Source organism: Hemitrygon akajei, chromosome 14 (genome assembly GCF_048418815.1).
Source record: "Hemitrygon akajei chromosome 14, sHemAka1.3, whole genome shotgun sequence".
Classification (NCBI taxonomy): domain Eukaryota; kingdom Metazoa; phylum Chordata; class Chondrichthyes; order Myliobatiformes; family Dasyatidae; genus Hemitrygon; species Hemitrygon akajei.
This window is the reverse complement of record NC_133137.1, coordinates 4,760,041-4,832,129: the sequence shown is the minus strand read 5'-3', so window position 1 is coordinate 4,832,129 and position 72,089 is coordinate 4,760,041. Positions and strand designations below refer to the sequence as shown.

Here is a 72,089-nt window from a genome sequence, read left to right as displayed (position 1 = left end):
CATCAAGTTGGATAAGTCACTGGGACCAGACGAAATGTGCCCCAGGCTACTATGGGAGGTGAGGGAGGAGATTGCTGAGCCTTTGGTGATAATCTTTGCATCATCAATGTGGACGGGAGAGGTTCTGGAGGACTGGAGGGTTGCGGATGTTGTTCCATTATTCAAGAAAGGGAGCAGAGATAACCCAAGCAATTATAGAACAGTGAGTCTTACTTCAGTGGTTGGTAAGTTGATGGAGAAGATCCCGAGTGACAGGATTTATGAACATTTGGAGAGGCATAATATGATCAGGAATAGTCATCATGGCTTTGTGAAAGGCAGGTTGTGCCTTACAAGCCTGATTGAATTTTTTGAGGATGTGACTAAACACATTGATGAAGGAAGAGCAGTAGATGTAGTGTATATGGATTTCAGCAATGCATTTGATAAGGTACCCCATGCAAGGCTTATTGAGAAAGGAGGCATGGGATCCAAGGGGACATTGCTTTGTGGATCCAGAACTGGCTTGCTCATAGAAGGCAAAGACCGGTTGTAGACGGGTCAAATTCTGTATGGAGGTCGGTCACCAGTGGTGGATTAGTAAGTTTGCTGATGACACAAAGGTTGGGGGTGTTGTGGATAGTGTGAAGGGCTGTCAGAGGTTACAGTGGGACATTGATAGGATGCAAAACTGGGCTGAGAAGTAGCAGATGGAGTTCAACCCAGATAAGTGTGAAGTGGTTCATTTTGGTAGGTTAAATATGAGGGCAGAATATATATTAATGTTAAGACTCTTGGCAGTGTGGAGGATCAGAGGGATCTTGGGGTCCGAGTCCATAGGACACTCAAAGTGCTACGCAGGTTGACTCTGTGGTTAAGAAAGAATATGGTGCATTGGCCTTTATCAATCGTAGGATTGAGTTTAGGAGCTGAGAGGTAATGCTACAGCTACATAGGACCCTGGTCAGATCCCACTTGGTGTATTGTGCTCAGTTCTGGTCGCCTCACTACAGGAAAGGTTTGGAAGCCATAAAAAGGGTGCGGAGGAGATTTACAAGGATGTTGCCTGGATTGGGGTGCATACCTTATGAGATAGTTTGAGTGAACTCAGCCTTTTCTTCTTGGAGTGACGGAGAATGAGAGGTGACCTGATAGAGGTGTATAAGATGATGAGAGGCATGATCATGTGGATAGTCAGAGGCTTTTTCCCAGGGCTGAAATGGCTAGCACGAGAAGGCACAGTTTTAAGGTGTTTGGAAGTAGCTACAGAGGAGATATCAGGGGAATGTTTTTAGTGGTGGAGGTGGATACGATAGGGTCTTTCAAGGGACTCCTGGACAGGAGTATGGAGCTCAGAAAAATAGAGGGCTATGGGTAACCCTTGGTAATTTCTCAGGTAAGGACATGCTCGACACAGCTTTGTGAGCCGAAGGGCCTGTATTGTGCTGTAGATTTTCTATCTTTCTATGTATTTGCTGACATGCCAAATCTCTTCAAACTCCTGAAGACTCACTGTTTTGTCCTCTTTATAACTGCATCGATATGTTGGGACCAGATTAGATCCTCAGAGATGTTGATTTGAGTTGTTGAAGAACATGACAATGTATTCCTTTCCTGCGTGGTGTCCCTTTCAGGACAGCAATCTGTTCCACTAGGTCTGTGATGTGGTCTTTGTTGGGGAATTTGTTGCATCATGTTCTGAACAAGGTACATTGCTGGAGCCTCTCCAGTGGTGGTTTCTGAGATGTGGGCTGTGATCAGGACATGCCTTCTGTCCTGCAGTGATCACGATAGACGGATCACAGACTGGTGCAACTGGGGCTGAAGGTGTCCCTGCTGAGGGTGGGGGGTGGTGTGGGGGTGGGGTAATGATATTTGCCAGTACTGGGACGCAGTTGACTTCAGTGTAACCCAGTGACGGTACAGAGGGTAATGTTCGGCCTGCAGCGACTGCCTGTCTGTACAGGAAAAGTAAACACTAGTCACTTCTCCAGTGTGTTGTGCCCACATGATTTCAAGGAAATCTTCTTGACGCTCCTGTCTGAGCCCCACACTTCCTGGTTCCCAGCAGCCACATCCCATAGTTAGGCTCCTAACCAGCTCCCCAGGTTCAATGTTAATACAAACCTGCTCAGGTTGGCTCAGTTCAGATCACCTCCTGACTCTTTACACTGCATGGAAAGTGTGTGACACTGGCTTTCTACGTTTCTGAACGAATGAATGCGTTTAGACGGAGGCAGGCAGAGAGGAAACACAGTTTTGTTGTTCTCTGCAGATGTAAGTTATTGAAGAAAGTCCTTTTCCACATTAATATTTCCCCCATATGCCCATTGTGAACTTGTAATTTGATCAAACTCTCATCACACCCAAACATTTTCAAAGTCACCCTCTGTAAGTACTGAAGTAGCATTTAATGTTCTGGGTTGTAATTGTGATGTGGTAAGATTCACATTCCCCTTTACACTTGTGTACTGGAAATGACAATCGATCTTGAATCTTGAATGATTGTTTCAAGCACGGTTAGCAGAGACGGAAGGGGAAGTGGGTGGTGCAGTTTGCTGAGGACGGTTGGGGAATGTGAGTGTTAGAACAGAGGGAGAGCTGCAGGTTTGATGATTTATGACAGTGAAATTGTACTTACGGTTTTATTCTGTGAGCTACAGTTTTACTGCAGACAGGAGGGGAGAGCCAGTCAGTGACTGGAGCTCATGGTTCACATAAATTGTCAATGGATTGACCCCCATGATGGTGATGAGTGTGTAGGAGGAGGAGAGCGAAGGGGAGAGGACTCTAGCAGTCCGCTTTTACTGTGATATATTAACACTACATGAGTGTAGAACACCGCAAGATAAGCAATTCTTTCGTTAAATTTTATTGCCTAAAATTTTCTGGTTATGACTTTCAAACAGCCAGTGGTGATTCAGTGAACTATAAATGTAGAGGGCAGGATGAGCACAGATCCACAGGTTTACTGAGGCAGCCTGGAGAGAGACTGGCCAACAGCGACTGGAGGGGTGAGGTGTAATTGGATGAGCCAGTGTTGAACAAAAATGCCAATATTGTCCCTTGTTATCATTTTGCTCCTAATATATCTACAGAAACCCTTCGGATTCTCTTCCATATGTAAGAATTTGGATAAACAGAGTTTGATTAGCTATAGTCTGCATTGACTTAGTGTTGATATTTTAAGGAGAAGATGTAGGTGATTGATGACGGATGTTGTCTGCATGTACTTTAGAACAGTATTTAACAATGTTCCTCATGGTCATATCAACCTTGTCCATGTACTTTAGAACAGTATTTAACAATGTTCCTCATGGTCATGTCAACCTGGTCCATGGACTTTAGAACAATATTTAACAATGTTCCTTATGGTCATGTCAACCTGGTCCATGGACTTTAGAACAGTATTTAACAATGTTCCTTATGGTCATGTCAACCTGGTCCATGGACTTTAGAACAATATTTAACAATGTTCCTTATGGTCATGCCAACCTGTTCTGGAAGATTAAGACATGTGGGATCCATGGTGACTTAATAGTTTGAATTCAGAATTGCTTTGCACATGGACGTCAGAGGGTAGTGGTGAGATATTACAGTGTTGTTCTGCAGAGACTCGTGCTGAGACCTCTGTTGCTCGTGATGTACGTGAATGGAAACAACATCTTCTCTTCATTGTCTGATCCTAAGGTCAAAACTCAAGGTGGTCAATTTCATTAAATTGTTCAAATGCTGCCATATCAGTGTTAGTAGATTATAGGAGACAGACATCCAACACCTTAGTGTTACCAGTGCCTACAATCATTTTTGGCTTTAGACGATTGGCACTAATTCAAAACAGCTTGTGGAGAACTGCCTTGGTACATGTGGTGGATCATCCAATGGCAGGATTCACCTGAAACTGAACAGGTATTTCTCAGCTTCCACAGATGAGGTTTTAAAGGAAGCCTGGGTGAGCGAATGAACAACGTCCCAGTGGGATAAGTATCTAGCTGTTCCATAAGATTCCCAAGTGCTGGAGAGGATCTGCAGAAAATGGATATGGATAATTCCAGAATTTATTTTCTAAAATGATGGGAAGAAATTCACAAGAAGAATGTACATTCACTGGGAGGAAGGTTGAAATGATAAAGGTCTTTAGCTTCCCGAATGGCACAGATAGCATTAGACTGTGAGAACAAGATGAAGGGTGATGATTGTAAATGAGATTTTTGATTACATTCACATATAAATATGGAGATCAAAGATGTTTAGATTTCCTGGAAATAAAATGGATGATACAATTTGGAAGGAAGGTATTTGTCATTCAATGTCAAGGAAAGTTGTAAACACATGGACCGAGCAACTCATATTTACAGCGGGACTGATCTATGAAGTAATGCTCAAGGTTGTATTTTGTGTTCGAGAAGCAGATGGCTGCCTTACGATCACACACACAGATAAAATTCTTTCAATGGTTATCTGTGTCTGGAAAGAAACATATTTGAAATCATGCATTATTTTAAACATATTGTCCTTGGACTATGAAGGAATGAAAGAAAGTTTTATACTTTAGTATTTCAGCTTCTATCTATATAGTATGTGTAATATTCTAATCTTTATGTCAATGCTCTGTATATTGTTTAAAAAACTAGTTGCAATTTGGGCTTTTGTATTTTATTGTGATGACCTCATCATTTCTGAGTCAATGGATCCTTTTAAACTGGTGTCAGACACACATTGACATTAAAATAACAAATCCAATGAAGATCTACACCACAATGATAGCTGAAGCATTGCGGACAAGGTTCTTGAAGAGTCCCTGGTGATCCCCAGCCCTTCACCACTGACGTGGCCCCAAGCAGCAGCCTTGGATCTTGCCTCTGACTCTGAGGTTTCAGATCCACTGCAGTGACGTTAACACAAATTGCAAGAGTGATGTTCCACCGCAGTCCTGAGGGAAGGCTGACCTCACCCTAGGAGTTCACTCTCTCCTGAGGTGTCAGACTGAGCTCTCAGGTGGAGGGAACTGTTACAAAAGAGCTGAGAAGATCCCTATGATACTGTGATACCTCCAGCTACGATAATTGATCTGGTCATGATTCCAATGGGATCATGCTGTGTACAGACTGCTCACTACCATGTAGAGACTTTGTTACGTCCTGAGGTGAAGAGAAGAAGTCTATTTCTTTGTTTGTCAGTTTGAATCCATTTTCTGTAGACTGAAATTCAAAGCCACAGCAGGAATCACAGGACAGATATGGAGGGATGGTTTCTGCACTGATGGGGACTGGAACCAGGTTAAAATGATAGCCATGTAGGTCTGAATCTATGGAAGTTCCCATCCCAGGGGATGCGGATGCTCTCTCTGAATTCATTCTAACCTGAAACCCAGTGCATTTGGAAAATGGGAGGAATCTGGGGATTTGGGAAAGGGACAGGAAAATGTGTTGAGGTCAAAGAAGAAGCCAGATCTTGAGAAACAGTGAGGCAGGCTCTTGGAGACAAATTGTTACTCCTTCCCTATTTCATGTAATGGAATGACAGTTAAATGTTAGAACCTCAAAGACTCCCCAACTCCCCCTCCCACGCATAAACAGCAGCAAGGCAACGAACCCCTCACCAGCAAAAAAGCATCGGTGCCCCCACCAAGCAGCAAAGCATCAATAAAGAAAGTCTTGCAGTACCCCAAAGACTACTCATTCACTTGGTATTCGACATACCACAGGCTCTCTCTCTCTCTCTCTCCTCTCTCTCTCTCTCTCTCTCTCTCTCTCTCTCTCTCCCCCCCCCCCCCAATAAGGGAAAAAGAGGTGTCCCTGTTTCACATGCGTGACATGCAAATGTTGGATGGACCTCCAATCAAGTTGTAGCTGTCTTTACCAGTCATGCCCCCACAATGCTGGTCATTCTATTTTTACCACATACAAGCTCAATGTGGCCTGTTGGTTGTTGTATTTCATTGTTCTAGATGTCTTTCCCACAGGAGTATAAGTTCTCAGATGAATATCAGCAGTTTCAGTTCAAACTCATTTTGTAGATTGACAAGAGCAGCTTTTTTATTTCTATTCTTTTGCACAGCTTATTTAATTTAAATATTTAATATGTATATTGATACTGTAAATCACAGTTCTTTCTCTCTCCATTGTTATGTATTGCATTGTACTGCTGTCGTAAAGTTAACACATTTCACATCATATGTTGGTGATTGTAAATCAGATTCTGATTCCATCAGCTAAGCCAATGTCCAATTCCATTTTTTATTAATTTGCTGTTCACTTCGAGCTTAAGTCATATTGCTTGTCTATTTAAAAGGCAAATACGAGGAAATCTGCAGATGCTGGAAATTCAAGCAACACACACAAAATGCTAGTGGAACGCAGTGCCAGGCAGCATCTATAGGGATATGCGCTGTCGATGTTTTGGGCCAAGTCCCTTTGTCAGGATGAAGGGTCTCAGCCCGAAACGTCGACAGCGCTTCTCCCTATAAATGCTGCCTGGCCTGCTGCATTCCACCAGCATTTTGTGTGTTGCTTGTCCATTGTTAATTTTCACATGGTAAATCTCAAGGCTACACATTCCTGTGTCACTTGCCTCATTATCAGATTTTTCATAAATATATTCAGCTTAGCGCTGTTTTCAAAACTGCAACTTTTAGCTTTTTCGCTTCCCTGTGCAGTCCATTTATTTTTGTCTGCCTGACATGCTCTTTGTGTGTGTCCTACTTTGTTGCATTTTCTGCAAGTTTTACCTTTAAATCTGCATGGGGCTGGTGTATGTGAGCCCCATCACAATGGTGATACAATTTGTTCGGCCAAGTTGGCCTCCATCCAGACACTGCAATTTTGTTCACGCTCACTTTCAATTGACTGCAACTCAATTGTGTCTCTTTGTGGTTTTGATTGAAACAGCCATTTCAACTGCTCTCTAAAATGTAAGCTGTGCTTCAGTTAGGAGATGTCTTTGAATGCTTTCCTGTAATTTCAACAAACTAAATGACTTCTCAGTGTATAATTGAGCCCATTATTGAACTAACAATGCTCAGACAATTTCTTCAATTCTGCCACGTAAGCAGAAATGGACTCCTCTTCCATTTGATTCCACTAATGAAAACACTTTTCAATCAACAATGACTTTGGTTGTAAATGAACCTGCATAACTTTGACAATATCAGCAAAGTTCATTTATGCTGGTTTGGTTGGAGCAGTCAAACCTTAAAGCAAACTGTATGCCCTTAACCCCAATACACTCAGCAAAATTGGTACTTGTTTCTCATTGGCTATTTTATTTATTTCAAAATATTGTTCATATTTTTCTTTAACAGCTCTGGGAAAAGATGTTACACTGTGCAGGCGCGTGATGTAGCGCACCAAGGTTTAAAAGACAGCGACCATATGTATAGATACATACATATATATATGTATATATTTTATATATAGTGACCATCATCGTAGTGGCCACCATTGGAGTGGACTGAGTCGGAGTGGGATGACTTTGGCTCAATCAGGCTTCGGCGAGAAACAGGCAGAGGCGAGGGTAGGTTCCAGTAAGTTTCTGTTTTATTTTTTTTTGTTCAGACTAGAGAATATGCCAGGCAGGATGTTGGAATCATCCTCTTGCAGGATGTGGGAAGTCAGGGAGACCTCCAGTCTCCCTGACAATGATATCTGCAAAAAGTGCATCCAGCTGCAGCTCCTAATAAACCGCGTTAGGGAACAGGAGCAGGAGCTGGAGCTGGATGACCTCCGGATCATTCGGGAGACTGAGCAGTTTATAGATAGTAGCTTCCGGGAGGTAGTTACATCTAAGGAACAGGGCACAGGTAATTGGGTTACCGTCAGGCGAGGGAAGGGGAAAGGGCAGGTAGTTCAGGGTTCCCCTGTGACCATTCCCCTCCAAAACAGGTATACCGATTTGGATACTGTTGGGGGAGATGGCTTACCTGGGACAAACTGCGGTAGCCAGATCTCTGGCACTGAGTCTGGTTCTGCAGTGCAGAAGGGAGGGAAGAAGAAGAGGAGAGCGGTAGTGATAGGGAACTCCATAGTCAGGGGTACAGACAGGAGATTCTGTGGTCGTGACAAAGACTCCCGGATGGTTTGTTGTCTCACGGGTGCCAGGATCAGGGATGTCTCTGATCGCGTGCACAGCATTCTGAGGTGGGAGGGTGATCAGTCAGATGTCATGGTACACATCGGTACCAATGACATAGGTAGAAAGAGTCAGGAGGTCCTGAAGAGTGAGTGCAGAGAGTTTGGTAGGAAGTTGAAAAACAGGACCACGAGGGTAGTAACCTCCGGATTGCTGCCTGTGCCACGTGCCAGTGAGGGTAAGAGTAGGATGCTCTGGCAGATGAACACGTGGCTGAGAGACGGGTTACACCTGAACTACAAGGGGACCAATATACTTGCAGGGAGGTTTGCTAGTGTTATTGAGGAGGGTTTAAACTAGATTTGCAGGGGGATGGAAATCAGAGAGCCAGAGTAGATAGTGGAATGGGGGTAAAAATAAATTATGTTAGTAGTTCATGCAAAGTCACAAATAGTAAGGTTGTGTGTGGTGGTAATAATCTTCTGAAGTGTGTATATTTCAATGCGAGGAAAGGCAGATGAGCTGAGGGCCTGGATTGACACATGGAATTATGACATCATAGCCATTACTGAAACTTGGCTACCGGAGGGGCAGGACTGGCAGCTCAATGTTCCAGAGTTCCGATGTTTCAGGTGTGATAGAGGCAGAGGGATGAAGGGTGGGGGTGTGTAGCATTCCTGGTCAGGAAAAATATTACAGCAGTGCTTCAGCAGGATGGATTAGAGGGCTTGTCTACTGAGGCCATATGGGTGGAGCTGAGAAACAGGAAAGGTATGACCACATTAATAGGGTTGTATTATAGACCACCCAATAATCAGCGAGAATTGGAGGAGCAAATCTGCAGAGAGATAACAGACAACTGCAGGAGACAGAAAGTTGTGATTGTAGGGGATTTTAATTTTCCACATATTGATTGGGACTCCCATACTGTTAAAGGTCTAGATGGGTTAGAGTTTGTAAAATGTGTTTAGGAAAGTTTTCTAAATCAATATATAGATGTACCAACTAGAGAGGATGCAATATTAGATCTCCTATTAGGAAATGAGTTAGGACAGGTGATGGAAGTGTGTGTAGGGGAATACTTTGGTTCCAGTGATCATAACGTCATTAGTTTCAACTTGATCATGGATAAAGATAGATCTGGTTGAAGTTCTAAACTGGAAAAAGGCCAAATTTGAAGAAATGAGAAAGGATCTAAAAAGCGTAGATTGGGACAGGTTGTTCTCTGGCAAGGATGTGATTGGTAAGTGGGAGGCCTTCAAAGGAGAAATTTTGAGAGTGCAGAGTTTGTATGTTCCTGTCAGGATTAAAGGCAAAATGAATAAGAATAAGGAACCTTGGTTCTCGTGGGATATTGGAACTCTGATAAAGAAGACAGAGATGTATAACATGTATAGGCAACAGGGAGGAAATAAGATGCTTGAGGAGTATAAAGAGAGTAAGAAAATACTTAAGAAAGAAATCAGGAGGGCTAAAAGAAGACATGAGCTTGCTTGGGTAGTCAGGGTGAAGGATAATCCTAAGAGCTTCTGCAGGTATGTTAAGAGCAAAAGGATAGTAAGGGATAAAATTGGTCCTCTTGAAGATCAGAGTGGTTGGCTATGTATGGAACCAAAAGAAATGGGAGAGATATTAAATGGGTTTTTTGCATCTATATTTACTAAGGAAACTGGAATGGAGTCTATGGAAACAAGGCAAACAAATAGGGAGGTCATAGAACTTATACAGATTAAAGAGGAGGAGGTGCTTGCTGTTTTGAGGCAAATCAGAGTAGATAAATCCCCAGGACCTGACAGGGTATTCCCTCGGACCTTGAAGGAGACTAGTGTTGAAATTGCAGGGACCCTGGCAGAAATATTTAAAATGTTGATATCCACGGGTCAGGTGCCGGAGGATTGGAGGATAGCTCATGTAGTTCCGTTGTTTAAAAGAGGCTCAAAAAGTAAGCCAGGAAATTATAGGCCGGTAAGTTTGACATCGGTAGTAGGTAAATTATTGGAAGGAATACTAAGAGATAGGATCTACAAGTATTTGGATAGACAGGGACTTATTAGAAAAATCAGCATGGCTTTGTGCGTGGTAGGTCAGGTTTAACCAATCTATTAGAGTTTTTTGAGGAAATTACCAGGAAAGTGGATGAAGGGAAGGCAGTGGATGTTGTATACATGGACTTCAGTAAGGCCTTTGACAAGGTCCCGCATAGAAGGTTAGTTAGGAAGATTCAGTTGCTAGGTATACATGGAGAGGTAGTAAATTGGACTAGACATTGGCTCAATGGAAGAAGCCAGAGAGTAGTAGTGGAGGATTGCTACTCTGAGTGAAGGCCTGTGACTAGTGGTGTGCCACAGGGATCAGTGCTGGGTCCATTGTTATTTGTCATCTATATCAATGATCTGGATGATAATGTGGCAAATTGGATCAGCAAATTTGCTGATGATACAAAGATTGGAGGTGTAGTGGACAGTGAGGAAGGTTTTCAAAACTTGCAGAAGGATTTGGACCAGTTGGAGGAATGGGCTGAAAAATGGCAAATGGAGTTTAATGTGGACAAGTGTGAGGAATTGCACTTCGGAAGGTCAAACCAAGGTAGAACATACAAGGTAAATGGTAGGACACTGAGGAGTGCAATAGAATAGAGGGATCTGGGAGTACAGATACATAATTCCCTAAAAGTGGCATCACAAGTAGATAGGGTTGTAAAGAGAGCTTTTGGTACATTGGCCTTTATAAATCAAAATATTGAGTATAAGGGTTGGAATGTAATGGTGAGGTTGTATAAGAAATTGGTGAGACCGAATTTGAAGTATTGTGTGCAGTTTTGGTCACCTAATTACAGGAAGGATATTAATAAGGTTGAAAGAGTGCAGAGAAGGTTTACAAGGATGTTGCCGGGACTTGAGAAACTGAGTTACAGAGAAAGCTTGAATAGGTTAGGACCTTATTCCCTGGAGCGTAGAAGAATGAGGGGAGATTTGATAGAGGTGTATAAAATTATGATGGGTATAGATAGAGTGAATATGAGCAGGCTTTTTCCACTGAGGCTAGGGGAGAAAAAAACCAGAGGTCATGGGTTAAGGGTGAAGGGGGAAAAGTTTAAAGGGAACATTGGAGGGGGCTTCTTCACCCAGAGAGTGGTGGGAGTGTGGAATGAGCTGACAGATGAAGTGGTGAATGTGGGCTCACTTTTGACATTTAAGAAAAACTTGGATAGGTATGTGGATGAGAGGGGTTTGGAGGGATATGGCCCGGGTGCAGGTCAGTGGGACTAGGCAGAAAAATGGTTTGGCACAGCCAAGAAGGGCCAAAAGGCCTGTTTCTGTGCTGTAAATGTTCTATGGTTCTATTTAGCTCAGTATACATACTCTAGTTATCTTTTGTGTCATCAAATGTATCAATCTTTCTTTTTTTTAAAACTTTTTTTTATTAAGTTTTCAGATGGTTACAGAAAGAAAAAAAAGAATACCCTTCCCCCCTCCCCTTAGCCCCTCCCCCCTAACATCCCTGTAGAAAAAAAGAAAGAAAGAAAGAAAGAAAGAAAGAAAGAAAGAAAGAAAGAAAGAAAGAAAGAAGGAATGAAGGAGTGCCTTGATATCGGAAGATCACCACATGCTCCACGGAGTTCGTAATAATTTTAGTATATATATTTCTTTCTTTCCCCAAATCATTTCTGTTTTTTCACTCACTGGTTATTAACCTACGAATTCTTCTTTTTTTGACTTCTTTTAAAAACTCGATCATGTCTTCCCTTCTGACGAACACATGTGGGTCTTCATTTTTCACTTGACATTCTTCGCAGTGCTTTTAAAAACATTCAAAAGTGCCTCGCTGCACTTCAGCAGGTCGGTACCCATCTTGGACTCATCTTAAAAATGCCTCATCATTAATTTTACTTAGAGTTGTTTGGGTGGGCTCACACTAAACTGGCAGGGGCATGGGAATCGGAGTGATGGTGTTGAAGATGAGGTAGCTGGTTTACAAACAGAGGCAAGGTATAGTGGGATTCCTAGCAAGGAGAGGCTGATGATAGGGAAAAATTACTGTCAACAGGATGTTTTGCAATATAAGGTGTGGACAAAATTGATAAAGGTGAATACAGGACTAAAAGTGTTTTATATGAATGTGCGCAGTATGTGTAACAAGGTTGATGAACTTGTAGTATGATGTTGAAGGTATCACTGATTCATGTCTAAAAGAAGATTATATCTGGGTGTTTATTCTCCAAGGACACACATTATATTGAAAGGACAGGCAGGAAGGCAGAGGGAGTGCCATGGCTCTGTTGGGGGAAAAAATGGCATTAAATCATTAGAAAGAGGTGACATAGGGTCAGAAGGTGTTGAATGATTGTGGATAGAGCCAAGGAATTGCAAAGGTAAAAAGACCCCCAAACTATACGAAGGGTGTAGTCTGCAGGTTAGAATGGGAGATAGAAAATACTCGTCATAAGGGCAAAGTTACAGTAGTCATGGGGACTTCAATATACAGGCAGATTGGGAAAATCAGGGATTCCAAGAGGTAGAATTTCTAGAGTGCCTATGAGATGGCTTTTTTTAAATTAATTTTTTGATGCATTTCTACAGTACAGCTACAAAAAAAATCAACAAAATGGAGATTAATACAGTGCAAAACAAACATATCTAATATATAATTAATAACAATAAGGAAAAAGCACCCAAAATAAAATAATATAAAGTTAGTATCCTCCCCACTACAAAACTCCAGGCCAACCATTAGAACATGTAAAAGAAAAATTAATTGGAGCATTCGACCCCACGGCACTGTAAATATATATATATATAAATATAATGCCTACTATCAAAACCATAATGTAATTCCCATTAAAAAAAAACCGTAAAACTTACAGAAAAAAAGCTGAAAGTAAGGGATTATGGTACAGAAAAAAAGAATAAACTTAATCTAAAGAGGAGTTATGAAAGTATTCAAGAAAAGGTCCCCACACCTTATGAAACTTTATGTCTGAATTGAGAAGTGAATAATGAATCTTTTCAAGGTCTAAACAGGACATAATATCACTAAGCCATTGAGCATGAGTGGGTGGGGCAACATCTCTCCACCTGAGAAGAACCAAGCGTCTAGCCAAAAGAGAGGCAAAAGGTAGTGTCAGAGCCCTGTTGGCAGCCGATGGGGTAACATCTTTTTGAACTTACTCCTACCTTATCTATCTTTTTGTTTCCTAGCAGTTTTTTGAAACCTTTTTATAAATCTTAATATTGCTCTATTATGTCTTTGAGAAAGACTAAAGCCTCTGCAAAAGAAAAAGAAGATGATTCTCCAACCATTTTGGAATCAATTGGAGATTTCCTTAAAAAGCAAAGAACAGAAGTCTCTGAGGAATTTCAGCATCTTAATGTTAAGTTGGACACTATTCAACAAACTCTAATCTAATATGAAAAGCGAATTAGGGAGAATAAAGAAAGTTTGTTGATACTGGAAGTGGACTTTGAAGACATGAGTAAGCTCTGCAAAAATTATCATTATCTTATGAAAAATTAACAAAGAAGATTACCAACCTAGAAGCAGAAGCAGAAGGGACAATATATGTATTCTGGGTCTTGAAGAATCTGTTGAAGGTGCCCATTCCAAGCAGTTCTTTGCAAGTTTTCTGAAGCAGCTATTCCCTGATTTATTGCCGTCCGTGCCTAAGTTGGACCACGCCCACCAGTCACTGCCCCCCCAAACCAAAGTCGGGAGAGTGTCCTAGATCTGTCATTTTATGTTTTTACGAATTTCGTACTAAGGAGCTTTTAATCCATCATACTTGGCAAGTAGGAATGATCGATTACAATGAGAAGATGATCAGATTTGTGGAAGATTATACACCGGAGGTTATGGCTGAACGTGCTAAGTACAAAGAGGTAATGTTTCTGCTTTATAATTAAGGGTTTAAGCCCTCCCTTTGCTTCCCCACACGTCTTCGAATCATTCTGAAAAATGGTGTGCAAGAATGGCTGGGATCGGTTGAACATGCACAGAAGTTTTTGAAAGCAGGAGATTAATTGCATTATCTCTTTTACAAGAACAATTATCTTTTTAATGTTGGATCGAATAAGGTTTTAATAAATCTATGCTTTGACCATTTATATATTTTGTTTTCTTGATATTTTATTTGATTTATTTTACTACATTATTCTTTTGTTTAAAGTTTTTCTATACATATATTTTTGAAATTGTTAAAATGAATCCCCTTATGTTTTGGATTTTTGATCTAAGTTTTTTTTCTGTTTTGTCTTGGTAGGAACATAATAATCTTGGATGATTGGAGTTTTGCCGGCAGGATTTCTTTAGGTGGGTTGTCTGTAGGGTTTAGCATGCTGACTGTTCTTTGGCCGGCTTCTTGGCTGTGGGAGGGGGGTGTGGGGTCTCTTTTTTTCTTTTTTCTCTGGAAGCTGGGTTGGGCTACCATCCAAATTTTCTGTTTGAATACCTTATTTTATGGTTCATTCTCTGGTTCTAATAATTTATTGTCTGATCTTTTAACTCTTCTGTTAATTAGAATTTATAATGGATCGAAATATTAATTTACTTAGTTTTAATGTGAAAGGGTTAAACCATCCTGTGAAACGGAATAAGATTTTTGCTTATATTAGGAAATTAAGGAGCCCATTATTTTTCTACAAGAAATGCATGTACGTAGTTGTGACCACACACGTCTCTTTAATCAGTGGAGGGTCTACAATTTCATTCCTCATTCAGAGGAAAATCTTGAAGGGTCTCAATTTTTATAGATAATACAATTTCTTTTGTTCAATATAAAATTGTCTCTGACCCTAATGGGTGATTTGTCATAGTGTCAGGGAAACTAGATAATAAATTAATTGTATTTGCAAATGTGTACGCTCCCAATGTGAATGACCCAGGATTTTTTGAGCATTTCTTTTCATTCCTGCCAGATTTGTTATTTTTTATTCTTTAGTGATGGGAGGAGATTTTAATTGTTGTCTAGACCCAGTATTAGATTGTTCTTCTCTTAAATCAGCCACACTTAATAACCCGCTTTATTTATTCAATCCTTTCTAACAAAGTGTGATATTGTTGATATCTGGCGTTTTTTTCACCCAGCAGAAAGGGAGTATTCATTCTTCTCTCATGTCCATCATTCCTATACCAGGATTGATTATTTTTTTTATTGATAGTCAAATGTTTCCATTGGTTTGATCCACTGTATATAAAGAAATAGCTCTATCCGACCATTCTCCGGTATTTCTATCTTTAAAGCTTCCTGGTTTCACTCATATAAACAGATCCTGGAGTTTTAATTTAACTTTGTTATATGATAAGGACTTTCTAAAATTTCTGGAGAATCAAATTACTCTTTTTTTGAAGAAAATGTGTTGGAAGAGAATTCTAGTCTTATTATTTGGAATGCTTTTAAGGCATATATTAGAGGACAAATTATCTCCTATACTGCACATATTAAGAAAAAAGCTAATAAAGAGAGAACTGATTTAGTTAATCAATTAAATCAATTAGACCAGAAATATGCTTTGGCACCAGACCCTGAACTATACAAAAGATGTATTGAAATTAAAACTAAATATGATCTTCTTATAACATATCCAATTGAAAGCCAACTTTTAAAAGATAGAATCCAATTCTATATACATGGAGAAAAAACTGGTAAGCTATTGGCTAATCAATTGAAGACCTCTATAGCTAAATGGCAAATTAAAGAAATTTGCCAAAACCAATGGTAATATGACAACTGACCATTTTGAAATAAATGATGCTTTTAGAGAATTTTATTCTAAATTGTATAGTTCTGATTCTGTTAAAGATAATACTGCAATGAACAATTTTTTAGACTAATTAAATATTCCTGGACTTTTGGTTGATAATCAAAAGCAGTTGGATTAACCTATTTCGCAGGAGTAAATCACTGAGGCTATACGTTCATTGCATTCTGGGAAATCTCCAGGACCTGACGAATTCTCTGAAGAATTTTATAAGGTTTTTTCTTCATTGCTTATACCTCATTTATGATCTACCCTTACTGAGGCCTTCAAGCTGGGTAGGTTGCCACAGTCTTTTTATGAAGCTTCCATTTCATTTATTGTTAAAAAGAATAAAAATCCCACTGTATGCTCTTCATATAGTTTGGTCATATAGACCAAACTCTTTACTCAATGTTGATGCTAAGATTCTATCTAAAGTTCTGGCCCATAGACTCAAAAACGTTATACCTTCTATAATATCTGATGATCAGACAGGATTTATTAAAAATAAATCTTCCCATTTTAATATATGGCGACTGTTAAATGTTGTGCACTCTCTATCTAAGGAAATATCGGAATGTATGATTTCTTTGGATGCAGAGAAGGCCTTTGATCGAGTTGAAAGGAATTACCTATTTAAAACCTTAGAAAAATTTAATTTTGGGCCCAATTTTATTCATTGGATTAAATTACTTTACTTATCTCCCTCAGCTCAGGTCCTTACTAATTTTCAGATTTCCAAACCAATGAAACTCCAACATAGAACCAGACAAGGATGTCCGTTGAGTCCTTTGCTTTTTGATTTGGTATTAGAACCTTTAGCAATTGCCTTTCGAGAGTCTAAAGATATCACCAGTATCTTAAGGAAAGGTACTATTCATAAAGTCTTGTTTTATGCTGATGACCTATTGCTTTTTATATCTATAGAATTGATTTGACCAAACAATGATAAAGAGAGAGGTGACCAATTAGGAAGTGTCTTTTTCACATAATTCATTAAGGTTAGAAAATTTTCTTTGAATAGGTCTTTATAATTTTTATAATCTTTATAATCTTTATAAATTTTACAACTTCTTTACCTTCTATGTTTTTTTTACTGACTAATTTTAGTCAGTTTTCAGGATATAAATTGAATTTACATAAGAGTGAATTGTTTCCTTTAAATAATTTTATACCAACTGATATTAACCTTCCTTTTAAAATTGTAAGAAAACGATTTACATATTTTGGTGTAACAATCACTAAAAATTATAAAGACCTATTCAAAGAAAATTTTCTAACCTTAATGAATTATGTGAAAAAGACACTTCCTAATTGGTCACCTCTCTCTTTATCATTGATTGGTCAAATCAATTCTATTAAAATAACATTTTACCTAAATTTATATACCTTTTTCAAGTTGTACCTGTTTGTATTCCTAAATCTTCTTTTGACTCTTTAGATTCGATTCTTTCTTCCTATATATGGACGAACAGAAAACCCCAATTAAATAAAGCCCACCATCAAAAAATTAAAAAGAATGTTGGCTGTAAAACCTACCCAATTTTAGGTTATATTATTGGGCAATTAAGATACAAAATCTTATGTTCTGATTATATTATATTGATCGTGAGGATTGTCTAATATGGGTCTTTTTGGAAGCCAACTCTGTTAGAAAATTTTCTATTAATTCTCTTCTTGGACCCTCTCTTCCTTTATCCTTAAATAAATTAACAGTTTGGTGGTTAAACACACTTTGAGGATCTGGCTACAGTTTAGTTTATTTCAATTTATTGAGATTTTCTCTTTCTAGTCCTATTTTTTCTAATTATTTTTCAAACCATCTATGACCGATCTGTTTTTAAGAGAATGGGCTAGATTAGGCATTAAACGATTTCAGGATCTGTTTGTTGGAGGGAATCTTTGTTCTTTTGAGCAGCTCTCAGTGAAATATAACCTATCAAATACCCACTTTTTTGATATCTACAGATTAGAGATTTTTTAAGATCTAAACTACATATATTTCATACCAGCCCAGATAAGAACATAATAGATGTAATTTTTAATTTGAAACCTTTTGATAATGGCTCAATATCTTATATTTATGGTCTGTTGTTGGGATTGAGAATGGGTCCTTTAGACAAAATTAAAAAAGACTGGGAAAAGGATTTACAGATTTCATTATCTGATGAGACCTGGAGGGCTATTTTCAAAATGGTTAATTCTTCATCATGTGCTCGTCATTCCCTCCTACAATTTAAAGTGGTATATAGGGCTCATATGTCTAAAGACAAGCTCTCTCGTTTTTTTGCAGATATATCTCCGTATTGTGACAGATGTAATAATGGAGAGGCTTCATTAATTCATATGTTTTGGTCATGTTCAAGCCTTGAAAAATATTGGAAAGATGTATTCCAAACTTCTTCTGTATTTTTTAAAGTTAATTTTAAGCCCAATCCTTCGACTGCCTTATTTGGTACTGTTGAGGAAAGAGCTATAATTTCGGAGCCTTCTCATTTGCAGGTATTGGCTTTTATTTCTCTTATGGCTAGGAGGGCAATCTTGCTTAAATGGAAGGAGGTTGCCCCCCCCCCACATGCTCAATGGTTATGTGATGTTATATCATGTTTAAATTTAGAGAAGATTCGTTGTTCAATTTCTGATTCTAACCAAGATTTTCAAATGCTATGGGGACCCTTTCTGAACTATTTTAAAAATCTTTGAATAGCTATTGTTACTAAAATATAAATCTGGGCTATTATTATAAAACAATATATGGTAAAGTACTCTTTATTTTTTCTCTTTTTTTTAACCAACCAGCTTTGTCTTGGTAGTGGGTGTAGACTTTTTTTATAATATAATTAACCATATTATTATTGTATTTCATAGTTCTATTTATTTTATTTGATTGATCATGAATATGGGATACCATGATTGTATCAGTATGATTTATATATAGTGCATTTTGTGCTCTTATTTTGATTTATAATAAATAGCCTTATGAATTCTGTATTTTTATATATGAAATTTAATAAAAATATTGGAAAAAGAAAAAAAAGATAGTGTTTGATGTTTAGTTGGACTCAAATGTATGTCTGCCTCACCCAAGGTACCAAAAAGAGCAATCAGAGTGGCAATTAAGAACATGGGACAAAGATAAAAAAACTGCTCTCCAGAATTTCTCTAGACTAGGAAAAGCCCAGTACATATGAATAAGAGAAGCCTCATCCCCTTTACAGTTGTCACAAACAGGACTAATGTCAGGATAAAACCGGGACAATTTAGTTTTAGACATATGAGCCCTATGTACAACCTTAAACTGCAAAAGGCAGTGGTGATCACATAAAGAGGTTGAGTTAACTGACTTAAGAATTGAATCCCAATCCGCATCAGATGCAGAAATATTTAAATCATGCTCCCAAGCAGTTCTAATTTTATCAAAGGGGCATGCCTCAAGGTCACTAACTTATCACAAATAGAAGATATTAAGCCTTTACCCAATGGATTAATACAAAGAAACAAGTCCACAACGTTTTTCTCAGGCATCTCAGGAAATTTGATATTAAGGAGTTATGAAATGTCTAATTTGAAGGTATCTAAAGAAATGAGTATTAGATAGGTTAAACTTTACAGACAGTTGTTGAAACGTTGCAAAATGATTATCTATGAAAAAGATCTTCAAAGCGCCCTTTCTATACCAATCATGAAATGTTGAATCTTGCATAGAAGGTAGGAAAAGATGATTGTGTAAGATAGGACTAGAGAGAGAGAAACCATGAAGACCATTATATTTTCTAAACTGGGCCCATATGCTCAGGGTATGTCTAATAAGAGGATTAACAATTAGTCTAGGCAAGTGACAAGGAAGTGCAGATCTAAGAAGTGTAGAAATGGAGAGATCCTGACTAGAGTTCAACTCCATTGCCACCCATTTTGGGCAGTCAGACTGATTATGAAAGAAGGGCCAAAAAGTAAGACAGCAAATATTGGCTGCCCAATAATATAAACGGAAATTAGGCAAGGCCATGCCACCTTCCTGTTCAGATTTTTGAAGGTGAGTTTTATTAAATCTAGAATGTTTGCCCTTCCATAGATAGGACAAAATGATAGAATCTAACAAATCAAAAAAGCTTTAGAAATAAAAATTGGTAAAGACTGAAATAAGTATAAAAATTTAGGAAGGATATACATTTTAATGACATTAATTCAACCTACCAGAGACATGGATAAGGGTGACCACTGTGTCAAACTCTGTTTTGTAGAATTTAAAAGATTAGCAAAATTTTCTCAAAAAAGATTCTTGAAGTTCCTTGTTACTGTAATACCAAGGTAATTAAATTGATTATTAACTACTTTGAAAGGGAGGACATGAAATACTAATGCTTGTGCTTCTCTATTAATTGGGAAGGATTCACTCTTGTGTAAATTATGTTTGTAACCGGAAAGCTGACTAAATTGATTAAGAAGTAAAAACATTGGGGGATAAGGAAGTAGAAAGATTTGATATAAAAAGTAAAAGGTATCGGCATAAAGAGAAATTTATGCTCAACTCCTCCCCTCCAAATCCCCGTCAATTCAGCACAGCTACGAAAAGCAATCGCCAGTGGCTCTATCGCCAAATTAAAGAGTAAAGGACTTAAAGGGCATCCTTGTCGGGTGCCACATTTAAGGCTGAAAGACTGGGATTGCTGAGAGTTAGTCAAAACAAAAGTGGTGGGGCATGAATATAATGATTTAATCCATGAAATAAAACTTTGTCCAAAATCAAATTTTTCTAAAACCGCAAGAAGTTAATTCCACTTCACACGATTGAACACTTTCTCCACATCAAGAGAAATGACACATTCAGAGTCCCAATTAAAGGTGAACATGAGATATTAAATAGATGCTGTATATTAAAAAAGGGAAGGCGATTTTTAATAAAACCGGTTTGATCTTCAGAAATAATAGAAGATATAATGTTCTCCAATCTACAAGCCAAAACTTAAGCCAAAATTTTAACATCAACATTTAACAAAGAAATCAGCCTGTACGAAGAACACTCTGTTGGATCTTTTCCTTTTTTGGCTAAAAGAATGATACATGCCTCATTAAATAATGCTGCCAATTTACCATATTTAAACAAATCAGATACTAAGAATAACTGAGATGAAAGCAGTGAGGAAAATTATTTATAAAATTCTGCAGAAAATTCATTAGGTCCAGGAGAATTACTCGACTGCAGTGCAGAAATGGCAGAGGATATTTCCTCTAGTGATAATGGATCATTGAACTTTGCTTTAAAATCAGAGGAGAGCAAAGGAATATTTAAAAAGGTTTAAAAAATGCTCAACAGAGATATTATCATTTGAAGATTCAAAGGTATAAGGTCGAGAATAATAATTCTTAAATGTGTAATTAATTTCAGAATGATTCAAAGTAATGTTCCCATTTCCCATTCGAAGTTTTGTAATTTGTTGTTTAGCTTTAGAGCGTCTTAGTTGGTTGACTAAAAACTTGCTGGATTTATCACCATGAATGCAAAATCGGCTCTTGCTTTCAAGAAGTTGATGTTCAACTGGTTGAGTGGAAATAAGGTCAAGCTTAGTTTGAAGTTTTACTCGTTTCTCGGACAGTTCAGGATTTTTGGTCTGGGCGTATAGTTGGTCTGTTGCTTTAATCTGACTGATCAAATCTATTCGCTCTAAATGGGTCTTTCTTTCCAGATTCACAGTATATGAAATTATTTGACCCCTCAGATATGCTTTCATGGCATCCCAGAAAACCTGGGATGAGATTTCAGATGACATATTAGTGTTTAAGAAAAATGTTATCTGGTCCTTCATAAATTTTACAAAATCATTATCCAATAACAAGGTTGGATTAAAATGCCAATGTTTATTCATTTGAGGGAGACCAGGAAAATTTATAGACAGGGTAACAGGGGCATGATCTGAAATCAATGTACTCTGATAATCACAAGAGCGAACAGATGGAATCAGCTGGTTATCCATTGAAAAATAATCAATTCTAGTAAAGTATGATGGACATGTGAAAAAAAGGAAGTGAAAAATCTCAGTAGGATGGAAAAAATGCCACACATCAGAGATACTATAATTAGAAAGAAAAGAATGAATAGATAAAGCAGATTTACTAGGTGGCCTAGGAACAGGGGACGATCGATCCAAAACTGGATCTAGTCAACAATTAAAATAACCACACAATATAAGAGAATACAAACTCAAATCAGGCAATAAAGAGAAAAAACATTCAAAAAAGTGCACATCATACTGATTAGCCAATACTACCCTAGTAGTACAGGTAGTCCCCGAGTTACGAACTTCAACTTATGGACAACTCGTACTTACGAACCAAGATAGGAGAACGCCGTATGCCATTTTAAGTCGGATTGCGATGTCATCTGCCATTTTAAGTCGTTGCTGTTGATACTGTGTTGAGTGTTTAACTTTGTACTTGGCTTAAATTTTCTTAATAAGATTCACCCTGACCCCGCCTGTTCCGGTTGGCTGGTGGTGCAGCCAGATCAGCACCGGGCTAGAGAACGGAGGTTCCAGAATTCGATTTAGTGACAGACCGCTTCCGTGCCGGGTTGATGTCGAGTTCGCAACTCAACCTCGTAAAAAAAAACACTGCCACCTCCAGTTTAAATTCCCACACAGAATATTGTGGAGGATCAAATACCCAAACCCAGCACAGCCCCCACTTGTCCCATTTAACCTGTCTCAGTGTGATGCAGTTTAGGACCCGGGGAATTCAGTGCAGTGGTCCTTAACACCCAGCAGACCTCGGGAGCCGGCAGAGGTCGGGACCCGCCGCTCGCAGTGTTTCTGTTCCATTGATGGGAAGCAATCGCGATTGAAAATAAAGTGGAAATAATAAAGCGTTTGGAAAGAGATGAAACGTCATCAGTCATTGGAAAAGCATTAGGCTACAGTTGGTCAACGATCAGAACAATTTAAAAGGATAACGGATAAAGTGAGAATAATGGATCATGTGAAAGGCTGTGCCCTGATGAAAGCTACAATTATTACTAAGCAACGCAGTGGTTTAATTATTGGAATACATATGTTTCTTAAGTGTTTTACATGCACAAATAGGTAAAATATATAATATATACTAAGACAAATGTTTGACTGACGCTAAACAATACCAGATGTACTTGTTCCAACTTGCGTACAAATCCGACTTAAAGACGGACTCAGGAACAGAACTTGAACGTAACCCAGGGACTGCCTGTATACAATTTCCCCAGAGACAATAATGAAACAACCATTTGTATCATGTACTTTGCTGTGAAGCTCAAAGGGAACATTTTGATTAATAAGGATAGAGACCCCCTTGGCTTTAGTCCAGAAGGAAGAATGGAAGTGCTGTCCCACCCACCTTGACATAAGACGAAAGTTATCAAAACTATGAATATGTGTTTCTTGCAAAAAAGCAATGTCAGCTTTGAGCTGCTTAAGATGTGAAAACACCTTCTTTCTTTTAACAGGATGGTTCAATTCCTTTATATTCCAGCTTATAAAATTCAACGGGCTAAACATTGTCATTTAAAAAACCATAAAGGGTAGTAGGCATAAACAAGATCAAACATTCAGATAACAGTTCTGGGGCAAAAATATAAGACAAAAGAATCAGGACAAAAAAATGTCCTGAATAACAAAGAATAACTAAAGGTTCAATGTATGGTATTGGCACTAGAGCGCCCTCCCCCTCCAAAACCCAGAACTCGAAACTACCAAAAAATAGCAGCAAGCTCTTCAGAGAAAAAAACCACCCCAAAACCCAACTTCTAGTTTTGTAACATCATAGTAAGCTCCGTTTAACTAACAATTCAAAAACTAGAGAACTTTTACACCATGAATCAAAATTATACATAAAGAAAAGAGAAATGTTCCATGAAAAAGTATTAAACTTAATTCAAAATAATAATCCAGAGTAGCCTACCCATGAGAAACTATGAAAAAATTACAGTAATTTTAAAAGAAAACAGAAAAAAACCAGAAAGTAGAAAAATAAAAAATAGTACTTATCAGCCATTTTAAATAATCAGACTGAGTCTGATGGAGTCGAAATGGTGGAGAGACTTTCAATAAATTTCTGAGCTTCTGTAACCGAGTTAAACTACTTTTTGTCCAGTACTAAGAGTTATTCGGAGATGGGCTGGATAACGCAGAGAGGGCCTAAATCCATGATTGTAAATCTGTTTCATAACTTCTTTATACTCGGTGCGCAGCTTCAGAACTTGAGAAGCATAATCCTCAATGATACGGATGGAATGACCCCTGAAATCCAATTTTCCCCTCTGATGTGCTTCCATGATCAGAAGGTTTCTCACCTGATATCGATGAAAACACAAAATAACTGGGTGTAGCCTAGAGCCCAGCTCGGGGTTGGCCAGAAATGAATGGTGAGCTCTGTCTAATTCAGGTGGGGTCAGAAGAATATCCTTCCCAAGAAGAAAAAAATTCAACAGGAGATCCACTTTCAATAGCCTCTGGCATACCAAGAATTTGTTGATTATGACGTCTACTCTGGCCTTGGAGATCAGTTATTTTGGATGTTAACTTGGTGTTTTGCTCACTCAAATTGGAACAGACGGCTTCTAGCTGCTGAACACGACATTATAAATCTTTGGAAGTTGACTCTAGATGAGATAGACGTTCAGCATGATCCTCCACTCTGGCGTTAATTTGATCCGATTTTGACTCCAACGAACTGAAAGAAGACTTATATTCAGACTTAAGTTCAGATACAATCTCTTTTTGGTGTTGTTCCAAAATGGAGACAATCTCAGCAAAGGAAGCAGAGACAGTCGCAGTTGTAGAAACTTCTTTTTTCCCATATTTAGGGAACTTTGTGGCCATTGTAGGACAAGTGTTTTTGCAGGCAGGTAAGAGAGCAAATAAAAATTAACAGACTGGAGTAAAAAAAGGAGATAAAAAGTCCAGAGGTAAGAAATGAATCAGAGTGATAATATTAAGCGACTAAACTATCGCCATCTTACCGGATTTCCCAAGATGGCTTTTTATATGCAGTACTTGGTTGAGCTCACTAGAGGATCAGCTATTCTGGATTGGGTGCTGCGCAATAAGCCAGAATCAATTAGAGAGCTTAAGGTAAAAAAGCCCTTAGGGGAAAGTGATCATAAAATGATCGAATTCTCCCTGAAATTTGAGAAGGAGAAGCTAAAGTCAGGTGTATCAGTATTGCAGTGGAATAAAGAAAATTACAGAGGCATGAGAGAGGAGTTGGTCAGAATTGATTGGAAAAGAACACTGGCAGGGATGATGGCAGAGCAGCAATGGCTGGAATTTCTGGAAGCAATTTGGAAGGCAGAGGATATATACATCCCAAAGAGGAAGAAGTATTCCAAAGAAAAGATGACACAACCATGACTAACAAAAGAAGTCAAAGTCAACATAAAAGCCAAAGAGAGGGCACTTAATAGAGCAAAAATTAATGGGAAGTTAGGGGATTGAGAAGCTTTTAAATACTAACAGAAGGCAACCAAAGAAGTCATTAAAAAGGTAAAGATAGAATATAAAGGTGAACTAGCCAATAATATTAAAGAGGATACCAGAAGTTTCTTCAGATACATAAAGTGTAAAAGAGAGACGAGAGTGGATATTGGACTGCTGGAAAATTATGCTGGAGAAGTAGTAATGGGGTACAAGGAGATAGCAAATGAACTGAATAAGGATCCTGCATCATTCTTCACTGTGGAAGACACCAGTAGTTCCAGGTGTCAGGGGTCATGAATTGTGTGAAGTTACCATTACTAGGGAGAAGGTTCTTGGAAACTGAAAGGTCTGAAGATAGATAAGTCACCTGGACCAGATGATGTACACCCCAGAGTTCTGAAAGAGGCGGCTGAAGAGATTGTGGAGGCATTAGTAAAGATCTTTCAAGAATCACGAGAATCTGGAATGGTTCCAGAAGACTAGGAAATTGCAAATGTCACTCCACTTTTCAAGAAGGGAGAGAGGCAGAAAAAAGGAAATTATAGGCGAGTTAGTCTGACCTCAATGGTTGGAAAAAAGTTGGAGTTGATTGTTAAGGCTGTGGTTTCAGGGTACTTAGAAGTACATGATAAGATTGGCTGTAGGTCAGCATGGTTTCCTCAAGGGAAAATCTTGCCTAACGAATCTGTTGGAATTCTTTGAAGAAGTAACAAGCAGGATAGACAAAGGAGAATTGGTCAATGTGGTATATTTGGATTTTCTGAAAGCCTTTGACAAGGAGCCACACATGAGGCTGCTTAACAAACTACAAGCCCTTGGTATTACAGGAAAGATTCTAACATGAATAAAACAGTGGCTGATTGGCAGGAGGCAAAGAATGGGAATAAAGGAAGCCTTTTCTGGTTGGCTGCCGGTGACTAGTGGTGTTTCACAGGGATCTGTATTGGGACTGAGTCTTTTTATGTTCTATGTCGATGATTTAGATGGCTTTGTTGCAAAGTTTGCAGACAATATGAAGATAGATGGAGGGGCAGGTGGTTTTGAGGAAATAGGGAGGCTGCAGAAGGACTTAACACAAATTAGGAGAATGGGCAAAGAAGTGGCAGATGGAATACAGTGTCAGGAAGTATATGATCATGCTCTTTGGTAGAAGAAATGAAAAGGTTGACGATTTTCGAAATAGAGAGAAAATACAAAAATCTGGAGTGCAAAGGGACTTGGGAGTCCTTGTGCAGGATTCCCTAAAGTTTAATTTTCAGGTTGAGTCTGGGGTGAAGAAGGCAAATGTAATGTTAACATTTACTTCAAGAGGACTAGAATATAAATGCAATGATGTAATGTTGAGACTTTATAAAGCACTAGTGAGGCCTCACAAAGTATTGTAAGCAGTTTTGGGAACCCTAGCTTCAATAGTATTTGCTGAAACTGGAGAGGGTTCAAAGGAAGTTCACAAAAATGATTCCAAGATTGAATGACTTGTCATATTAAGAGTGTTTAATGGCTCTGGGCTTGTATTCACTGGAATTAAGAAGAATGAGGGGTGACCTCATTGAAATCTATTGAACAGTAAAAGGCCTCGAGAGAGTGGATGTGGAGAGGATGTTTCCTATGGTGTGAGTGTCTAAGACCAGAGAAGACAGCCTCAAAATAGAATGGAGATGAGAAGGAATTTCTTTAGCCAGAGAGAGGTGAATCTGTGGAATTTGTTGCCAAGGCAGCTGTAGAAGCCAAATCTTTATGTGTATTTAAGGCAGAGGTTGATAGGTTCTTGATTGGGGGGAAGGCGGAAGATTTGGGTTGTGAGGAAAAATGGAACAGTCATGATGAAATGGCAAAGCATACTGGATGGGCCAAATGGCCTAATTCTGCTCCTATATCTGATGGTCTTATGGTCTTTTGTAACTTCAAAACATTAAACTAATTCAAAGGAAAACATGGGAGTCCGGGAATGTGGGATTAACTTCATGTTCCAATATCTGGGAGTACAGTTAGACGAGAAGCTAGACTGGACTGCCAACACAGATGCCTTGTGCAGGAAGGCACAGAGTCGACTGTACTTCCTTAGAAGGTTGGCGTCGTTCAATGTCTGTAGTGAGATGCTGAAGATGTTCTATAGGTCAGTTGTGGAGAGCACCCTCTTCTTTGTGGTGGCGTGTTGGGGAGGAAGCATTAAGAAGAGGGACGCCTCACGTCTTAATAAGCTGGTAAGGAAGGCGGGCTCTGTCGTGGGCAAAGTACTGGAGAGTTTAACATCGGTAGCTGAGCGAAGGGCGCTGAGTAGGCTACGGTCAATTATGGAAAACTCTGAACATCCTCTACATAGCACCATCCAGAGACAGAGAAGCAGTTTCAGCGACAGGTTACTATCGATGCAATGCTCCTCAGACAGGATGAAGAGGTCAATACTCCCCAATGCCATTAGGCTTTACAATTCAACCGCCAGGACTTAAGAACCTTTTAAAAGCTATTATTAATGCTTTTTGAGATAGTGATTTAGATGCATATCATATTTTTTACTGAGTTAAGTATTGTATGTAATTAGTTTTGCTACAACAAGTGTATGGGACATTGGAAAAAAAGTTGAATTTCCCCATGGGGATGAATAAAGTATCTATCTATCTATCTATCTATCTATCTATCTATCTATCTATCTATCTATCTATCTATCTATCTATCTATCTATCTATCTATCTATCTATCTATCTATGTTTTACTTTAAGCCAGGTGCACTCATATCATCTGGTGGCATAATAACACATGCAATTCCCGTATTTATACATATAACCCGTAACGAACTTTACAAACAATCAAGAATGCTTAATCAACTAAATACATATACAATATTACTTAAATATTAAATACACAAGAGTATCAAATCAGAAACAAGCAAACGGTTTATACCTTGTCACATCTCTTACACATGGGCAATTTGAAATTATATGCCTCTTCATTTGTAAAGCTAAAGCAGTTAATTCAAATAGTAGAATTATTTTTCAAAGATATAAACATGAACTTAGGACGAGATAAGTGCTGAACATTCAACATGAAGAAAAGAGCAAGTAGAATTTAAAACAGAGCAGCAGCCTGCAATACAACCAATGGATGAATATGAAACGTATCAGTATTTGGGATATCAACAAGCATAGAAAGCAGTGTGATAAAGCGATAACCTTTGACAGAAATCACTTCAAGGCTTAAGAAAATCTGCCAACAGAGCTTAGCAGTAAAACTATAACAAAGGCAATGGACAGTTCCACTGTAACCACATTAATGTATTCTCTTTGCATAATATCTTGGTCTGAAACTGATCTGGAAAATTTACAAAGAGAAATAAGAACAGAAATGACAAATGTTATAAAACACTATGTAGACTCGAACATACTTAGGTTAACACTACCCAAGACAGGAGGAGGAAGAGGAATAACAGACATAAAAAGTGTACACAATAGTCAGATAACATTCCTAAGGACATACTCTCATCAGCAAAATTAGGATTCAGCACGACAAGCATGCGTATGAAATTCTAATAAGAATTACAGTACACAACTCAGATGAAAGCACAACCCAGAAAAATGAAGAAATTATCACCCTAGAAGAGCATAAGAAGATAAGAAATAGGAGCAGGAGTAGGCCATCTGGCCTGTCGAGTCTGCTCCACTATTCAACAGAATTCACCAAAATCTTGCTTTAAAATACTAACTCATAAATACACCATACCTTACTGAAAATACAAGCCTAATTCAGTTTTAGAGTCATATAAGATGAAATATGATGTTAGATTGTTTGTTTCTTTACATAATTCATTATGGGTTATATGTAAGAAGTACGTGATGGTATACGTCATTACATCACCATGTCATACGTGAGTACCTCATGAAAGAAATTCCAAGAAGGCAGAACATATCATGGCTCCTGTGTTTTTCTTTTGATTGGGTTTTGGAGTTACAAAACATAACAGTGGCAACCAGGAAGTTTTAAAACGAACCCGTGATGGCTACCTACCTGTTGAAGTGCAGCACATTTTCTTTTTTGTAAGGGGAGAGAGAGAGAGATTTGAGTTTAAAAAAATGCACAATACGTTTTTCTGTGGAAGGGGGTGAGAGAGTTTCGAGTTGAAGAAAAGCACAGCACATTTTTCTTCCAAAGGGCTTGAGTTAACAAAAGCAGAAAATGGACAAAATTAACAAGCAACGAGTGAACGTAAACAATGACTACCAGGTGATGATAATAATAAATTTAAAAAAGCAGAAATGACTGGCTACATCGGAAAGATAGAAGCATTCAATCGCACAACAGATAACTAGATGATGAATGTCGACTGAACGAACTGAGCAGTATTCTGAATCAAATGAAATAGCCAATGAGAAATGAATGCCAGTGTTACTGAGTGCAATAGGTAGAAAATCATACAGTTTGATTAGAAGTTTAACAGATCCAAACAAATCAGCCGAAATGAGCTTTGCTGATATCATGAATGTAATGCAGGAACAATTAGAACCAAAACCATTGTCAATTGCAGAACAAGTTTGGTTTCATAGGTGGAATTAAAAGGAAGGGGAGGTCACTTCAACTTACCTGGCTGAATGGAAGAAGTTGTCTGAACATTGTCAATTCAGTGATAGGGTTAATAATGCACCGAGAGATCATTTAGCTTGTGGAGTCTTGCAAGAAAGCATTCAAAAATGGCTTTTAACTGACATTTAAAAGTGCAGTTGATATTGCTGCATCAATAGAAACAAAGATACCAAACTGAAGCCTGCAGATATCCATCTAAGAACTTATATAGAGAAAAGATAACTCCTGTGTGAATGGCATTTGTAACAATGAAATACACAACCAACAAACCTCATTGGACTTGTATTTGGTAAAAACAGTACAGCCAGAATTGTGGGGCCATGAGTGGCTGAGACAAGTACAACTTGATTGGAGATCCATCCACCATTTGCATGTCACATCCCCTGTCACAGAGTCAACAGAATGCAAATTAAGAAAGGTACCGGATGGTGCCACAGCAGTGTTCAAGGATGGCAATGCAAAACTCAAACATATCAAGGGTAAAATAGTGTTAAATGGAAATGCCACACCCAAGTTTTACAAAGCCTGTCTGGTTCCTTATACCAGGCAGCTCGATCGCATGGAGGCTGAAAGAATTCTTTGCAAGGCTGAGTGGAGCCCACGGGCAATACCAGTGGTCCCCGTAACCAGGAAGGACGGGCCAGTCATTATCTGTGGTGATTTTAAGGTCACCATCAACCCAGTATTGAAAGAAGATCAATACCCTCTGTCCAGGGTAGAGAATATCTATGTAAACCTTTTTGGAGGGAAACACTTCAGTGAAATGGACAACTGAGGCCTACTTAGAGATGAAGTGTTTCTTGTCATAAACACTCACAAAGGGCTTTATCGCTATAATAGGCTTATTTTTGGAGTAGCATCTGCACCTGCACTCTGGCAGAAAGCGATGGACCAGGTGATGCAAGGCTGCCTAGGCCCTCAGTGTTACCTGGATGACATCATTGTTACCCGTGAGGATAACAAGGAACATCTCCAGAATCTCAAACCGTGTTAAAATGGTTGGAAGGTTATGGGCTCAGAACACAATGTCACAAGTAGAATTCTTCAAACCAAGTATCTGTTACCGTGGCCACAACACTGATGCATAAGGATTACACAAGTGTGCTGAGAAAATTCATGCTTTCTTCACCCTGTTCTTCACTAACACACACACACACACACACACACACACACACACACACACACACACACACACACACACACACACACACACACACACACACACACACACACACACACACACACACACACACACACACACACACACACACACACACACAGTTCTCTTTTGGAAGAATCCTGCTGAATGAACTCCCACGATGGCCTATTTGACAAAAGTCCCCAAATTGAGACCTGTTACTCAGCATGACTGGTCACTGTGTTCCCAATACACAGACACAGACGGGCACCCTGCATGTTTACTGACTGGTCACTCTGTGTTCCCAATACACAGACACAGACGGGCACCCTGCATGTTTACTGACTGGTCACTCTGTGTTCCCAATACACAGACACAGACGGACACCCTGCATGTTTACTGACTGGTCACTCTGTGTTCCCAATACACAGACACAGACGGACACCCTGCATGTTTACTGACTGGTCACTCTGTGTTCCCAATACACAGACACAGACGGACACCCTGCATGTTTCCAGACTGGTCACTCTGTGTTCCCAATACACAGACACAGACAGACACCCTGCATGTTTCCAGACTGGTCACTCTGTGTTCTCAATACACAGACACAGACGGGCACCCTGCATGTTTACTGACTGGTCACTGTGTTCCCAATACACAGACGCAGACGGACACCCTGCATGTTTACTGACTGGTCACTCTGTGTTCCCAATACACAGACACAGACGGGCACCCTGCATGTTTACTGACTGGTCACTGTGTTCCCAATACATAGACACAGACGGACACACTGCATGTTTACTGACTGGTCACTGTGTTCCCAATACACAGACACAGACGGTCACCCTGCATGTTTACTGACTGGTCACTGTGTTCCCAATACACAGACACAGACGGACACCCTGCATGTTTACTGACTGGTCACTGTGTTCCCAATACACAGACACAGACGGACACCCTGCATGTTTACTGACAGGTCACTCTGTGTTCCCAATACACAGACACAGATGTACACCCTGCATGTTTACTGACTGGTCACTCTGTGTTCCCAATACACAGACACAGATGTACACCCTGCATGTTTACTGACTGGTCACTCTGTGTTCCCAATACACAGACACAGACGGACACACTGCATGTTTACTGACTGGTCACTGTGTTCCCAATACACAGACACAGACGGTCACCCTGCATGTTTACTGACTGGTCACTGTGTTCCCAATACACACACACAGATGGACACCCTGCATGTTTACAGACTGGTCACTGTGTTCCCAATACACAGACACAGACGGACACACTGCATGTTTACTGACTGGTCACTGTGTTCCCAATACACAGACACAGACGGACACCCTGCATGTTTACAGACTGGTCACTGTGTTCCCAATACACAGACACAGACGGACACCCTGCATGTTTACTGCAGTACATGGTAGACAGCTTTTAACCCATTGTCCTCTTGTTTAGTGACCTGCCCTTCCCAGATGAGTTCCCTCTCTTTGGTTACACACTGATTCTAATGGAACTCTCTCACTGACCCCTTCTCCCTGCCATTCCAGCCTGTCTGTGCATTTGAGTGAAGAAGGCTGCATTGTTTCTCCATGTGTAGATTGAAATGTGGTCCTCGTTGTCATGATTCACCCTCTCAGTGCGGACCACCCCTTCCAGGGTAACCTGAACCATCTCTCCTAGAGTCCTCCCTGTCCTGTGTTACTTATCCTGAGTAGGATGAATTTACTTTTTACACTGCTGCTTTAACTCCTTCACCATATTCTCACCTGCCTGGGCCCAGGTCAGCCATCGGGGAATGTTGACCATGACTCGGCTGTTGTTTTATGGACAAGGGGCACCAGTTGGATAAACGGATCTGCGTAAAGTTGAGGATCATACACACTAACTAGTGCTGAATGCCGTGACGGTGGAATGTTCAGACTGTAACGACCCCAAAAGGTCACTGATCCATGGGGGGCACAGGTTTCTGTGCAGTCAGATTTGCTCTGAACACTCAGCTCTTTTAAGCCGTCCGCAGGAGGCTTTGAGTTAGTAATGATCTTGTTCAATACCTCCTGATCATTGTCTCCAGAAAGTGTTGGGAAGGGCTCTCTCATTTTACTTCTGCTTGTATTGGGGCGACTACACAGTAACAATGGTCAATGGAGGTACCGCCCTCTCTCCATCCTTCCAAATCACTTCCCTTTGATACTCACGTGGTTATTTTCTCTCTGAAACATAGAAGAAAATAAGGAATCTCCTTCACTGCACTTTTCAATCTGAGATCCAAGCCTTGTGTTACTACATGCATTCTCTTCAGACGCATACAGAATGCCTCGCAATGGATGTGTTTTGTTTATAGCACCATTCAAAGGCTCTTCATATGACCAGCCATTCAAACCTGGAAACGCTTTCGTGAACCTCTTTTGAACCTTTTCCAGTTTCAACGCAGCCTTGCTAAGATAAGGGGCCCAAACCTGTTCACAATAATCCAATACTCCTTCTGAAATCTATAATCAGCTCCGTGGTCTCGCTGATGTTGAGTGAGAGGTTGTTGTTATGGCACCACTCAGCCAGATTTTTATTCTCCCTCCTGTATGCTGATTCATCACCACATGCTATTCAGGCTATCATCAGCAAACTTGAATATGGCATTGGAGCTGTTCTTAGCCCACAGTCATAATGTAAAGCGAGTAGACCAGGGGGCTAAGCACACAGCCTTGTGGGGTACCTGTGCTGATGGAGATCATGGAGGAAATGTAGTAACCAATCCGAACTGACTGGTGTCTGCAAGTGAGGAAATCCAGGATCCAATTGCACAAGGAGGTTTTGAGGCCAAGGACTTGGAGCCTATCGATTATTGATCAGTTTTGACAGTTCAGAGTGTCAGGGACACCTCTGGAGTCAGGGATGCACCAGCTTTTACCAATGAGATCGTCACAGACACCTATGGCGTCAAGGACACGTCAAAGGGATGCAGTGAATCTGTATGGTGAGATCTGATGTTAGGGACGCAGTGGTACCAGTAGAAAGAGTAAGTAAGAGTGGGATTGGTGGAGATTGAGCTCATAACTTTAATCCCGACAGGACGCTGTAGTGAACAAGAGAAAGAGTAAATACTGTAAGTAGGATGAGAAAGAGAGACTAGAAATTGGTAATAGTAGGATAAAGGAGTCCTTCCCTGCCCCAAATAAGGGGACACCATCATGGTATATGTTTAATAATTAAGGCAAGTGATCGGTGGAAGAATTATGGATGGGGAACCAAGGGGTGTTTTTAATAAAAATATGTATGGTGCATTACATGCTGCCTTTCCAAAAAGGGCTAATTTTGTCTGAGATTATGGGGACACAAGAAGGTTGAGGTCATTCTGTAGAAGAATATATACAGAGGATAGCATAGAAAATGGAACAATATTCAGGACTGCTGAAAAAGCAGGCTATGGAACCTACAATTTGTATTATTGCAAATGTCCTTTGTCCTGAATTGCATTCTGTCCTTCCCAAACAGTGGACAGACTACTAATGTCTTGAAATCAGACTGGTGGATTTTAGCATAGGAGACCAGGGTTAGATCATGATGCACCATCAATAACTCTGAGACGTGGGTTAAGGTAGGCTTTTATTGGCTGGAAGAAAGCACAAGCAGCAAGTGACCACCACACAACATCCTGGAGACTGAGGAAGGGTCTGTGCCGCCAATCGCCTTTATACCGGGGTCTGTGGGAGGAGCCACAGGAGCAGTCAGCAGGGGGGGCGTGTCCGGACAGGTATATGTAGTTCACCACAGATCGTGCCTTTCTACTTTCTCCGGATGTGTTTGTGAACCTATGTGGAAGAGATTTATTGTGTAAAATACTATGACCTACACTCCTGAGGGACTTAATGTGTGTTTACCAGGGAGCCATTGTGGTTATACTGTTCAGTAGTAGTCAATCTATTTTGTATAAGTGCAGTTACTCATTAACCATTTATCAAGGAGTTTGGAACATTTTTATGAGAGTACCTTGCAAGCCTCTGGAGAATTCTCTAGATTCTGTTTAGATCTATAACTCAGTATATGACACTGTTATCTTCACTGTACGGCTTATTATGACTCAGCTGGAAATCTTTCCCTGGAGGCTGAAGAGGGGATTGATAGATCATATAAATCAAACAAGGCATGCCCCTGGTTTATCGAATGCTGTAAGTCAAGTTTATGAATAATGCATGATACGTATTTCACAGACTCCAGGGAAACTAGTGAAGTTGGAAGGATCTCATACACCATGCTCTGATAGACCTTTCATGAATTTACAGATGGATTTTTATAGAATTACCTTCATGTGAAGGATATAAATATGTATTGGTCATTAGAGAGAGTGCAGAGATGATTTACTAGGATGTTACCTGGGTTTCAGCACTTAAGTTACAGAGAAAGGTTGAACAAGTTAGGTCTCTATTCATTGGAGCGTAGAAGGTTGAGGGGGGATTTGATCGAGGTATTTAAAATGTTGAGAGGGATAGATAGAGTTGACGTGAATAGGCTGTTTCCATTGAGAGTAGGGGAGATTCAAACGAGAGGTCATGATTTGAGAGTTAGGGGGCAAAAGTTTAAGGGAAACACGAGGGGGTATTTCTTTACTCAGAGAGTGATAGCTGTGTGGAATGAGCTTCCTGTAGAAGTAGTAGAGGCCAGTTCAGTTGTGTCATTTAAGGTAAAATTGGATAGGTATATGGACAGGAAAGGAGTGGAGGGTTATGGGCTGAGTGCGGGTAGGTGGGACTAGGTGAGATTAAGAGTTCGGCACGGACTAGGAGGGCCGGAATGGCCTGTTTCCGTGCTGTGATTGTTATATGGTTATATGGTTATTATTGATGTTCTTTTCACGATGGGTTGAAGCAGTTCCTTGTTAAAGGAATGATGCACGAGCTAAATGTTTATTGAAGGAAATCATCCAGAGCAAAATGTATTATTCTTTTACAATTTTTGTGTGAGATAACAGGGTGAAGGAGAGGATATTAAAGAAAGGAATGGGTACTTATTGAAGTGGATGGATGAAAAAGGAATTTTGAATTGGGATTTGAAACTCTATCATTGCTTTATATACATATATACATATTTCAATTACAATATTTGTGAGGTGTACTGTCGTCATGAAAGGACAAAAAGAAGGGGATGTGGAAAGGTACTCTACCTGTAATAACAAAATGGCAACTTAGTAACAAATTGGAACCTGTATTGTACCAGAGTGCTTAGCTAATAGTGTTCATGCAACATTATGCCGATGGACCTTGAGTATTTGACAAACTACAGAAAGACAAGCAGATGCGTTATTGGAAGAATGCCAGAAGTACTGATTAAGCTGAATGTCCTTGAATTTGACTTAACACTTGGGTATAAATGAGTGATTATGCGGTCTGTTTAATTGAAGCTCGTACTGGCTCTTGTGCCATGGTCACCTTCCCTTGTAGCAACAAAATAAATGTGCATATGATTGATCCACTCTGAGTTAATTTGTTGTTTGTTATAACATGTAGCGAAAAGATGCTCGACACATGTCCCAGCTGTTGAAGACATTGCTAAGACTACACTTCAAATACCATGTGTAATTCTAGTCACCTAGGTTGAGGGAGGATGTTGATAAATTGGAAAGGGTGTAGAAAAAATTATGAGAAAGAGAAATTGGATAAGCTGGAATTTTTCTGCAAGGAGTATTTGAGGCTTAGGGGTATACCTATGTAGGTTTGTTATACATGAAAGGCATAGATTTGGTGAATAGTTACAGCCTTCTTCCCAGGATAGGAGTGTCTAAAACTGGAGGACATACAGATGGTTAAAGGTGAGAGGTGCACAAAATAAAAGGAGACTAGAGGAGGAAGTTTAACACAGTGGATGGTGGGTATGGAATGAGCTGCCAGAAGAAGTTGTGACAATGGGTACAATCACAATATCTTGAAGACATTTACACAGGACAACATGGATGAGTTGGGCCATAAGACCAAGGAGCAGAATTAGGCCATTCTTGCCATCACATCTGTTCTGCCATTGCATCATGACTGATTTATTATCCCTCTCAACCCCTTTGTCCTGTCTTATCACCGTAACCTTTGACAACCTGACTAATCAGGAACCTTTCCATGCTGTATGAACCTATAACAAATACTGGTGACTCATATTGGGAATGCTTCCTGTGTTTCTCCTTATTTAGCCAAAATGTGTTATTGTGGAATTGAAGTTCTAACTTCAACCGACATTAATTCAGATATCTTACAAAGGAAATGAAGAACATTATTAAAAAGATGAATCTACGTAGATACTTCTTCAAAATCCCTGTAAAGTAATTACAGATAAAATAGCAAGTAATTTTTCCAGTCAGAGCTGATTCCACAGTAGGTGGAGTTAAGTTCAACACCACTCTCAGAGTTAATTAACACTCACTCACTTTCCTCAAATCTAAAATGTTGGAAATTCTTAGCAGGCTGAGCTACATCTAGGGGAGGAGTAACAAAGATAATATTTCAGGTCAAAGCCCCTCCCATAAGAAAAGAAGCTTGTTAAGATGCAGGGTCAGTGGGGAAGGGTTATGTCCCTAATAGGATGAGCATGAGAATAAGTAACATAAAGTTATCTTGTTAATGAGTGAAGGGGAGTAGTTAGAGAGTGAGAACATAGTGTTACGGATTCAAGCAACAATAAATATATGAGTTAGGCAGGGGTTTTTATAACAAATAACACATTTATTAAACACTGAAAACAAACCCCCCAAAAGTAACCAAATCGCCAACGTAACTGGAAACCAGCTGCTGTGCGGCAGCTTAAACAGTTCTTAAAGCAAGGAAACTTAAACAGTTCTTAAAGCGATGTTGCAAAAACAGTTCTTCAAAGTAATTTTGCAAAGGTTCAAAATGCTCACAGTCCATTTAAGGGAGAGACTTTTTAAGACGATTTAAGTTCTCTTTCACGTCGAACTACGTGAAATTCCCAGGCGAACTACTTTTCCCATGAAGATGGAAATGGAACGGCTTAAAGGCACTGACCCTTCCTTTACAAAACTGTTCCCAATCCTTTCTGCTATTATTCACAGGGATTAACATGAGAACAGTCAACGAATTCCTTCCGAATGAGGATCAAACAAGGTCGAACCTGTTTCACCATCGAAATCGATTCTCCTCGATCTTTTAACTCCCGAACTCCGATCTTCACTCTCCACTGATTCTCAACTAGCAGTGTTATAAAGAAACTGCTAGCAAATACCTTTTAAACTTTAGGCATTAAATAAAACTTCATCTTTCAACTAAACTGTGTCATAACATTAAATCACGCAGTGGCATGAAGTCAACATGGCAAATCCAGCCACGAACTGCCCCTCCTCACAGGGAGGGGTCCTCCATTTATACCCTGTTAAAAAAAACCTGTCACATGACCTCTACTGGTGGGAAAATGACGTCAGTCCACCATCTCAAGACCATTACCTCAAGTCCAGTATAGCTTCAACCCCAGTCACGTGTCACGTGTACGTAACAATAGACAGTGAATTTTCATTTTGGATTTACAACCCCCTTTTCTCCCTTTGTTGTCTCTCTCACTCTCACTTCCTCTATGAACCATAAGATCTCAGAAGCTGCCAAAACACATTCTTGAAACTCAGGAAAGATTCACCCAATTAAAATAAATTCAAAACACACAATGCGACTTTTTCTCAGAGGTTAAACACATAGAGTACAATCATACACACTTTAAGGACACTTTAAACTTTAAGGTTTTGTGGCCAATGATGCAAGTGGAAGATTCTTCCCTCCAGCCAAATGCCAGGTTTCTATGTGTATTTAACAAATAATGCTAGCTGGTTTGGAGAAAGCATCAATCAGTACTCCGCATACATGACATGCAAAGCAACACACACAAAATGATGGAGGAACTCAGCAGGCCAGGCAGCACTTATGGAAAAGAATAAACAGTCAATGTTTCGAGCTGAGACAATAGACAATAGACAATAGGTGCAGAAGTAGACCATTTGGCCCTTCGAGCCTGCACCGCCATTTTGAGATCTTGGCTGATCATCTACTATCAATATCCGGTACCTGCCTTGTCCCCATGTCCCTTGATTCCCCTATCCATAAGATACCTATCTAGCTCCTTCTTGAAAGCATCCAGAGAATTGGCCTCCACTACCTTCCGAGGCAGTGCATTCCAGACCCCACAACTCTCTGGGAGAAGAAGTTTTTCCTTAACTCTGTCCTAAATGACCTACCCCTTATTCTCAAACCATGCCCTCTGCTACTGGACTCTCCCAGCATCTGGAACATATTTCCTGCCTCTATCTTGTCCAATCCCTTAATAATCTTATATGTTGCAATCAGATCCCCTCTCAATCTCCTTAATTTCAGCGTGTACAAGCCCAGTCTCTCTAACCTCTCTGCGTAAGACAGTCCGGACATCCCAGGAATTAACCTTGTGAATCTACGCTTCCCTTCCTCTACAGCCAGGATGTCCTTCCTTAACCCTGGAGACCAAAACTGTACACAGTACTCCAGGTGTGGTCTCACCAGGGCCCTGTACAAATGCAAGAGGATTTCCTTGCTCTTGTACTCAATTCCCTTTGTAATAAAGGCCAACATTCCATTAGCCTTCTTCACTGCCTGCTGCACTTGCTCATTCACCTTCAGTGACTGATGAACAAGGACTCCTAGATCTCTTTGTATTTCTCCCCTACCTAACTTTACACCATTCAGATAATAATCTGCCTTCCTGTTCTTACTCCCAAAGTGGATAACCTCACACTTATTCAAATTAAACGTCATCTGCCAAGTATCTGCCCACTCACCCAGCCTATCCAAGTCACCCTGAATTCTCCTAACATCCTCATCACATGTCACACTGCCACCCAGCTTAGTATCATCAGCAAACTTCACCAGTCCTCGATATTCGTATATATGCTGATTTGACAGCATGCAAACTGAAGCTTTTCACTGTGTTATAATAATAAATATCTTCCTGCGGCACCTCCAGTGGCAACCTAGCCATTTCTTCAGCGATTGCCTGTTTTATGAAACTGAGTTCCTAGCTCAATGCTCTCAACCCAGCATGTGCAAAGAGCCAGCAGGGTTCGAACCCAGGACCACTCACCTCGAAGTCCGGTGCAGATGCCACCACACCACCAGCATCTTGGTATATGCATCAATTATAAGCTAATATCGATCTGTTGCTTTGTCTTTATGGAACAGGTAAATCACCTTTTGCTTGAATGAGGATGCTTGGTTCATCTGTCATTGTCAGAATGTCACATAAATCAGTATCTTTACTCAAAGAAAAGGTGAATTGTGGAGCAGACTTGGTGGGTCAAATGGCCTAATTCTATTCGTACAACTTGTGTCTAGTGTTGAACTGTTCTGTTCTTTAGACACTGTGACAAATGTCCTTGGATCTTCATATTTTGAGAAACATGTGGGAAGAATAGGACGTTAGATGCTGTTAGGGGTTTTCTGTCAATGAGTGACAGTGGAGATTTGAGAAGTGTTGTGCTTTCTATCAATGAATGATGTGAAATGTTCATAGTAAAATATATGTATAGAAGGAATGAGAAATAACATGGTTATGCTCTGTGAATACCGTTTAAATCACTTGCTCATTCTTCAGACAATGAGAGCATTCCACCAGTTACGAGGACTGACTGTTATTGCATTAACACCAACTGTAAGGATGTGGCTTGGCTGATTTTATGACATAAAGGTCATTTGGATTTTCCAGGTCAATCAACAGCACATTTCGGACACCTTCATTTCATTTCCTTGAATTCCTGGAGTTAGGTATTGCTTTGAGTTCAGTTTTGGTTGGCTTGTTTGTAAAGGTGGTCTGTCAGTGATTAATGATGTTGGCTTTCTGACAACAGGCAACTTAAAACTCCAGAGCAATAATGAACTCCATCAATCCATTGACATCTCTGGTGTACAAAGTTACCATAAGTTAATTGCCTGTGAATAGTTACATCTGGACTCATTTGTCCGTTTTCTGTTGAGTATTTTCAGAAGTAATTGGGAGAACCCAGCTACCACTAAAGTAACGTACAGACTGAAGACTTGGACATCACAAATGCTGAGCAAGTTGGTAAGATCTGATATGTACCTTCCTTCAGTTGAAGTAGCATCTCGTATTCTGTTGAATAAAATCCCGATTGGAAATGGGCTCAATGTGTTCCCAGCATGAGTCAGCCACTGTTCACAGCTCTGTGAAGCCGGGGATTTTAATCAGCTGTGAATGTTTCTGTGTATAAACATTTGTTACTTTCTGATTTACTTTTCCATTCAAGGCAGATTTCTACTAACTTACTGGTCAATTCTGATTTGGGCATCTTCATGCTGTCACGTCCTTAATGGCTCTCGAATAAAAGAATCCGCGTTTTAAGGAAAATAACTTGAAACGGTGCAATGTTACATTTTTGCTGATGACTTTGAAAATAAGCCTAAAATTCCAGGAATGAAATAAGAGCATATCACATTGGAAATATTCAGATGTGTTAACTAAGTTGAAAGCAATATTTCAATGAAAGTTCTTGTTTTTGCATTGCGAATAACCAAACGTAAGGAAGCCTGGTGACCTGAGTTGTGACTTTTGATATACTGGTTTGGCGTCAGACTGTAAGACACACTGGAAGAAAGTTGGTAAGTGTCTTTGTGTGAAAGCAGATAAATAACTGGGAAAGTTCAGTATTGAAAGCAAAAAATTAACATGAATTTGCTTTTGCTGAGTTCCACTTATGTACTGTACATCTGATTGAATCACTGGCCATGAAAACTGTCCTCTAGCACAAGACCAATGATTCCATTGAGACATTGAGATTAATGGGAATATTGGCATCTTGGTGGAAGCTCCTGCTTCAATACAAGCTGCACAGGTGCCGAACCCAGTTTGGCTATTTACTGCGAAAAAAAACCAGTGCTAGCAATAACCTTCCGCAGATTCGCCTCAATGTTATAATAGTCTCAGAGACTTTATAAGCTGGTTTAAAAGTGTCAACTCTGTTAACATTAACACTGCCTATCTCTTCACATACTCTGCCTGATCTGTTGCATATTTTGTTTTATTTTGGATTTCTAGAAAATGCAGATTTTTCTTTACAATTCTTTCATATATTACAAAATCAAAGGAAACAAAATAAATAGAAACATGAGTAATAACCATTTCATCATGGCTGATCCAATTTTCCTCTCAGCCCCAGTCTCCTGCCTTCTCCCTGTATCCCTCCATGCCCTGACCAATCAAGAATCTATTAACCTCTGCTTTAAATAAACGTAAAGACTTGTCCTCCACAGCTGCCTGGGGCAAAGAATTCCACAGATTTACCACTCTCTGGCTAAAGAAATTCCTCCTCAGCTCTGTTTTAAAAGGATACCCCTCTGTTCATCTTTCACCCATAACTCATGACCTTTGGTTGTAGTCCCACCCAATCTCAGTGGAAAAAGCCTTCTTGCGTTTACCCCTCATTATTTGTACACCTCTATGAAATCTCTTCTTAATCTTCTCTGTCCCAAGGAATAAAGTCTTAGCCTATTCAATCTTTCCTTATAACTCCGGTTCTACCGACCTGGCAATATCCTTGTAAGTTTTCTTTGAACTCTTTCAACCATATTTACATCTTCCTAGTATATAGGTGACCAAAACTGCACACAATACTCCAAGTTAGGCCTCACCAATGTCTTGCACAACTTCAACATAACATCCCATCTCCTGTACTCAACACTTTGATTTATGAAGGCTTTTTTTATGACCCCCATCTACCCGTGATGCCACTTTCAAGGAATTATGGGCCTGTATTCCCAGATCCCTTTGTTCTAACATACTCCTCAGTGCCCTACTGTTCACTGTGTAAGACCTACCCTGGTTGGTCCTACTGAAGTGCTACATCTCACACTTGTCCGCATTAAATTCCAGCTGCCAACTTTCAGCCCATTTTCCCAGCTATCCAGATCCCTCTGCAAGCCACGATAGCCTTCCTTGCTGTCCACTACACCCCCAATATTGGTGCCATATGCAAATTTGCTGATCCGGTTAACCACATTATCATACAGATCTTTGATCACAACAACAGATCCAACACCAATTTCTGCGGTGTTCCACAAGTCACAGACCTCCAGTCAGAGGGGCAACTATCTACAACAAATCTCAGGTTTCTCCCACAAACCAATGTCTAATCAAATTTACTACCTCACCTTGAATGCCGAGCATCTAAACCTTCTTGACCAACCTCCCATGTGGGACCTTATCAAATGCTTTGCTAAAGTCCATTTAGACAACATCCACTGCCTTGTCTTCATCAACTTTCCTGATAACTTTCTCAAAAATCTCTGTAAGATTGTTTAGACATGACCAGCCACGCACAAGGCCATGCTAACTACCCTTAATCAGTCCATGTCTATCTAAATAATTTTGCATTTGGTCCCTTAGAATATCTTCCAATAACTTTCCCATGACTGATGTCAGGCTCACCAGTTTATAACTTCTTGATTTATTTTTAGAGCTTTTCTTAAGCAGTGGAACAACGTTGACTACACTCCAATCCTCCTGTACTTACCTGTAAATAAGGATGATTTAAATATCTCTGCTATGGCCCTGGCAATATCTGCACTTGCCTCCCACAGTTTCTGAGGGAGCAGGTTGTCAGGGCCTGGGGATTTATCCATCTTGATTTGCCTCAGGACAACAAAACACCTCCTCCTCTGTAATCTGTACAGGCTCCATGAAGTTGATATCACTTTGCCTCACTTCTTTAAACTCTGTGTCTATCTCCTGATGTAAAAAAACATCATTTAAGATCTTCCCCATCTCTTTTGGCTCCATATGTAGATTACCATTCTGATTTTTTCAGAGGACCAATTTTGTCCCTTGTAACCCTTTTGCTCTTAACATAACTGTAGAATCCCTTAAGGTTCTTCTTCACCTTGTCTCTGGAGCAACTTCATCCCTTCTTTCAGCCCTCCTAATTTCTTTCATAAGTATTCGCTTGTATTTCCTATAGTCCGTAAGTAAATTTTTCTCCTACCTATCTGTTCCTGCTATGCTCCTCCTTTTGATTCTTAACCAGGGCCTCAATTTCTCTTGAAAACCAACGTTCCATGCACATCTTTACTTTTTATTCTGACATGCACATACAAGACCTGTACTCTCAAAATTTCACTTTTGAAGGCCTCCCACTTTCCAAGAGTGTCTTTGCTAGAAAACAGCCTGTCCCAATCCACACTTGCCAGATAATTTCTGATACCATCAAACTTGGACTTTCTCCGATTTAGAATCGCAATCCATGGACCAAACTTACCTTCTTGCATATGTACTTTGAAACTAACGGCATTCAGATCACTAGATGCAAAGTGTTCCCCTACACAGACTTCTGTTGCCTGTCCTGTCACTTTCTCTAATAGCAGATCCAGTATCACACACTCTCTCATTGGGACTTCTACAAACTGATGAAGAAGACTTTCCTGAACATATTTGACAAGCTTTATCCCATCTGGTCCTTTTACAGTCAATATGTGGAAAGTTAAAATCACCTTCTATAACAACCTTATGTTTCTTGCAACAGTCTACGATCTCTCTAAATCTTGTTTCTCTAAATCCCACTGACTGCTGGGTGGTCTGTAACATAGCCCCATTAATGTGGTCATACCTTTCTCATTTCTCAGTTCCACCCACAACACCTCACTAAACAAGTTCTCCAGTCTGTCCTGACTGAACACTGCCATGACATTTCCCTACTAGTAACGCCATCCCTCCTCCTTTAATCCCTTCCACTCTGTCATGTCTAAAACAATGGAACCCTGGATCATTCAGCTGTTAGTCCTGTCTCTCCTGCAACCACTAATGGTTATAATATCATAACTCCAGGAGTTGATCCATATCCTGAGCTCATCCACCTTTCCTACGATACTTTTTGCATTGAAATATATGCAGCTCAGGACATAGTCACACCATGCTCAGCCTTTTGATTCCTGACTGTGTGAGGGCTAACCAACATCTCCACTCCCTGTTACGACACTCTGGTTACCATCCTCCTGCAACTCTAGCTTAAATCCCACTGTGCAGCACTAGCAAACCCATACCTTCTGTAAAGGACTCACCTTCCCTGTAAGAGGACCTAATGATTCAAAAATCTTATGCCCTCCCTCCTTCACCAGCTGCTTAACCACGTGTTAAACTGTATAATCTTCCTATTTCTGGCCTCACTAGCACATGGTGTGGGTAGCAATCCTGAGTTCACAACCCTGGTGGTCCTGCCCTTTAACTTAGCACCTAACTCCCTGAACTCGCTTTGAAGAACCTCATCACTCGTCCTACCTACGTCATTGGTATCTACATGGACCATGGCCTCTGGCTGTTCACCCTCCCACTTAAGATTACTGAGGACTCAATCTGAGATATCATGGACCTTGGCACCCTAGAGGCAACATCCCATCTGGGAATTTTGTTCTCATCCACAGAACCTCCTTTCTGCTCCCCTAACAAATCCCTTTCACCACAGCTCACCTCTTCTCCTCCCTCCCCTTCTGAATCTCAGAGTCAAATTCAATGCCAGAGACCCAACTTCTGTGACTTTCCTCTACTAGGCTATTCCCCACCTCCCCCCCCCCCCCACAACAGTATCCATAGTGGTATATCTGTTGTTGAGGGGAATGGCCACTTGAGTGTTCTGCATTGGCTGTTTAATCCCTTTCCCCTTCCCAATAGTCACCCAGCTTCCTGTATTCTGCACCTCTCTATATGTCCTATCTATCACCCCCTCATCCCCCCCTCCGCATCATCTAGAGTCGATCCAGTTCCAGCACCAACTCCTTAATACGCATGGTTAGAAGCCACAACTGGATGCACTTCTTACAGGCATAGTGGTCAGAGATACTGGAGGTCTTCCTGTCTTCCCACATCCCCCAAGAAGAGCATTTCCACTATCCTGTTCTAATTGATCAAATATGAAGTAGGAAGAACAATAAACTGTGGAGGTAGGGGAACTTTACCTACAGCTTTTTTGCCTTCTGTCACTGAAGCCTCAAAGAGTTAAAGCCTAAAAAATGTCCACTCCAAAACTGACCTCTCCAACAATGGTTGCTCTGCTTGCCTCTGCCTTACTTTAATTTGATGTTGCCAATCAATCCCAAATTCTGATTGGCATCTGAACAAAGCACGAAACTGACACAATTTGCTACTTTTTCTATTCAATTGCAAATCTGAGTGAACTATGTCTTTCCAGGCTTCCGATCTTCAATTTGCTGCTGCTCAAAGCTCCAAACTGCTGCAAGTCACTGCCTATTCACTGATTCGGTGAACCTAAGTGAACTGTTTTCTCAGGCTTATCACCTCCGATTTGCTGCTGCTCAAAGCTCCAAGTTCCATTTTAGGTAAACCTCATGATTTCATACAACTGAAATATCCTTCCCAATCCTATCAAAGCAATTGCCTTCCTGAACACTTGGATTTCTCAGATCAGCAATCAGCTGAAAGATACAATATTGGAATAAGCAGTGTTGAAAAGAATTCCATAATGTAAAAGCGAGTCACTCCTGAATAGCATCAACAAATTACTATAAAATTCAGACAAATGAAGTTTGCCCAACAAAACAGAAAAATGATTGAATTTCTTGAATTGCAGTAAAACATTGGCTGTTCATTTTAGGATGTGAAAGCCTTGTATAAATGTCTGCTTTTATCTTCCTTTCAATATAAATGGTGCCTACAAAAAATAATCCTCCTTGCTTTCTTTTTGTTCCTTTAGCTGCAGATTCGAGGTCTCCTCTTGACCATCTTTGCTGCCAGTATTGGTGGCACCTTCCAGTATGGTTTGAACCTGACAATCATCAATGCACCAACAACTGTGAGTTCACAGTTATGGTCAACAAAAGAACATTGGTTTTCTCTAGATTTGTAAAACCAAAACTAAATCTGTAACTTTTAATCAGTTTGTCCAGAAGTTCATCAATGAGACCTGGATTGAACGTTACAACACACAGCTGGAGAACAGGGTCATTACATTTTTCTGGACCCTTATCGTGGCCACTTATTCTGTTGGAGGACTGGTTGGGGCTCTTATTGCTGGACCCATGGCTGTAATATTTGGAAGGTATGAATCATGAAAAAAATGTGCTTGTTGAATTCTGATATCCAGATATATCCACTTCTATTTGCATTTATTAGGGGTTAAGACTTGTTGAGGTTATTTGTAATCTCCAACTCCCAAACACATAAAGATTTGATTTTACTCCTGCATCTTTCTCCCACCATGATATCTCCTCACTGCATCCTTTTCTCCAATCACCCTTACTCTATCTTCTATCCTCCTTCCTCCATCTTTACAATGTGATCCTCTTGACTGCAATCCTCTGTTTTCTTCCCCCTCTTCAGTGTTTCCATCTCCCTCTGAATTCTCCACTTCCAGTGTGCTGCCACACTTTATCTCAATTCCCTTTTTGATTTTCCACCTATTACCTTGCTCTTCATAATTTCCCTATATCATTAGTCCTGTCAACCTAGCTTCCTCATCTTCCATCCTGCATTCGCATCCTCACCCTTCCCAATGCTCTTCCTTCAGCTATCCCTTCTTTCCTTTCCCATCTACTCCCTCCATCCATCCATCCTCTGTCACTCTCCCCTTCATTAACTTCCTGCCCCATTCTTCCAATTTCCTGAAATCTGGAATTCTGGTAAGATGACATCTGATTAAATTTTGACTTCTGGGATCAGAGGTTAATTTGGCTGTTGTTCTATCACCTGATAAGGTTAAATTGGTCAATGAGAAAACAGCCTTTTCTAATCTTACAGGCTCTGAGACATTAAAATATTTGTTGCTGAGAATTTCACTAAACGTTCTCTTAAATTGTTAAATTTAAAATTGGCAAAGTTTAAATGTGGAATCATTGGGGTTACCAATGGAGTTAGACTATAGGCCTCTCAATAACTACGAGAAGGTAGAGGAACTGATATACTTGCAGGTTATGGAATGATGCAAAGTTAAATTGGTAAATTGGTTTATTATTGTCACATTACCAAGATACAGTGAAAAACTTGCCTTGCATACTATTCATACAGATCAATTCATTAACAATAGTCCATTGAGGTAGCACAGATTAAAACAATAACAGAATGCGGAATGAAGTGTTACAGAGAATGTTCCATGCAGGTAGCAGGTAGATGAGGTAGACTGTGAGGTCATGAGTCTACCTTGTCGAACTAGGGAACCATTCGGTGGGACAGAAGCTGTTCTTGAGCCTGGTGGCACATACTTTCTGACTTTGTATCTTGTGTCTGATGAAGATGGGAGAAGAGAGAATGCCTGGGCTTTACAAACAAGCTCTGTCTATGTAGCACATTGCTAGCTCAAGGTACCTGCTTTATTACTGCTCAAGGTGTAATATAAGATAATGGGCTGTTTAATTTGGCTTGTTTCAAACAAACAACCTGACTTTTATATTTCTTAGCTTGCAAAATAGATGGCTAATACAATTTAGCATATCTAAAACTGATGTGTCTATAATTCGAAGATTTTATGTACTCAAGAATGTTAACTTCAGAGCATTTTCAGTATTAATTGAGATCCATACCTCCAAGATAGTTTTAGACCATTTGCGTTAAAAGAAATCACCCAAGTGGAGAAAAGGATTTAAATGTAGAAAGCAGTTCAGTCTTATTAGGAACGTGGTCAGGAACATGAAGAGGAAATGTCAAAGAAACACAGGGTGAACCGGAATCCATTCCTTCAGCTTTGGTTTCTGCAACGGACAACTTGTTTGTCTGTACCGTGGTCTGTCATTTTAGTTCATAGGAATTGTACGTGTGTTTTGGAAATCCTTTATCTTTTATGATTTAGAAATGCTATGTGCTTTGTGTTTCAGAAATGGTTTATAATTTGGAAATGTTTAAGATAGAAATCGTCTCTGAGCTTTAAATGTGTTAAGAAAGTTGCTTGGATTTAAACATGTATCACTGAATATAAATGAACTGTGTTTTAACCTGCTTTGTTAGCCGGAAGTATCTTCACCTGGTAGGGAGAGGGGACCCACCATTCAAATAGTGGGTATTGGCAGCTAAACTCACCATGGAGAATAAACAGAGAAGTGAACTATTCTTTGAAGTTTGGGTAGTTACACTGGGATCTCCCTTCAGTGAGAGTACTCGTGGCTATTTATATCCGATAGGGCTCAAGGTCTTCACTTCAGGTTTGAACTTCACAGTCAGCAAACCCAATATCACACAACTCTCTGCAGTTTCTTGCGGTCACTGAGCTGTGATACACTCAAATGCATTCGGATGCACTGGTATATAAACTTGTTCGGAGCACTTTTCTGACTTCATACGTTCAAATCCAGATCAGATTAGATCTCATAATTACATTGTTATGAAAATATGGACATCGCGTGATACTGTCTGTCATATTTTTCCTACACAGGAGGAATTCACTGCTACTGAGCAATGTTTTTGTGCTCGTTGGTGCGTTGCTGATGGGACTGAGCAGAACAGCCAAATCCTTTGAGATGATCATAATTGGAAGATTCTTTTCTGGAGTAAACTCAGGTATCTATTTTCTTTCAAAGCAGGGAGTAGGAAATGGCCTTGGAAAATGGCATAACATATTGGGGAGAAACGATAGCGTTGCATTTAGGTTAATGCTATTCTGGTGCCAGTGACCCAGGTTCAACTCCAGTCACTGTCTGTGAGGAGTATGTGCATTCTGCTTATGAATGCAGAGATTGTTCATTCCTCTAGATGCTCCGGATCCCTTCCACATTCCGAAGCTATATGGATGCTAGGTTAATGGGTCATATGGGTGTAATTGAGCAGTGTGGGCTCCTAGACAAGAAGGGACTGCTACTGTGCTGTATCTCTAACTAAATAAAAAATAACAATAAGTTATTGTCCAGCGGGGATACCACCCTGTTTTTAATACACTCTGTCTGAAGTCATCTCTCAATTTTACAGAACTCTTTAATGTACACAAATATCAGGTACAAATACCACGTGTGATTCAGTAGTTTAAAATGTGTTACTCTGTACATTCGGCCACTTTACTCCATGTTCACTCATCTACTGTATCGACACAGTCTGATCATAAGATAAAGTAGGATCTTGTCCTGTAAAATATTCTCAGGTTATTACGTTCCGTTTTATTTACAAATGTAATTAAGGTGGAAGTATATGTACATTGACTGAACATTACCTCAAAGAATTGTGACAAGCACAACTGATGCAGAAAGGACTCACCTTGGTCTTGAAGAGCAGAGTGACTCCAATAAAAGCAGACCCCAAAGTCCACAAACAGCTGGCAACCCCTACTCCTGTAATTATTCTTAACTCATTTTTTATCCTTCCTAACAGCCAATGTCTCCATTCCCTGTTGCCATTAACTCCATTTTCACCCTTGTCAGAATCAATGTCGAGAGTTCCAATTTCCTTTACAAATCGTCTTAAAACTGAGCTCCCCATAGATCTTTTCCTTTCAACTGACTAACCTTACAGAATATCCTTGATGATTTGGCAATCCATCTTCTAAGTAAATGCTCAAGCCGGCATGGTCTTTTTCGCTTATTCAATGCAAGGGTGACTGGTGTCTCGGTGTGGGGTTGGAGACATGTTCCTTCCATGAGATGTCAGCCTCGGGGAAGAGCAAAGAAGGGGGGCTCATTGGTTGTATGCACTGTGTGGCTTCTTTGCATGGTAAGGATCTTTATAACGCAATGCCAAAATCTCAGTGCCGCACCTAATACCAAGAACACAAACTTGCAAGTTGAATGTCAAATGTGATAAACATTCAATAAGTGTATGACTGAATAGTATTTTCATTTCCCTTTGCTCTTCAGGTGTGGGATTTAACATTAATCCCTTGTACCTTGGTGAAAGTGCTCCAAAGGAGATCCGTGGTACAGTGGCCCTCTCGTTTGCTCCATTTACTGCAGCAGGATTGGTGGTGGGACAGATCATAGGACTGAGGTGGGTTCTAGGGCTTTACGTTTCTTCCATCCCTGCGTGTTGGGTAGATGTTTCAGACTAGACAATTATGTACAGACGTAGGAGATAAAATCAAGGTCATTTTTGACAGAGGCAAATACATTAGGGGCATTTAAGAAACTCTTAGACAGGCACATGGATGATAGAAAAATAGAAGGCTATTTGAGGGAAGGGTTAGTTAGATATTAGAATAGGTTAAAAGGTCGGCACAACATCCTGTAACTGCACGACAGCAAGATCACACACATAGTGAAATCTTCACCATCTTAACTGTGCTCCCATCTTAGGTGCATTTTGTAGGAGCACCATTGAGACAAGTTCCTGATTCTGACAAGTTGCATCTCCATCTGGCATGGGAGCAGCCGAGCATCTGACTGGAAGTCCCTAAAAAGGACTGTGAGAACGGCTGAGAGGATCATAGGGGTCTCCCTACCATCCATCGGGGACATTTATCAGGAGCGCTGTGTACGCAGGGTCTTTAGTATTATTAAGGATCCCACCCGTCCATCCAGCATCCTCTTTGACTGTCTACCATCAGGCAGGAGACTCTGATGCATAAAAACAAGAATGGTCAGGATGAGAAACAGTTTCTTCAGCCGGGCCGTTAGGCTTCTGAACTCCCTGTTGCATTGTATTCAAAGTGTCACTGGTTAATCTGTTCCGTACCTTACAGCATTTAATTTATGCACCTTAGTTCATTATTTATGCATGATTCATCTGTAGATTTTATCCTTACCTTCATAAGCTATTGTGTGTTATGCGTACTACTGTGCTTTACACCCTGCTTTGGAAAATATTGTCTCATTTCTATATACATTATATAATTATATATACTTTATACACATGTATATACTGCAGTTAAGTGACAGTAAGCTTGACTTGACTTGAAGTAGACTTTAAATTTGATGTGCACTCCACATTGTGCCCACCCTTCTACTTGTTACCACCTTGATTACTAAACTTAATAGCCAGACCTGCTCACCTTCTCTTAGCATGTGAGACTCCCAAACACCCTTGTCCCACCAAGAGGTCAGCCTGACCCGTATTGTTCCGTATTCCCAGACCTCCATCCGCTTGGACGGGAACTTCTGTCCCGCATTCTGTGTGCTGCACCTCGCGTGAGGTCAGCCTTCCGTTGTCTCAAACACCTCAAGCTTCAAAGTACATAGGCCACCATATACTACCCTGAGATTCATTTTATTGCAGGAAATACAATAGAATGTTACTACAAAACTGTACATAAACAAAGACTGACAGACAACTAATGCCCAAAAGAAGAGAAACTGTGAAAATGACAATTGTACTGAGAGAACGAGGCCTTGAAAGCTCATCGGCATGTCTTAGGATCAGTTCAGAGAAGCAGCTGAAAGTATCAGAGCAGTCCAACACTCGCAGACCAGGGCTGTGCTTCAGATCTTTCCCTGTAACCCCCAGTACGCACCTCACAGACAATGCGAGGCCTATGAACCATTAGCTGGCTCCCCTACCCCACTTGCCTCCTCTCCAAGGTAACACTCACTTAGGCCCCATAGTTCTTCATCTCTGGTACACACCTGACAGCCCCTTGGACTCAACCTCCATCCAAGATTCCCTCCAGGTCCCAATTCCAGCGGAGCTGGCACATCAGCACCACAACATCTTGGGCTCATCCTGAAATCCCCAGCCCTACAGAAAAGCCAGTCGGAGCCCACCCAGGGATTACTTTGTCTCTGCAATCCGTCCCTCCTGTGCCTGCACCCACCCATGCCGCAGTCCCGTAATCGTCACAACCTGACACACTTGCACACAATAATTCGACTCCTCCACCGTTCCACCAATACTGCTCTCCTAGTCACTGGCCCTGCGTAGCTTGTGAACCCACTTTTTAATTATTCTGTGGATTTATTCTTTGGTTCCCTACAACCCTGGATATGTATATGAACATAAGAAATAGGAACAGGAGTAGGCCATCTGGCCCATCGTGCCTGCCTCCCGCCATTCAATAAGATCATGGCTGATCTGGCCATGGACTCATCTCCACCTACCTGCCTTATCCCCCTAACCCCTATTTCCCCTACTATGCAAAAATCTATCCCACCTTGTCTTAAATATATTTGTTGAGGTAGCCTCCACTGCTTCATTGGGCAGAGAATTCCACAGATTCACCTCCCTCTGGGAAAAGCAGTTCCTCCTCATCTCCGTCCTAAATCTACTCCCCCGAATCTTGAGGCTATGTCCCCTAGTTCTAGTCTCACCTACCAGTGGAAACAACTTTCCTACCTGTATCTATCTATTCCTTTCATCATTTTATATATTTCTATAAGATCTCATCTCATTCCTCTGAATTCCAGCGAGTACAGGCCCAGGTGATTCAGTTACTCCTCATAGTCTAACCCGCTCATCTCTGGAATCAACCTGGTGAACCTCCTCTGCACCGCCTCCGAAGTTAGTATATCCTTCCTTAAGTAATGAGACCAGGATTGCACGCAGTACTCCAGGTGTGGGCTTGCCAGCACCCCGTACAGCTGCAGCATGACCTCCCTGCTCTGAAATTCAATCCCTCCGGCAACGAAGGCCAACGTCCCATTTCCCTTCTTGACAGCCTGCTGCACCTGCAAACCAACCTTTTGTGATTCATGCACAAGCACTCCCAAGTCCCATTTTTTACCATTCAAATAATAATCTGCTCTTTCATTATCCTGAATAACCCAGTCTCCTCCTCACATGGACCCATAATCCTCAATGTAATCATCTGTCCCATCAACAATAATTTGCCAGCATTTATATGGTGACATTAACGAAAGAAAGTACCCTGCTTTTATCCCAAGTCGCATCATATCGTCATGGTATCTGGACCTTAACTACACCCTCTCCTTGATGCCAGGTATTGAAGGCCAAACTGTCACGTCGAGTCAAGTTTATTTTCACATGCACAGGTATGGTGGGATTACAATTACAGTGGGAAACCTGTTTGTAGCAGAATCACAGGCACAGGGATTCAGACAATAGTACATAACTATTCAAGACATGAAGAAAAGAGTGTGCAAAACATTTGTGCAAAAAAACAGAGAAGTTCATAGCAGGGCAAGAGGTAGGCAATAGGGAGACTTTAATGATTATTGACAAAGCATGAAGTAATATTGTTTGGGTCATTTATACTGTTCAGATCCAATATACATTTTTAAGTAAATCTCTGGCAACTGAGGAACAGTCGCAGGAGCAGCGTTCCACTGTTGTTCCGTCTCAGTATACACACAATTCAGAAGGTGAACACAAGTGAATGTGTGTTGTGATATGACTTGCAGAGAGATTTTGGGCTCGGATGAATGGTGGCCCCTGCTGCTGGCGTCCTGCGCCGTGCCGGCCCTGATCCAGCTCGCCATGCTTCCATGGTGCCCGGAGAGTCCCAGGTATCTGCTCATCGACCGGAAAGATAAGAACTCCTGCATGAAGGGTAAGCGGTGCCTAGGGAGGCAGGTAATTCTTCTTGTTGACTGTGGGAAGGCAAGAAAGAAAAGACATTAATAGACCCAGAGGCAGTTAATGTTCTCAAGTGAATGGAAAAGCATTCTCACTTTCTCTGTTCCATCAGTGGGTTCCCCATTCACGTTCCATTCCTCCATCTGTGCTCACTACACTTTCCTTCACCCTCTTCTCCTATCCACTCTCTCCTTTTCTCCTTCCTCTGTCCTCATCACACCCTTCAGGTGCTGAGGACACTCACTGTAGCTGCTGCTGTCACCATTCTGGGGATTCACCATTTCCATTTCCTGGCTTTGGACGTACCCGGCTGGAGGGAGTGGAGTTCCCTTTGTTTTTGCCGCATGGAAGAGTTGAGTTCAGCGCTCTCAAAGTGAAGTTCATGCCTTTGTTATACGAAGGCTTGGGAATCTTGAGAATTTGTAAATCATTTTTATTTATTTATTAATTGAAAGACAGATGCCACCCAGCAACCCCTGATTTAACCTTAGTCACAGCACAATTTACAATGAGCAAATAACCAACCAAGTGCTATGTCTTTGGACTGTGGGAGAAGACTGGAGCAGTCAGATGAAAGCCACGCTGCCCGTGGGAAGAACACACAAACTCCTTACGGAGAGCAGCTGGTTAGTACCTAGCACAATGAAGTGAAACGTGGCCATCTCACTTTGAACAGAGAGCTTCAATAATACGACTTATGACACAGTAATGGCAGTCAAGGAACCATCTCCAGTTCCAAGCACCTAACAGTTCCCGACTCCACTGAACATTGACAAAGCATTCTTCACCCTGCCTCGAGGCTGCGTGAAGTCAAAGAGCTCATACTTAGAGAAATGCGGGCATTTTAAATAATAATCCGCATTGGCCAGAAGGCCAGGAATGTGGACGCGGGGTGAAGAACATCCTGTGTCTCTGCCTTCTCTGCACTCACAAGCCAGAGCATTGGACATCTGTGGATGTCGGAATGTCGTAGATCTATGGGAGCGGATGTCTGTGTGAGCAGGAGGCACAAGGGCGAGGCAATCAGTGTGCCCAGAGTTTGAGTCTCGTCATTGGCTTGTCCAGGGGTCAATGCTAAAGATCGAGCCCGTAGGTCAATTGGAATTCCAGAATTCAATGCCCGATGGCTGAAGTCTGGAGACTCGAGTCCTGCGCTAGAGTGCAAGAGTCCGTGTGGGTGGGTGGGTGAGTGGGAGGTAGGAAAGGGGCTTGTTTTGTTGCTTGCTGTGCTCTGTGTTGTTCTGTTGAACATTGTAGACGTGCTATGTTGACGCTGGAATGTGTGGCCATACTTAGGGCTGCATCCTGCACATCCCTAGGTCTGTTGGTTGTTAATGCAAATGACACATTTCACTGTACAAGCGATAAATATATCTGAATCTGAAACAGACATCCATAAATCTGATTTATTCTCTCAATAATCTAGTGTGAGTCCTTCTCCACCAACCCCCCCCCCCCCCCCCACCACCACCCCACACAATCCCAATAGCTTGCTCTGCTGTGGATCTTAATGTTCATTCTTACAGGGGTTTTCAAGGGGGTTGTCTCCTAATGAACTCACTTCAGACAGCAGATGTTTATTTTGTCACCAAGATCTTCATATTTTTAAAGATTTAGATGGTCAAAAGTGTGGAGGAAAGGAGGAGCTGAATCATTATCGATCTGGTAACCAACGGCGTCACCCTTTCTGTTTTCTCAGCTCTGAAAAGGCTGCACGGCAACATCGATATCACGGCAGAAATGGACGAAATGCTGGAAGAGCAGGCTGTGCTTGAAGGTCAAAGTGCAAAGAGAATCTGGGAGCTGTTCCAGGATGGAGCCGTCCGGTGGCAGATGATCATAACCTTTCTGCTGGGCAGTGCCTTCCAGTTATGTGGCAACGATGCTGTAAGTAGGATTGAGATCCAGGGGAAGCTCAGCTCTTAAAAGCTAGTCACTGCAGTCAGTGTGGCTGCCCCAAAGCTCTGTCAGTATGAGCACAGCCCTCACCTCAGCTGCTGTCTGTGTGCAGTTTGTTCCCTCCTGAAACCTAAAGAAGTGCTGGCAACTTAATTTCCTCTAGTTAGGCTAGAATAATTAAAGGGCTGAAAACTGTGATTGTGAGAGAGAGCAAGGAGAAAAGAATGAGATGGGAGTAACCAATGATCTGCTGAGGAACTCAGTGGGTACAACAGCACCCATGGAAGGAAAGGAGCTGACGATACTCCAGATGAAAACCCTGCCTCAAGAAACATTGACAATCCCTCTTTGCCTCAGACGCTGCTCGATCCGCAGAGCTCCTCCAGCAGCTTGCTTGCAGCTCCGGGTTCCAGCGTCTGCTGTGCCGTGCCTCTCCGAGGTCAGGAATGAGATTGATGGGATTACTCCGGTGGGATGGGCCCTCGGGCCTGAACAGAAGGATCTACTCTGTGCACTGGTGCGAATCATCAGTAATGCTCGAGGCAACCTGAACCTGAGTTCAGCAGGTTGCTGCTATGCTGCTCACTACTTCTCCCTGGTCTCTGCATTCCATCATTAGCCCCAAAGCACCCTCCTTCATCCATTCTAATCATACAGCTCTGGACACACAACTACAGGATGCTGCCCGGTTTAGAGGGCACGTGCTATCACGAGAGGCTGGATAAACTTGGGTTGTTCTCTCTGGAGCACCAGAAACTGAGGGGAGATCTGATAGAGGTTTACAAGATTATGAGAGGCATAGTGGACAAAGTGTATCTGTTTCCCAGGGTTGAACTGTCCAATACCAGAGGGCAAACATTGAAGGTGAGAGGGGGTAGGTTCAAGGGGGATGTGAGGAGTAAGTTTTTTACTCAGAGAATCGTGGATACCTGGAATGTGCTGTCTGGTGTGGAGGCAGAGGAAAAATGTTAGAGGCTTTTAAGAGACGTTTGGTAGACACATGGATGTAAGGAAGGTGCAGGGTATGGGCATTGTGTAGGGAGAAGAGGGATTAGTGTTTGGGTGTTTTTGATTTGCTTTTTAGCTGGTTCGGCACAACATTGTGGGCTGAATGGCCTGTTCCTGTTTCTGTACTGTTCTATGTTCACATCTGCAAAGAACTCCAATGGATTGCTAAAACATTATATCCCTTCCATAAATCCCTGTTAACTCTGTTCAGTCCTACTGTTCTTTACCTGCCACTCAGTTATTATCTCTGTCAATATACAGACTGATAGTTTCCTGTTTTTGTTCTCTATATCTCTCTTCTTTCCTTAATAGTGGGAACACATTTGCTACCCCCAATCCACATGAACAGTTCTAGAGTTTTAGAGGCCTGGCCATCTGCATGGCCATCTCATTAAAAACTCTGTGTTGTGAATCATCAGGTCCTTGGGACTTATCAGCTTCCAAGCTCACCAGCTTTTCTAGTCTATTTTCCAGTAATAGTTAATTCCTTCAGTTCCTCATTCTCACAAGAGCCTTGATTCTCTTTTATATCGCTTAAGTTTTGCATTTCATTTCGAGGGGACTAGAATATAAAATCAAGGATGTAATGTTGAGACTTTATTTGGGCCTCACTTGGAGTATTGTGAGCAGTTTTGGGCCCCTTATTTTTGAAATAATGTGCTGAAACTGAAGAGGGTTCAAAGGAGGTTCACGAAAATGATTCCTGGATTGAATGGCTTGTCATATGAAAAGCATTTGATGGCTTAGGGCCTGTATTCACTAGAATTCAGAAGAATGAGGGATGATCTCATCGAAACATATCAAATTGTAAAAGGCTTTGATAAAGTGGATGTGGAGAAGATGTTCCCTATGTCGGGAGAGTCTAAGACTAGAGGACATAGCCTCAGAATAGAGGTGCGTCCTTTTAGAACAGAGATGAGCAAGAATTTCTTTAGTGAAAGAGTGGTGAATCTATGGAATTTTTTGCCACATGTGGCTGTGGGGGACAAGTCTTTACGTACTCTTAAGGCAGAGGTTGACAGATTCTTGACTGGTCAGGGTGAGAAGGGATATGGGGAGAAGGCAGGAGATTGGAGTTGAGAGGAACATTGGATCAGCCATGATGAAATGGTGGAGCAGAGTCAATGGACCAAATGGCCTAATTCTGCTCTTATGTCTGATAGTTTAATGTTTTTTTTCCATGAACCTTCAGACCATGGAAGCAGAGTTAGGCAATTGGGCACATTGAGTCTGGTCTGTCATTCGACCATGGCTGACTCATTTACCATCTCAACCCCATTATCCTGCCTCTTCTACATAACCTTTGATACCTTTACCAATTAAGAACCTATCAAACTCTGCTTTAAGCATACCCAATGGCTTGGCCTGCACGATCTGCTGGGAGGGGGCAGCATGGTAGCATTGTAATTAGTGTAATGCTATGATGCTAATCACTACCGCCAGCAACTTGGGTCCAATTCCCACTGTTGTCTGTAAGGAGTTTGTACGTTCTCCCCCTGTGACTGTGGGGGTTTCCTCTGGGTTCTCTGGTTTCCTCCCACATTCCAGGAGTAGGTTAATTGGTCACATGGGTGTAATTGGGTGTCATGGACTCAAGAAGGGTATATGGTGATTGTTTAATTTCTCCGCTCCTGACAAAGCCCAAGGACAGACTTGACTCGAAAGGCAATGGCTGGAACAGAACCTTGTAATCTCTGAAGTGAGGTGAGTCACCCATTCCTGATTTCCTCCCTGTCCTTTGTAGGTGATACTCTTAGCCATGGACACATGGAGGTCTACACGTCCAGCAGACTGGAGGCATGCAGTCTGATACAGCCTCATAGAACTCAGCCAGCAACCCACCGCTTCCTGTTTCATTCCTCTTGAAAGAATGGATAAACCTTGTCAGCTTATCCAAAGATGATGGTTCTTCTAAACTGTCACTTCAACTCTCTAAGATAGACCAGAAGTTCTTAAGAGCTGAGTTGTGCCTTTGATTGTCATTCCACATCCAAAATTATCTTTGAATTGAGTAGCATGCTACACTATCTATGAGTCAAAGGGTCACGGCCCAAAACGTCAACTATCTATTCATTTCCATAGATGCTTCCTGACCTGCCGGTCCCTCCAGCATTTTGTGTGTGGTTGTGGTTGTTGTGGGACTGAAGTACAGTTTCAGGCAAGGTAGTAGAGAACAAATTATCATGAAAAACATCCATCTTCTTGAATACATTTAATATGGAAAGGGATTAAGAAATATGGGGAGAAGGTGGGAACAGGGAATGAGGTATCCATGACCCCTTGGCTTTGTGATAATCCAGTAGTTCTGGGGTGGCAGGGTAGTGTAGTGGTTAGCACAATCTCTTACAGTGGCCTGTTGTAAGATCTGAGTTCAGTTCCTGCCACCACCAATTTGTTCTCCCTGTGACCACAAACTTCTCTTACAGTGCTCCGGTTTCCTATCGCTTTCCGAAGACGTACAAGGTAGGGCTAGTGAGTTGTGGGCATGGTGCTGGGAGCTCAGCGACACTTGTGGGCTTCCCAGCATAATCCTCACTGATCTGATTTGATGGAAAAGACATATTTTACAGTATGTTTCAATATACACTTGACAAATAAAGCTGATCTCACCAGGAAGTTAACCACTAAATCTTGTATTTCCTTTTTTTTTGTAATTTATTTTTTATTGAAGTTCATCATCAAACAAACATTTCCATAAGATGTATTTCAGACATTGTACATATTTATCATATAATCATATATGTCACAAATCTCCACAAAGTACTTATCTGAGGTATATACTTATAGAAAAGAGTGGAAAGAAAAAACAAACAAAAGGAAAAAAACTATGTACAAGTAGGGAGTGATCTTTTTTTACAACAGATTCATTGATTTGTGAGAATAAAATCAGGCCTATGAGGCATTACGTAGTTAAACCATTTTTCCCAGTATGAATCAAATTGTTCCAGCTTATGGTGAATAGATGCTGTTATCTTCTCCATTTTGTAAATGTCCATTGTAATTTCCATCCATGTATTTAAAGTTGGGCTCTCCTGTGATAACCATTTCCTAGTAAGAGTCTTTTTACCAGCCACCAACAGTATATTCATTAAATATTTATTTCTTTTCAACCATTCTTGAGGTATATATCCAAAATATATGGTCTTGAATGGGGTTGGGGGGGATGGTGGTTACTGAATGGCTTGAACCCTTATTTCATACTGTTCCCACCAAATGCTTTACTCACTGCTGAGATGTCTGTTCAACCCCCAGGTTAGCTACTATGTGGACCTGCACAATGTTTTTGCACTCACAATGCATCACGGTCAGTCACACTGTCTGGAACATTCACACAGACTCAAACAACCAGTAATTAGGTGCTGTAGATTGTAGAGTTAAACAATGGAATAACTGACTCCCCCACTTCACTGTCACAACCTGAATTGGTTACCAGTGGCACAATCAGCACACAGCACATTATGGAGAAATGCTGAGGCTGTGAGTTCGCATCTCACCAAGAGCACATGTGGGTTCCCATCCTCGATGAGGAGAGGAATGTGTTTGTTAAGTCTGTTAGACATGACATGTCTGTTTTTTGTTCGTAATGTGATTGTGTAATAGCATTGCCATGATTGAATTTATAATAAATGTATTTTTGTAAAGAAAACTAAATTACATGAATTTACTGCCTGTCCAATGCATTATTCTGTCTATATTTTGCTGGATTCAGAGTCTAATTTCTTTTTTTTCGGACAGATGTATTACTACGCTGTATATGTGTTCCGTGCTGCAGGAATTCCTGATGAAAGGATCCAGTATGTCACCATTGGAACTGGGTGCTGTGAGTTCACTACCTCATTGACAAGTGTACGTATTGTTTCGCTATGAACTAATTTTCCTCACAATTCTGATGTTAGGTTATGACAATCTCCATCAAATCTAATTTCCAACTCTCACATTTTTTTGACTTTAATCGCAGGACTGAGTTGCACCAGTGTTGGCTGTTCTGCCATCTTTCCACAGTGTCCTCTGAATTTACATAAGTCATTGATTCTCCCTGTCACTAAAATTATACACAGGTTGATTCATGCTGCTTAAAGATAGTGCAGAGGTGAGATACATGCTGGATAACATCAACATTGGGCTGGATAAAATATTTAAAAATATACTAGAGACCTGTGCAGATTAAATGTTATACATCAAAATATCTAATTTGGAGACCACTAGAGCAATTATGAGTCTGACAACCGAGCCTGTACATGGCACTGTGCCTTGAAGGAAGACAATATTTCCTACTAAGTGAAACATAATGGCTTAGAAATTCCTCTGATCAACTCAAACAAATGGCTATTTTCACTCACTTCTTACAAATCCACTTCCAAAGGTTTCAAAGGTACATTAATGTCAGAAAAATGTATACACCATACATCCTGAAATGCTTTTTTTTCACAGATATCCACAAAAACAGAGGAGTGCCCCAAAGAATGAACAACAGTTAAATGTTAGAACCACAAAGCTCCTCCCCCCACTACCCTCCCTCCCGCGCATAAGCGGCAGCAAGAACAATCCCCCCCTCCCCCCACCAGGAAAAAAAAGCATCGGCACCTGCCACCAGGCACTCAAGCGTGAGCAAAGCAACAGTAAAGACACAGACTTGTAGTTACCCCAAAGGCTACATTGTTCACCCGGCATTCGACATACCACAGGCTCTCTCACTCTCCCAAATAAGGGAGAAAGAGGTCTCTCCAGACACATCTTTTCGAATTAACAAGCCTTTAACATCCCCACTCGCCACTTTATTTGTTCTGTCCCTCAAATTTAGGATCAGCTTGCCCATAGAAGGTAGAGAGTGGAGGTCGATGGGATTTATTTTGTGACTCGTGCTGTTCTGTCTCTCTTGCTTTCCAGCTTATAACAGATATTCACTTCATTAGTGTCCACCTTTCTCTTCAACAAACTTGTTTGATTTCTCTCTTCCCTCATTTCAATTTGAACAGTTATGAAGCTGCTTCTTTCTCTCCTAAAACCTGTTGAGTATTTTCAACATTTTCTGCTTTTATTTTGGATTTTCAGCATCAGTATGGTATTCTGTTTCTGAAGAACTTTGCCTTGTTCATGTATTACAAAGCCTAAGATCTCGTATGTTTTATTAACTCCTCTTTCAATATATTCATTTATTCTACATATCTTAATCTTCTGGATGAGCGTCCATGAGGGACCTTCTCAAACACCTTACTAAGATCCATGAAGAAAATATCCATTTAATATATCCTAACACCTTAGAATCAGAATCAGCTTTATTATCATTCACATATTCCATGAAATGTGGTGTTTTCTGGCAGCAGTATAGTGCAATAGATAAAAAACAATAAGTTATAATAAGAAATATTTAAAAAATAAATATGGAAGTACAGGGCACTCCTCTGTTTTCGTGGATGTTTGCGAGGAGAAAGAATTTCAGGATGTATATTGTATACATTTCTCTGACATTAAATGTATCTATTGAAACCGAAAGTGAGGTATGTGTTCATGGTCTGTTCAGAAATCTGATGGCAGCTGGAAAGAAACTGTTCCTGTAACATTGAGTGTTTGTCTCAGACTCCTTCCAGACTCTTTTCCCTCATGATAGCAATGAGAAGAGGACAGGTCCTGGATGGTGAGGATCCTGAGGCATCGCTATTGGAGATACCCTCGATGGTGGGGAGGCAAGTGCCATGACGGCTGAGTTCACAACCCTCTGCAGTTTTTTTACCAGGGCTTCCATGCTAAACCGGAGATGTAACCAGTCAGTATGCTCTCCATGGTACAGCTGTAGAAATGTCACATATCAGAGATACATGCACATGAATCCTCAAGGATTGTACTGTTTATTCCATATCGCATCTTCGAACTGTGCCTGCCAAAATATTGATGGCTCTTTCTCTCCAATCTCTGGCTGTTGCAACTGGAAACACTGGAAAAACAACTTTTAAAGTGCTTTAAGTAGTTCCTGTCAATTCTCTGAATTATGAAAACTTTTACAGTAACTGTAGTTCTGTGCTCTTCAGATCCCCTTGTGCATTCCTACACACTGGTGCCTTGATCTGCATGGTAAGCCTTCAAAGGGTGATCACTTCAAGCAGCAACCAATGACAACATTAATTTTCCTCCATTAGAATCTGTTCATTGACCGGACTGGGCGCAAGGTGCTGCTTATGGGAGGTTATAGTCTGATGGCTGCTTGCGGAATATTGTTCACCATCTCCTTGACTCTTCAGGTATGTCATAGCTTCTTCCACACTGGTAAAAGGGACAAGTCATGTTGGATTTCAACTGTTTTCCTGTTAAGTTTCCACTAACTGGAACACATTTATCTGGTGTGTTCATATACATATGAAGGTCATGTTTTAAGAATTCCCAACTATGGGAAACTTTGCTCAATTTTGTGCTCTTGGATGATAGGTTAAAACTCCAACCTATCAATGGGCCACATTTCCATTCCTTTTCAAATCTTTTTATTATTATTATTATTATCCAAAATAACAAGTGTACATTGAAGTAAGTAACACTTACAATGTATCAAAAGAGAAACAAAACAATATTAAGGATTGAAAAATACGGTGACACAAAAAAAAGAGAAGAAAAAAAAACCCTATTGAAGCAAGAAAAAAGTGAGAAACAAAAAGAACCCATTAGGTGTTCAACCTCGGAGCCATGCATCATATGAAAAGCTTCTAAAGATAAACATCAAACTGCCAGCAAGAAAAATTATACCAAAATGTACAATTAGATCATGGAGGAAATCTATCAATTAACTCAAATGGTAATAATGAGCAAGTGAACCCCATCTTTTCTCAAAATCAAACATAGGTTTGATGATTCAACTTCTAATTTTCTCCAAACTAAGACATAACATCACTTGAGAGAACCATTGTGACAGAGTGGGAGCCGATGTATCCTTCCACTTCAACAGAATGGCCCTCCTAGCTGTCAATGTAACAAACGCAATAACATGTTGGTCAGACAAAGAAATACCACGGATATTTTGAGGAATTATTCCAAAGAGCACAGTTAATTTGTTAGGTTGTAAATTAATTTTAAGTGCTTTAGAAATTGTAGAAAAAACTGACTTCCAAAACTGTTCCAGTACAGAACAAGACCAAAACATGTGTGTCAGTGTAGCTGTCTCAGTTTTACATCTAACACAATAACTATCAACATTAGGAAAGATTTTAAACAATCTCTCCTTCGTCAAATAGAAACGATGTACAATTTTAAAATGAATCAATGAATGGCTAGCACAAATCGAGGAAGAGTTAACCAACTTCAAGATCTGCATCTAGTCCTCTGTTATAAAAGTCAGATTAAGTTCCTTTTCCCAATCTTGTTTAATCTGAAAGAAAAGGGTGCTTATCCCATTGTAATAATAAATTTTAAATTCTTCCAATGGAACCCTTCATCAAAGGGTTCATACTCATAATAGTATCCAACAGGTCAGCCTATAATATGCAAGGAAAATTACTTAAATATTTTTGTAAGAAATGTCGAACTTGAAGATATTGTAAGAAGTGTGAATATGAAAGAGAGTATTTATCAACTTAATTGTTCAAAAGACATCAGTCTACCTTCTTTAAATAGATCCAAAAAAGAATTAATACCTTTAGTTTTTCAAAATAAAAAAATTGGATCACTCAAAGAAGGCTTAAAAAAAGTTTTAATAAATTAAATTACAAAGTTTAAAGTTTTTAAGATTAAAATAATTACAGAACTGGAGCCAAATTTGTAAAGAATACTTAATCACAGGGTATAAATTTAAATTAGCAACTTTAGCTAATTGTATAGGTAGAGCAGCTCCCAATAATGAGGTTAAATAAAACTGTTTCACAGCTTTCAATTCCAAATGTACCCAAATTGGCCGCTCATTCTTATCAACCCAGTATAACCAAAAGGACATATATCGCACATTAACAGCCCAGTAATACATTCTTAAATTAGGCAAAGCATGACCTCAGTCCTTTTTCAATTTTTGTAAGTGACATTTAGCAATTCTTGGTCTTTTATCATTCCAAATAAAAGATGAGATAATAGAATCAATTCGATCAAAAAACTTCTTAGTCAAAAAAACGGATATTCTGAAATAAATATAAGAATTTTGGTAAAATCATCATTTTGATTATATGGATGCGGCCAACAAGGGAAAACGTAAGTGGGTTCCATCTGCTAAATAAATACTTCATAGAATCTACTAAGGGAACAAAATTACCTTTATAAAGATCCTTATATTTTTTAGTGATTATAATGCCTAGATATCTAAAGGAATCCATAACTTTGAAAGGAGAATTATCATATATAGAAACAGATTCATTTAAAGGAAACAGTTCACTTTTATTAAAATTAATTTTATATCCTGAAAAATCTCCAAATTCATTGAATAATTTTAGCAAGGCAGGGATAGATTCCTCAGGATTAGATATATAAACCAGTAAATCATCAGCATAAAGAAAAATCTTATGAATGGTCTCATTCGACTTGATCAAACGCTTTTTCAGCACCCAAAGAGATGACGCATTGTGGAATTTTAAAAGAAGATGAATATATAATATTAAATAATCTCCGAACATTTGAAAAGGAATAACGACCCTTTATAAATCCTGTTTGATCTTTAAAAATAATTTTACCCAAAGTGGGCCACATTTCCCTATGGGTTGTCAGAACAATAGCTATTGGGTGGGGGGGGGAAGTGAAGTTAAAAACTAGAATGGAAGGGATAAAATACTCAAAGGAATCGGTCTGACAAATTGAATGGCCTATTCTTGATCTTTATTTCACTGCCTAATTCACTTTAAGCTGCTGATAAAACTCTCATTAAAGTCCAGTGAATTGTAGGCTCTATTATTACAACATATTCCTGACTGACCTTTATTCTTCTATTCTCTGAGGTCATTAAAAAACCATCGTGCCAATATTGTTACTCCCACTGTGCCACTCATCCATTGCTCTTGGTACTGACATGCACCAGCACCAAGTTAAGCCTTATATACATTCTAAAATGTTCATCCTTACTTTGAAATCCCTACATGACCTTGAGTTCCCCTCTATCTTTAACCTTTCACAGTCCTGTAAATCTCTTGGAAATTGGGTCTCCTTTAATTCAGCCTGTTAGCTCAGCTCTGGATTTAACTATTCCACCACTGGTATTTATATTAAATGATGTTCTTTATATGAAACAAGCTCCTCAAATCTTCTGTTTCTTTCTGCCATCCATCAAGATGCTCTTTGACCAAAGATTTCATCACCTGCCTTAATACTTCCTTCGATCATTTGTAGTCAACTTTTTCTGTTTCATAATGGCCCCGGTGAAGTGTTAAATACATAAATGCAAACAGTTATTGCTGTGTGTAAAAGTGGGCATTGATAGACCAAAATATTGATGGACTTGTATAGTGCTGAGCATGGCATAGACTTTTATAATCCACCCTGAGGAACAATCAGATCCAAGGCCAGGTTTGTGATTTGTTCTCAGTGGAAGATGTTGTGCTTGAGTTGCTGGATTGAGTTAAGTGAGACACACAAGATACAATATATATTAGATAGCCAATTTACATTGAGGTTAAAAATCTGCAACCATATATGTTTCGATTGGGAGGAATAATGGATCCATTCCCTTAACACTGTGCTGCAACGCAGAGCTCTGGTTTGCCGTTTTGACATGAAGTGACAAGTAAAGCATGACTTTTGAATTGCGAGATGAGTATCAAATTAGCCTTACTAATCTTGACAAGATGTCACAATTAGGAAAAGGACTGTGCCTTACCTGTCTAATCGATTCTCCCTCTTTACTGACCTAGGACAAGATCAGCTGGGCGCCGTTCCTCAGCATGGCCTGTATCTTTGCATCGATCTTAGGCTTTGGAATTGGCCCAGGTCATTATTGCTATTAAACTTTTTATCTTACACAGAGAGAAACAAAATCAAAAGAGAACAAGGCAATTACAAAATATCTGATGTAGAAGCTAAAAAATGCTGGGAGTATTCACTGGGTCAGGCAGCGTCTGTGGAGAGAAAGTGACCGAGAAACAGAATTAATGTTTCTACTTGATGATCTTCATCATAACTGTAAATAAGACAAGCTCTAAACAAGGGTAAAGATATAGCATGAAAGGAATTAAACTATAATAGTGAGGATGGCAAAAGATTAGATGCCTAAAATGGGGTAGAAATAAAATGAATGGTTCAAGAAAGATATAAACGGGAATAGCCAGATCACCAAGGGACATTGTTGAACTTCATGTCAGCTGGAGGGATGAGAAGTGCCTAAGAAAAATGAAACAGGTGCTTTGAACTTCCCAGAAACAGGAGGGGCATGGAGCAGTTGGAAGTTAAACATGTGTGGGAAATGGCTTTTTCAGTTGTGTAGCCCCAAGTGGACTTGCTTATTTTCACTAGACTCCCATATTCCAGTGGAACCCAGGGTTAGAGACATCCTCATATTGCATCTGCCATTCCAACCCACTTTACATCACAACTATAATGCTCTCTCTGTCCCATTTGATGCAGTTCCATGTCCAATATACATACAGTGCATTCAGTTGTAAAAATACAGTTTGCAAGGTGTACTCTTCCCCGTTGACTATCCACGAAGAATGTTTCACTATATTTCAATATCATGTATTTTAGTTCCACTCAACTTGTAAATTCTTTTTCTTTTCCATATCTTAGCTGGTGTGTCTGCAGTCATCCCGATGGAAATCTTTGACCAGACTGCACGGCCAGCCGCCTACATGATCATTGGCTCCCTGTTCTGGATAAACCTCATTATAGTTGGTCTGGCTTTTCCATTTCTTGTTGTAAGTGTCCTGAATGTAATTGAATTTTCTGGCACAAACTATAGAGATTTTGTTAAATATTCTAGGTTGCAGCACGTCCTTTTTGGAAGTTTCTTGCATATAATTATTCACTAATTTGAGTTTTTTTCTATCTTGTACTTTGCGAGCTATATTATTGATTCATTCTGTTGGAAGTTTTGCTGAAGTGACATGCTTTAATGATGTCCCACCTCTCCTTAGTTCTGTTCTTACTACCCATAGGCACAGCTTAAATCTGCACCTTCCACCTGCCCACACACACTCTGGAGGATTGAAGATTCACCCAGTCATCATTCCATTGAAGATTCACCCAGTTGCTATTCCATTGAAGATTCACCCAGTCACCATTCTATTGAAGACTCACCCAGTCACCATTCTATTGAATATTCACCCAGTTGCTATTCTATTGAAGATTCACCCAGTTGCCATTCTATTGAAGATTCACCCAGTCACTGGCAACTGGTCACCCAGTGTCACACTCTTAGTCACTAGTTGAAATACAGGGATCTTGCATATTGTAGAGACTTGTCTGGCAGTGGGACTGGCACACGCAGTCACCAGCCATCAGCAGGTCAGAAGCCATAGAACGGAAAGGTTAGCTCAGGCTTTGCAAGAGGGCAGAGTTACACAAAAGTCCTACCATAGAGGACTTTTGAGACTGAAGAAATAGACCACAGATGGGTATGCACAATGCTATAAAGCAGGACTGCAGTGTAAATGTGGACAGAGGCCAGATCCTAGCATGTATATGGTGTTGTGTAGAATTCAGAGCCACATCTTCCAGCATGGAAGTGGCAGCCAGTTCAATTTCATCACCTGTAGACCATATGGAGTAAATCACAGTTGACATGTCAGCTTCCACTCAACTATAAACTGAGGTCAACCAACTTGCGAGTGTTGTACTGGAAGCTCTATCAGCTTCTGCTGAGGGTCCAGGCAAGAACTTTGAAGTTGCACTTGAAGAATAACATGAAATATGAAAAAAATAAACAGAGTGTTCCAAGTTCTCAGCATGTCAGACAGCATCCACGGAAAGTGAAAAACATAAACATTTCAAACCGATTATCTTTAGGAGATGTGGAACAAAATTAGATATGTAACACACAAAATGCTTGAGAAACTTAGGAAACATCTATAGAAAGGAATAAAGAGTCTCGGCCTGAAATGTCGACCCGTTATTCCTCTCTATGCTGTAGATGCCACCTAACCTGGTGAGTTCCTCCAGCATTTTGTGTGTGTTGCTCCAGATTTCCAGCATTGTGGAATCTCTTGTGTTTAAGATTAGTTGAAAGTATGGACATTGCAAGTCAAATATGTAGTGGCAAATGCATTTAAACATTACACTACCAAAGGGCACTGACTCTGTCTTTCTGTCTTTCAGGAAGGTCTGGGCAGTTTCTGCTATATGCCATTTCTTTCATTCAGCTTATTTGCAGCTATTTTCATTGGATGTTTCCTGCCAGAAACAAAAGGGAAAACCTTTCTGGAAATTTCTCAGATATTTCACAAGCGCAACTTTAAGACTCAACTGGAAGAATCGTCAGCAAGTTCCTGAAAGCCAAGAGAGAAAAATAACGTCATGAGCACAAAACAGATAACTGTATTAATTGTATCATGGTGTAACATCCTTTGTCAACTGGCCTGTCTTTTCTCTTTAATATCTGCTTTTCTTCACTTGCATGGGAGAAAAGAAATGAATATTGAAATGTTTTGCATTTTTTCCACGTTGATGTTAGGAAGCTGATGCTTCAGGACTGGTTGAGGAGGACATTAATTATGCAAAATGATCAACAAAATGTAACCATTTAGTTCAATAATAAAAAAAAATCTCCACTTTGCAAATCTGATTCTGGGTATCTTCAGACACCTTTGAGAAACTGGCTCAGAACAGAGGACGATGGAGATGGAAGGTCATCAGTGATCTATGCTCCACTTGTAGCTAGGGGCCCAAGAACTTCAGACACAGTTGACGTTGCTAATGATCTGAGCTTCAATCTGGAGGGCAGATTAGGGAATCCTAATAAAATAACAGTGGTAATCTCTTGTGGGCTGAAATGGATGTTCACTGTGCACATGCAGAGTCCATGGTTCTGTCAGTGACTTAGCTGTACAGTGGACAAGCAGGGGTACAGGTGCCAGGGTCAGGGGTGTCTTGGATTGGGTCCACAGTGTTCTAAAAGGGGAGGGAAAACAGCCAGAAGTCATGGTACTTATTGGTACCAAAAACACAGGTCAGAAAAGGGATGAGGATCTGAAAAGAGAATACAGGGAGCGTGGTTGAAAGCTGAAAAGCAGCAGCTCAAGGGAGTCATCTCTGGTTTGTGACCTGCGACATGTGCCAGTGAGGGTAAGAATAGGATCATTTGGCAAATGAATGTGTGGCTGAGGAACTGGTGCACGGGGCAGGGTTTCAGATTTCTGGAACATAGGGATCTCATCTAGGGAAGGTATGACCTGTACTAAAGGATGGGTTGCACCTGAACTTGAGAAGAATCAATATCATTGTGAGTAGATTTGCTTGAGTTGTTGGGGAGGGTTTAAACTAATTTGGCAGAGGGATGTGAACTAGAGAGATAGGGCTGAGGATGCAACAGTCGGTATACAAGTAGATGCCATGTGTAGTGAGACTGTGAGGAAGGACAGGCAGATGATAAAGCGATATTACAGTCAGTGGGAAGGGTTGGAGAGTACCTTTAAACTGAATAAAAGGATCAACAGTTCAAGAGTTTGGAAAAATGAGATTAAATAAAAGGGAAGGAGAGTGCAGGAGAGGTTACAAAAGTCTCCAGAACAAATTAAAAATTGTCATGCAGTTAGAAATTGGCAGGATGATGTTGTGAGCATCACTGAGTTGTTGCTGAAAGAAGATCACAGTTGGGTGCTCAACATCCAAGGATAAACAGTGTATCATAAGGATACGCAACACATACAAAAAGCTGGAGGAACTCAGCAGGTCAGGCAACATCCGTGGAAATGAGCGGTCAATGTTTTGGGCCGAGACCCTTCGTCAGGACTCATAAGGATTGACGGGTAGGCAGAGGGGGTGTGGTGGTTCTGTTGCTAATGAATTAAACTAAATCCATAAAAGTGGCTGAATGTAAAAGGGCAATGTCATGATAGCCTTGGGGGATTTCAATAGGCAGGTAGATCGTGGAAATCAGGTTGGTGCTGGATCCCAAGAGGGGAATTTGTTGAAAGCCTGTGAATTGCAGTTGCGCCTACTAGTTAAAGGTAACCCTGGATTCAGTGTTGTGCAATGAACCAGATTTCATTAGGGAGGTTAAGGTAAAGGGACCCTTAGGAATTAATGATCATAATGTGATTGAATTCACCCTGCACTCTGAGAAGGAGATGCTAAAATCTGATGTATCACTATTACAGTGGACTGAAGGGAACTACAGAGACATTAGCAAAGAGCTGGACAAAATTGATTGGAAGGGGACATTAGGAGGGATGACAGCGGAGCAGCAACAGCTGGAGTTTCTGGGAACAATTCAGAAGTCGCAGGATAGATACATCCCAACGAAGAAAGAGCATTCTGAAGGGAAGATGAGGCAACCGTTGGTGACAAGGGAAGTGAAAGGCAGCATAGAAGCAAAACAGAGGGCATATAATAGAACAAAAATTAGAGGGACACTGAAGGATTGGGATGCGTTTAAAAACAAACAAATGGCAACTGGGAAGTACTAAGGAAAGAAAAGGTGAAATATGAAGGTAAACTTGCCAATAATATAAAAGAGAATACCAACATTTTTTTTCAGATATTTAAAGAGTAAAAGAGAGACAAGAGTGGATGTCGGACCTCTGTAAAATGATGCTGTAGAGGCAGTAATGGAGAATTAAAAAATGACAGATGAGCTCGATAAGTATTTTGTGTCAGTTTTCACCGTGGAAGACACCAGCAGTATGCCAGAAATTCGAGAGTCGGGGAGCAGAAGTATGTGAAGGTGCCAATATTAGGCAGAAGGTTCTTGGGAAACTGAAAGGTCTGACGGTAGATAAGTCACCG

At 40.4% G+C, this 72,089-nt stretch overlaps 1 protein-coding gene across 2 annotated transcripts; it reads left to right on the top strand.

The window, feature by feature from the left end:
* Window positions 1-40,809: 40,809 nt before the first annotated feature.
* LOC140738242 (solute carrier family 2, facilitated glucose transporter member 11-like) lies at window positions 40,810-69,922 on the top strand. 2 transcript variants are annotated; one of them, XM_073065385.1, is made up of 12 exons: window positions 40,811-41,018; window positions 46,669-46,767; window positions 46,853-47,013; window positions 49,336-49,460; window positions 50,744-50,873; window positions 54,176-54,324; window positions 56,050-56,237; window positions 60,993-61,103; window positions 63,392-63,493; window positions 67,064-67,139; window positions 67,935-68,062; window positions 69,462-69,922. In XM_073065385.1, exons 1-12 carry the CDS (start codon window positions 41,004-41,006, stop codon window positions 69,633-69,635), a joined length of 1,458 nt encoding a protein of 485 aa, XP_072921486.1. In that variant the 5' UTR covers window positions 40,811-41,003; the 3' UTR covers window positions 69,636-69,922. The 2 variants fall into 2 exon arrangements, with proteins under 2 accessions (XP_072921487.1, XP_072921486.1); XM_073065386.1 differs by lacking the exon at window positions 46,669-46,767 and having other exon boundaries at window positions 40,810-41,018.
* Window positions 69,923-72,089: the final 2,167 nt, after the last annotated feature.

What these genes read in the sequence shown, in the direction of transcription:
- LOC140738242 (XM_073065385.1), top strand. An exon ending in AGTTATGTGGCAACGATGCT is followed by an intron (nt 56,238 to 60,992) that starts GTAAGTAGGATT and finishes TTTTTCGGACAG; the next exon opens with ATGTATTACTACGCTGTATA. An exon ending in TGGCTTTTCCATTTCTTGTT is followed by an intron (nt 68,063 to 69,461) that starts GTAAGTGTCCTG and finishes TCTGTCTTTCAG; the next exon opens with GAAGGTCTGGGCAGTTTCTG.